Genomic DNA, 72,089 nt, shown 5'->3' on the forward strand with positions numbered 1-72,089 from the left:
TGTCACATTGATGCTTCTTCTTTACTTCCTAAGCTTTCCAAGGTACATAGAGACATATGTATCCACAAGTGTGTGCATGCATGCATATGTGCATCTTTGTGTGTGTGTGCGTGCGTGCGCGCGTGCGCGTGTGTGAGTGCTTCAAGGCCTAGTTTGCTTGTTCGACCCTAAGATTCGATCAATCTTTTCTATCACATGATAAATTCTCATGGTATATGGATCAATTCATTGCTTCATTTTGGTAGATAGGTCCTATTTGGGGGTATAGAGGCATGGTCCGTTTTCCAAGAAAATGCATATACTTATTCTTGTGAATATGAGATTCATCATGCATTTGCCTTTAGAGTTGAATTGCAACATTTGCACTCTTTGCCAAAGCATTCCATGACCTTGCAACAAGTTGGGGACACATCCAATTAATCGACTACTTATTCAAAGTGGTTGAAATGTAGATTCCAGACTCTTTAAGATGAGTGATATGCAAAATATAAATTGTTGGCTAACTTGGATGCTTTGCATGATAATAATCTCGTCATTTTTTTGCTTGACTTCGCCAAAAAGTACACATGAGAATATTAAGTCCTTATTGGATTCGCCTATCTTTATGGTCACTAAGCCTCAATCTATCATTCAATTGTATTTGAACTACTATAAATCTTTGTTGGGTCCACAAGAAAGTCTTAATAATGTAGTTCATGTTGCCTTTGTGTTTGAACTACTATAAATATTTGTTGAGTCCACAAGAAAGCCTTTGTAATGTAGTTTATGTTGCCTGTTAGTATATCTTAGATATGGTGCATTTGAATCTTGAGTGTGTGAATTTTATGGAAGTAGATATTAATAATGCTAAGGTCAAGGTCAATGAAGTATTGTCCCATTTTCCATGCAGGAAAAGCCTTGATTGGGATGGCTTGCCTGATGAACTATTTTTAGCTTATGCTGATCAACTTAAGGAACCATTGACTCATCTTTGAGAGCATGTTTGGAGATCATGTTGCATGCAATTCTAGTGCTTTGTTTGTTACCAAAGGTTTCTTCTTCCTTTGAACTTTGAAATGGTGGAGGCCCATTTTTGTTATATGATCCTTGTATAGAATCTTTTGTAAGATCATTGTTAACATGCTATAGAGGGGATAGATTATGTTGAAGCCTTAAGCTAGCAAGTTGTTATGATCCATCTTGATATTGAAAAGGCTTTTGATCATGTTAGCTAGTTCTTTCTTCAACCATTAATTTCTCTTTGATTTTTAAGCTCAAGGAGGGCTTGTTTGAAGAAAGAGTGATTTGCATACTTTGGGTTGGCAAGGAGGGCTTGTTTCTCAAGAAGAGATAATTAGACACTTGGATTATCCCATCATGGTGGATGTGGATCCTTGTGCATTGCTTCATTGGATACCTTCACATATTCATGATAAGTTTATGTATCGAAAATCCTACAATTAGCCTCTATATGTGTGATTAAAAGTTAAATGATCATGGTAAGTATGATCTCTTATTTCTTGCCTTTGCTTCCTTGGCCACACAAATCATTGTTAGAATTGGTACAACCCAACCACTTTATGCTATGGAAGAAGTTGGGCAATGGTCTAGGTAAGCGAGGGTGTCTTAACAACATTTTACTATGCCAAAATGTTTGGATGATGTTGCCTTGTTGGATGTCAAGATTTGTATGATAGCTTTGTAATTGGCTCTCTTGCAATCCCTTTTATGTATATTATGTCATCCTTGGATAGACATTGCTAGGTATTTTATTAAGGAGATTGGCATCTCTCATAGCCACACTACTATACATGCCTCATGTTGGAATGTTTTGAATTCAACATAGCCTCTCAAAACTCCACAATCTTTTCTTATTTTCCACTTTATTATCTCATGGTAAGAAATTCTCCACTTCACTGTTTGGCACCCCCTGATTCTAGTAAGGAAGCTAATTCCTTGCAAGCCAAGGTTTTGGCCACAATTGAGTTGCTTGATTGACTTGAGAAGCACATGGTAAGAGATAAGTCAAATTCCATGGCAAGATTAAGTTTAAAGATTGTGTAGGATACTATCATTCCATGTCATACTTCGGTTTTCTCTTTCAATTGCATTTGTCAATACTTCAAAGTGTCTCGAGCTTACAATCTGATTTGGTCAAATTCAAAGGACCTACTTAAGCAACTTTCCCCTTTGCTTGCTTTTTAATCTTCATCCTCGTGATTGGATTGGGTTTTTGTAAAGCCAAAGGATTTTCTAAAATGATTGGCTAATATAATTTACCATAAAATAGTTGAGGATAAGAGATGGGTTATTGGAAAAGCAAAGTTTGGTCTATTTATGGCGATAGAGCTAAGTGGCATGATTGGCTACTTCGACTATCAACTATGAAAATTTAAGCTTCCTTATTAGGGAAAAGTGTTCATATGGAAGCTTCTTATGTGTCTTCCCACAAGTATGTGTTTGTGGTCGTAAGATCTCCCACTATAGATGTGTCTTGTACATCATGTGATGAAACCCTTCCTCACCCTTTTATATCTTGCCCAAGAACAAGCGAGATTTGGGATATCATTCTCCTATATAGAACCTCTATCACTTGTTAGCACAGCAAATGATTACCCATTCTTGGATTTTTGGCAAGTTGACATCCACAACCACATCATCTGTCTTTCATTTTATACAATGGATTGGTCTTTCGCACACCTATGGTGCTCATAATGCTCCTATTTTTTACTCAACCTCGGGTATCCATGGTCATGTAGGTTGTGTGCACTAAATTGTCGTTATGGTAGATTACTTCCATGGTTTTGGCTAGTCTAATACTTAGAGAGGTGGTTGCTCCATGTCTAGATATTATTCCCACCACCCCTATTGTGCCCACTTTGTGAGCCTCTTCTTGTTCTTGTCACTTTTCCTTTGTCGCTTCTTGGCTTCATCCATATTTGTTACTTGTTTCTAATTTTGCTTGGCTAGCTTGAAGGCCCATTGTAAATATCGTCTCATTAATTCAAATATCTTCACACACGCACACACACGTGCGAGAGAGAGAGAGAGAGAGAGAGAGAGAGAGAGAGAGATTTACGGAAAAAAAAAGAGAGACACAAACAGACAGACAGACAAAGAAAGAGGACCTTTTGTGGATATTTGACACCCTTATTTTCTATTATCTCCACTTAATTTATAAATGGTACATTATATAGTTCTACACAAGGTACTGGCTAGACCTTAGGCCGTGACGTTAGGCCATTGGCCTTTACCCCAACATTATGTCATCCCATGTTGTCTTGAATTATAACAATTTAAAGAAACTAGATGATATTTGTTGTTGCTCCATATCATAGCATACTCCTAAGTGTAAGATAGAAGTACAAGTAGATTTAAACCCAATCAACGTAAGTGTTGCCAAGGTTTCAAGAAAGGAATGCTTCATATGAGATTCATACACCAAAACCTATTTTATAAAACTTTAGAAATGACAAGAAGTAAGTTTCATGCGAAAACTTTACTACATGCAATGTTAGTATTACATTAGCTCGAAACATGCTAATCAAGGGAGTCCAAACTTGAACTTACAAATAAAATTCATGTGACCCAAAGTGAACTTGAATTAAGAGACATTCAACTCTAACCTCGATTCTAGAAGACGAATATTAAGGAGTAACTTGTAAAGTTTGTCAATCATAAGAGTAATATTCAAGTATACAAGTCATAGACCATCCACTTGAGTGTAGTAATAGGGGTGGTTTATGAACGTGACGCTAAGTGTATTAAGAGGCGCACACTAAAGAGTTCAAGTAGTCACATAGGTGATTACGCTATACAACTTACACCCAATGCAAGCTCCGTCCTATAGATGGCGAATTGTAGACCCTTCTTGCCAACATCCATTCAACATTTAAATGATATGTAATCACTGACAAATCCATAATATGAGTCGTCTGGACTCTGCAACAGCCTAAAACAAGCAGCAATTCCAAGGCAAGGGTGCAAGCCGTGGCCTCTCAAGATCTTTGACAGCAAAAGAAATTAGTAGTCTACTGTCTTGGACATCCAAGCTTGACAGTTGTTCTTATCGAAATTCAAAGGCGGTGTGTTATTAGACATTGTCTACATGCACAGACTCTGATTCTGCAATCCGACGCAGAAAATGACCACATGCTCTGTTACACTCCAAAATGAATAAAAATCTTGCAGAATGATCCTTCTACAACCACAAACATGCATCCAATCCTTCAAGTCTATGCACAGCAAGCACAATATCAGGAAATGGCCCAAATGGCCAAAATTGTGGATATTTGAGATCTTCCCGTCCAAACATTGTACAGCCTACAAAAGCTTCAGTATTTTGACCGACAAATGAAATAATCTCCATTTGATATCTCACACACACCGCATATCCACCCACATTCTTGGGTTCAATTACTGCTTTTTATTCCCATCACTGGATCACCACGTTCATAGGACATGTGCTCACCCTACCAATTGAGCCACACTGGTTTACATTGGGATAAAGTTTCCACTGTATCCATCTCAGGGCTCGGCAGTTCTTTCTTAGGTTCTTTTAGTTTGGATACAGAGAACATAGAAGTTAGGTGATGAATCAACATAGATAAGTTGTAGACAGAGGCATAACAAGTCGGAAGTATTGGACATGTGGATCTGTTGTCGAGAATTAGTCGAAACGGAACTAGTTTGAATCTATAGCTTCTAGTGCTTCGGATAAAGATATTTGGCCCAAAATACAAGTTTTAGAGAACGTTATATCCAATGCCCAAGTATTGCAGGGCTTAAAGATACACGAATTGAGCTACAAGACTTGGCCCATACAGAAGATTGAAATCACCAAAAATGTTACTGGTGTTAGATTTCGAAGAGTGACCATTGAAATTACCTTCAGAGAATTGCGAAGACTTGCTAAAAATAGTCTGCCTTGATCAGATATAGTAGAACCATTAGAACACTCCCTCTAGCTCCCCAGCTTGTAGCATAACTTTACCAGTGCTTTCTTCCAAATCCTATGCACAGGAGAAGCTGAAACCAAGAGAAAAGGAACACTTACTATACAAAACACGATTGACATCCTTTCCCCTCGTGAATTTTGCATAAAAGTTTACTCACCAGAGTATTGGCTCCTTTCTGCATATAAAGGGTGGCACATGCGTGCATGCCCATCTTCATACACGAGGAAATATTTCAGGTCAGCATACTCAAGTAAAACTTCATGTTGCTGTAGTCATCCAACAAAGGATTGAAGCCATCTTTTGTCCTGGTCCTCGAAACTTCAGCATGCTGGACCATGAACTGAGCAGAAGACATCTGAAAAAGGAAAAGGAAACTCTTCAAACCTTCAAAAACCTGTTTGGTCCAAAACATTCCCACCTCAGGGGAAGAGAATTTGCAGGAAAATATCTGAAAGTCCTTTTAAACACACACACACACTCTCCCTCTCCAAAACAACCCCGCCTTGGGATCAAGCTTACTATAGAGGATTTGCGTGGTCCTTTGCAAACTGGTCCAGAGGTAAACGTATGATGACAATACTGATCCAGGTCTCTTAACAGCCGAAAATCTGTTGGGAAAAATATGTCTGCATCTCCCTGGGGTTTTAACATGACAGCCGACAGAATCGTCTTTGTAAATCCAAACCTTAACTTCAGAAGTTTTTAAAGCCAGATTAGGTGGCAAAACAATCACCTGTACATCAAGATACGTTGAGAGATCCCTGGTGACACCATCTTTCTGCGACAGGCAAACCAGGTTTGATCTTCAACCACAAGAAACGTGCCAAACAAGAGCGAAGCCAATAGAAAAACATACAGAACGTGCATGCCTTTCTAGCCACCAAGGGAGCGCCATCCCCTTCAACCTTCACATCTGGAAGTATGCTGAAGTCACTGGCAATCAGAGCCATGTTGGGTCGTACCGCATACAATGCCTCCAAGAGTTTCTGCCATTTTATGACAGGCAATGTAAAAAGACAAAAGCAAAGAAGCAGAAGATTTTTAAATGGATTCTCTTGAGAAGCATGGGTCTTTGCGATATTTGGCACTTACCAAGCTGCCCGTAGGAATCCAAGTCTTCTGTGAGCTGAAGAAAAGCCTAGAAAATAAGTGTTTAAAGACCCTGGTCCACGGCAAAGCAACCTTGGACTTCTTCTCCATGATATCGATGCAACGTTGTATCAGAGGATCTTGCAACGGCTGGTAAGTTTCAGCATAAGTTACACAGCTGGACCTACTTGCCAAACAAGATGGACATTCATTAATGTAAGAACAAAGTGAGAAGATGCTGAGGAATGAAGTGCAGAAGAAACAAACTCTGCCCTTTATTGTATGTACCAATTGTTGAGAAGAGTCAGAAAAGGGTAAGAAAAGAGAGAAGGATTCTAAGGAAATTTTTTAAGGCAGTGGAAGAGACTATGACATGCCCTAGAGTACCTAGTGTTCTAAAAACCCAAAGAAACTTTCCATTTTTTTGTTGATCTAAACAGTCCTTGGGGTTCAAGAGGAAGGACAACCTTTTTTCTTCTTTTATGCGAGTCTCGAGCCAAGGACTACTGAAGGTTTCCTTATAAATAAGGTCATGCGGTTGGTTATCTAGCACCTGTAGACACAAGCACATCAACCTCTTTTACTTATCTAGTACCTGTAGACAAGAGCACATCAACCTCTTTTACTTTTAAAAGTAAGCATGTAAAAAGGATCTTTTAGATTGTTTATATGGATGTACAATTTTGGCTTTAACTATTCACACAAAAGTCGAAACTTGAAAGGGCAAGTTGAACCTTTGACACCATGTGTTTGGGGAGATCTGATTCACTATTGATATAATCTGTTTTATCAGAAACAATATCCTCCCGGTTGCATCTGCTCAAGAACTCCCAAATTCTTGCACAAAATGATCAATACATTTGCCTTTTATCTTCTCAGATTATCTGGTGGATTCTGGCACATTTGTGATTGTGAAACTTTTAGAACGTTCTTCTTGTGAGTAGAATGCGATAGATGAAAACAAGCCATATCTTGCTCATCCAAAAGCTTTACCACACACACCAAGTATGGCTCACTCTATTGGCTTGATGTCAAGAAGCCCCATTCCTGCTCCTAAACCTGGTGGCTTGCTGGCCCAAAGAGGAAGAAATCCGAAGATTATGAGATGACTATCTTTAGGAGGTTTTAACAATCCACATAAAAATACAGACTGCACTCGAGAATTTAATTAATTAATTATAGTAACTGCTTAGGCTGGAAGAAAGTGGCTAATCCCATGCAAACTGTATTTACATCTTGGTACATCAACTTGCACAAGATCATAGAATCGATGCAAATTATATTTATATGCGGTACAATGACTTGCATAGCATAATAAACTGGATAGACCTCACCATGCATAATGCCATATCCATGAAAGCCCGATCTCTTTTGCATTTGGCCACAACATTATGCTTGAGCTGTGTATGAAAACAATCATGCATTTTGCACATGTCATCCAAGAACTGAAGTGAAGGATTTGAGACAGAGCTTCCTCTACACTTCAATGGAGATGCAGTAGGTTGAGAGAGAAGAGAGAAGACACAGCATTTGTGGGTACAATGACTTGTACCTCTTTAGGTTTTTCAAATAGATATATGAAACATAGTACAATACCCATAAAGGGTATGTTCACCCGTGTAGGGTGCAGGCACAATGGCCCTTTATTCCCAACAACCTCCCACCTAAATGCAACATGCCTGAAGGTAGAAGAAAGCATCAGCAAAGTCTAAGTATGTACAAAGCTAAAAACACCTATACCTATCCAACTCCCATCATCTCGCAGCAATGAGCCAACCGCTCTGTTGGAAGACCCTTCGTGAGAAAGTCCACAGGGTTATCATCTGTATGTACCTTGACAAGCTCAATGCTCTTGTTGTTGAGTACATCCCTCATAAAATGATACTTCATTGTATGTGCTTTGTCTTTGCATGAAAGATAGGATTCCGTGCTAGCATGATAGCACTCTAACTATCACAATGGAGGATAGGAACCTCTGTAATGCCAAGCTCTCCCACCAGATGTGAAACCCATAAAGCCTCCTTGCATACCTCAGTGGCAACCACATACTTTGCCTCTGTAGTAGACAATGTGACACGCTTCTACATCCTGGATATCCAAGAGACTAATCCCCTTGTGAAGGTGCTTGAAGTATACTTCCTGCAGTCAGAATGACCAGCGTAGTCTGCATCCATAAATCCAATGACAGATCCTGCAGTCAAAATGACCAACATAGTCTGCATCCATAAAGCCAACGACAGATGCCTTATGCTTTCCAAAGCAGACGCACAAATCCTTTGTGCCCTTAAGATATCTCATGATACCCTTCACTGCTTCCCAATGCTTTTTGCCAGGATGTGCCATGTACCTACTAACCACTCCCACCGCAAATACTATGTCAGAACGTGTAGCAACCATAACATACATCAAGCTACCAACAGCTCAGGCATACAAAATCTTGGTCATTTCAGCCTTTTCATCATCAGATGTAGGGCTGTCCTCTACACTAAGTTTCACATATGGAGGCAATGGTACACCAATCGCTTTCCCTACCTCCATATTGAAACGCTGCAAAATCTTGGAGACATACTCCTATTGTGACAGATAGAGAAGACCCTTCGATCTATCCCTAAGTATATGCATCCCAAGAATATGATTTGCCTCACCGAGATACTTCATGTCAAAACTATTGTATAGGCTTTGTTTCAAGGTGTCCAAAGCATGAACATCCTTGCCTGCAATCAACATGTCATTCACATACAAAACCAAGAGAATAAAGCTGTCATCTACTGCCTTCTAGATGTGTAAGCAATGATCCACTTGACTCCTGTTGTACCCTTGAGACTGCATGAATGTATCAAACTTATGATACCATTCTCGTGGTGCCTATTTAAGTCCATACAAACTCTTGTTGAGTTTACATACTATCTTTTATTTTCCCTTTGTAACAAAACCCTCAAGCTGCTACATATAGATGCCCTGATGCAAATCACCATATAAGAAAGCAATCTTTACATCCATCTATATATGTTCCATATCCTCAAATGCAACCAAACCCAAGATGGTCCGTAAAGTAGTCATTTTGACTACAAGAGAGAAGATTTCATTAAAATCAATCCCATGTTTTTGCTTGTACCCCTTTGCAACAAGCTGTGCTTTGCACTTTGATGAGGAACCAAAAGTGACTTTCATCTGATAAACCAATTTGAATGGAAGTACTTTCTGCCCTTTATGCAAATGCACCGAATCTCAAGTGCCATTATTCTCTAGAGATTCCATCTTTGACAACATACCCTTATGCCATTTCTTATTGTTCTATATGTCCATTACTTCCTCGAAACATGACGCTTCACCACAGTCTATCACCATGACATAATCAGCAGCATACTGAGCACCAGGAACAAACCTATCCAGTTGTCTTGGTATTCGAGTCGACCTATGGACCGAAGGTTCAAGTTTTCCAAGCTATTGGGTGTACAAATCTGCATTTACAACTTGCTGTCCAAAAATTTCAGCATGCTGTCCTGCCAGTTCCGGCTATCCTAATTGCATGTTTTCCTAGTAAGACTGTGGTATATCATGGGCAACTTCTTGCTAATCATTTTCAGTATCAACCCTTCTGACCTCCTCTGTCTTTTCAAGCTGTTTATGCATGCGGTCTTCCCAAAAGATAACATCATTGCTACGTACAACTTTCCTTTTCTCAGGATCCCATAATCTATATCCCATTTCACCCTCGTCACCATATCCTAGGAAAATGCATTTACAAGACTTTGGTTCAAGTTTGCTACATTATTCCTTGTGAATGTCCACAAAGGCCTCGCAGCCAACCACTCTCAAATGAGCATATGAAGGTGGCTTCCCCGACCACACTTCCTGCGGGGCTCTTGCCTCCAAAGACATGTTCGGTAACCGATATACCAAATGTATGGCTATCATAACAGTCTCTGCCCGAAATCCATGAGGTGATGCAACATGAGACACCATAGTATGGACCTTGCCCTAAATGGTCATGTTCATATACTCTACAACACCGTCTTGAAGCGGATTATGAGGGGCACTGGGCTCTCTCTTTATCCCTTACTGTCACAAAAGTCCTGAAAAGCTTCAAACACATTCCCCACTATTTTCAGTACAAAGGCATTTTAATGTCTTACCAGTTATATTTTTAGCAAATGACAAGAATTTCTTGAATTTATCCAAGGCCTTGTCCTTACAACAGATAGGATACGCCCATATTTTGCATGTAGCATCATCAACAAGAGTGATAAAGTACTTCTTTTTCCCTAGAGACAACTTTGGCATTTGACACATCTGAATGTACCAACTCTAAGGGAGAAGACTTCAATAAAGAGACTTCTTATGTAATGCTTGAGCATGTTTACCATAGACACAATGATCACAATGGTCAAAATCAACATACCTCAAACACAACAAATAACCCAAATGAGAAAACACTTTCATTCCAATTTGACTCATGTGTCCCAACCGGCCATGCCACAAAGAAACACTTGGTTGCTCGGTCATGGCGACTATATGGTCACACCCACTAGACACATACAATAGATACAGAGTATCACTCTTAGAGCCTCTAGCAATGATTCTAGATCCCTTACGTATCTTCCATTTGCCATCCCCAAAAGTAGTGTGATAGCCTTCGTCATCTAGCTACCCTGTGCTTAATCAAACTCTTCGAGAGCTGGGATACAAGCCTCACATGATGCAAGGTGAATATTGAACAGTGCTGAAATTCCAGCTGCATATACTGCCAATCCCTGCAATATCACATGCATAGTTGTCCCCCAAGTGGACAATACCATGTCTGCCACCACTATAGTCATAGAACCACTCATGGTGTGGTATTACGTGGAATGAAGCACTTGAATTAAGAATGCAAGTGTGCAATCTACAATCAAATATAGTGCACTAAAAGAAAAAGTAAAGAGGACATCACTACCACTATCACTCTAATGACTGACTACATTGGCTTGCTCTATCTTGACATTGCTCTTCTTTGAAAATTGGCTATCCTTTTTCTCATCCTTGCTATCATCAGTCTTTTTACCCTTGCCCTTCTCTTTCTTTCACTTATAGCAATCACACTTAAAGTGTCCTTTCTTGCCACAATGATAGCACTCAACATCTTTCCCACGAGACTTGTTGCATCCTTTATTTTCAAATTTTCCCTTCTGCTAGGATTTGCCTCTAGTATGCAATGCACTGGAAGACTTGATGGCAGCATTATTTTGTCTATTTAACTCTTCCATAAGCAAAGAGATCTCCACATCAGAGAACATCAGCATGGCATTGGAGTTACTCATGGCTGTCCTGAATGTATCCCAGTTTTCAAGCAAAGTGCATACCAAGAAAGTGGCTTTGAACTCATCATCAAGGTTAAACTTCAAAGCAACCAGCTAGCTGAAAATTGAGTTAAACTCATTGAGATGTACAGGCATGGCTATACCTTCCTTCATGCAAAGGTCCATCAATTTCTTCAATCAATAAACCTTGCTAGCACACAACTCCTCAAGTCTAGTCTACATAGCATATGCAGAATCCAACTTCTGAGCACACAACTCCTCAAGTCTAGTCTACATAGCATATGCAGAATCCAACTTCTCTATATTGAACAACAAAGAGTCTAAAACTGAAAGCTCTATTGTAGAGCATGCAAGCTCATCTAGATCTTCCCAATTCTCTTTCTCTGTGTCTACTAGTCGTACTCCCTTTGTCTTAATGCGCTTCACCTGTTTCTTACGCACCAAGACATTGTACCATTGCTTTTGCCATGTGGCAAAGTTATGTACACCCTCAAGCTTCTAGATGTGCAAAAGGTTGCTTCCATCACTGCTGCCAGCATTGCAGCCCAAAGATGACTCAAATGTCACCAAATACAAGCCCAATCTATCACGCAAATGACCAAGATGAAAGACAAATACCAACCAACAATATTTCTAAAATCTTCAGCTTAGTACCACCTATTGATCATATCCAAGCATAGCCAAGCATATGGGCTCAAAAACATACATCAGTACATTACCAAATAGCATTTGATAGCATTATGGATAACCTGTCTGCATCTAAGACCTGTCCATAGTACACAGCATGAGAATCTTTGCAAAAACTGATATATTTCAGCCTAAAACTGAGGCACAAAGCATGTGCAATCACTGTCTAAGCATATGCCAATGATTCAATACCAAATCAATACCCGAAGACATCAATAGGAACTCCCAAATATTGTACCTACAACCTGCAATTTTACTACAGCCAATGACAATGTTGGCAAGCCCAAATCCAGCTCAACATATCCCCATAACCATATCGGAGTGCATAGCATCAATGGCATACATCAATACATCATGTAGAGCACCCAAATCATAGCCATAAGCAATAGACATAAGGATAATGCCTATAAAGTACATTCAGCCTTGTGTATTCCAACAGCTATATCACTATCAAAACTGAGTAAATGAAGCCTCAAAACATGTCCAAAGACATCTCAAAGCAATGACATAGGATCCCTGAATATTATAGCATCAAAACATAACCATTCGGGCACCAAAAGGAGCATGCCACTGATCATGAGGCATCAAAGACAAGAGCTGCCCTGTTATTTCAGACTGCATACTGTGTGATTCACAGTCAAAGGACTAAATATAATCAGCTCCAATCCAATGTCAAGCTAAAGGGCCAATGCCAATGTCAATGGGTGTGACCATGCATGTATCCAAGCTGTAGATGAGCTACCAATGAGAACCAATGAGTGAGAATCAACTATGTGGGCTGAAGACAGGGTGCTGCAGATCAACATGATTTGAGCCTAACAGGCTGTTGGCTTAGGCAGCAACTAATGACATCAAGAAGCCTCTGGTAAGGCTCAACCAAGGCTCTAGAAGCCTTAAACCAAGTTTCAATGCAAGCTGCGGTGAGTAGGCCAATGGAGTTTGCTTTCTACGAGCTGTCAATCACTGACCCTGAAACTGAGGTGAATGCCCTCTGAAATGAGCTTATCGCAGGCTCAATAATGCCCTGAGCAAGCTCCAAGAAGCCTCAATGAGTGCTCAAGCAATTGATGACCAATACAAACCTCAAATGGTGTGGATATGGCTGCCAAGAATGAAAACCTTGCAAGTATTGAACTGTCTACTGAAGTAATGCCGGGGAGCTCCTCCAAATGTCCAACTCTCATACCAGTTTGAAGTGAAGGATTCGAGACGGAGCTTCCTCCATGCTTCAATGGAGATGCAGTAGGTTGAGAGAGAAGAGAGCAGACACAGCATGTGTGGGTACAATGACTTGTACCTCTTTAGGTTTTTCAGATAGATATATGAAACATAGTATAATATCCGTAAAGGGTATGTTCAGCCGTGTAAGGTGGAGGCATGGTGGCCCTTTATTCCCAACAAGAACTGCACCTAATACTCATGAACAGCAATTGCAAAGTTGACATGCATGACTGCCGCTTGATCTCACTGGCTATGCATGTGCTGCATTCCTGAATAACATGGCTAGGCTCCCTAAAATAACCACATTTATCTTTCTTTTGAAAGTGATCAACATTTCAGCTCTAAGGATCAGAAATTTGAGCTTTGCCCTTAGGCTTACCAGTAAATAAAGATCTTGGCCTGGAAGCAAAGGCTTTCTCACCTAAAGCTCATACAAGCATGGTTAATGTATGTCTACTCCTCATAGAGCAACACAAACAACAACTCATCAAAATAGAAAAGTTGGCACCATGTTTTGCAAATGGCAAGTGCAAAGGTCCAAAATGAGTCAACAAAGCACACTAGACACAAGTGTTGCATAAAGAATACTCACATTAATATATGTAAGATATTCCCTCCAATCTTTGACACGAAAGATGTGTCCATTCCGTGGCTGATCCACATATCTATGCCCACAGTGGATATCATCCAACTTGTCATCAGATGCAAAGCATGCCAAACAAATCAAGGTGGAAAAAATGTAATAGCTGCTAAATGCGGCATCGAATCAACCAACTAACTGCATGAATGTGAAGAGGACTTTGAAGAACCCAAGGGTCAGATCTGCAGAAAATTGAGGGCAATGCCCCAGAAAACTGGTTTACAGGCAGTTAGGCAAAGCCCAAATTAATGGGCAGCACCAATTTCAATCCAGCAAAAAACGCAGGCACAAAACCCTCGCCAAAGGCTATACTTGACACAATTCTGATATTAAAATCATGTTCTCAAAGGAAACAACAATACAATTACTCATGTTAAGAAATGTAACATTGGGAAGTATGAGCCGTTGTTGGTACCTTAAAGGATTACAGAGTCTGAAACATAAGTATTTTCAGATCTCAATATATTGACATTATCACCTTTCAACAAAACTTTTGTTCACCCGTCTGCATCACATAAATCTACTGTTATGCCTCCAGAAAAACAACCTGAAGTCCCAATGATGTCTTTTGGAATCAATACGGGTGATTTAAATGAAACATATTCATTCATGGAATCAGATGAGGCTAAAGTGAGAAACATGACAAATCACATGACTAGGCATGACCTTCAGGGGGCTGCAGACAGCATAACCTACATGTAGGTAGAAGTGAACTGTGCATACAATGCCTTCATGACTTGTCTCATTGCTCGAACTGCTGCTTGCGTCTCAAGATGTCTTCGTGAGGTTGCAAGGCTACTCAAACCAAGCATGACATGTTAATTTAATTCTACTGATGTTCTCTCTCTCCCTTTTGCTTCTTCCTATAGCTCTTCTCAAAATAGAACTTCTGGAAATTGCAGAGATGGAGCAAAAAGAGAATTGCTAAAGAGAGCTTGAGAAGTGCAAAGAAATTAAACCATGAGACACCCAGGCAAGATCTCCTGCTCTAATTCCGATTTCCACTCAGGACACAATTGAAAAGCACATGCGCACACACTTTCATAGAGAGAGTGTGTATGAGGTGTTTACCAGTGAAGTCCTCTGCCAGGTGGTGAAGCTCCATTGTCGGTCCAAGAAAAAAGAGGGTCAATGAGTACTGTGGAAAGGCATAGCTACAAAGAAATCCCATTGCAGTGAAGCCACTGTATCAAGGGAGCATGTAGATAACCCCCGTCCCCAAAGACTACTGTGGAGTTACCCCACAACTCCCAAGCAGTTTCTGGTGTTCAAAGCCCAACCATCAGGTTGCCCTATCTCATAAGAATAGGCTCAACTATTTGCATGGTGCCAATGGGGAGGGCTGGAGTGAAGCTAGTCAAGAACCTGTCCACATGAGGGGCAATGGCCCCACCACCTGTCCAAAGGAAACTTATTTGGAGTATTCTGATCTTTGTGCGAATTGTAGCTGCTCAATATAGAGGTTAACTGAAGGCCACAGTTTTGGAGTACTACTCCAATGCTCATACAGATTGGAGCTGTTCATTTGAGAGACTGATACACAAGATAGAAGGTTGGGGGCCAACAGTAGGCTAATCCAATGCTGGACTGATGGTTTCCATTGCATGAATGAGAAGCCTGTTCACAATCTACGTTTCAAAGACAGAAGGCTGTTGCAAACACAGGGAGCAACACAAAAAAACGGCCACAGAGGGAGGGCAAACATTGCGCTAAACATGGTCAGATGGAGAGGAAACACATAGATGGAACAAAATTCCTTTTCAGAACAGGAACAAGGGCACTATATATTTGGGAGCACCATGTCACTGTGACATATTGACAAACTTTGCAGCATAAGATTAGACGATGGCCCAAACATAACAACATTTAAATGTATCATTGCACAACATGCTCATATGACTAAGAAGTGATTTAAGTTTAGGATTTTACTGATATACACCCTAAGAGATCTTCATCACACTCGCATGTTTGTCGAAGGGGAATGGGAACAGTGATGCTTGTAGAACATGTTCCCAAGTTCCTTAAGCCATGGAATGGAATCCCACGTCACTATGATGTGAAGGGAGAAGACATGAGATGGACAACACAGCAGCAAGGAGTGAGATGCAAGCTGGCAACAGTTGAGACATGGGTGATGGCAGTGATGTGAGCAAAGCAGCAGCAAGAACTGCATGGACATGGAACAGGCAGAGGCAGCAGCTAGCAGAGGGGATGCCACATGCAAGGAAGAGGCGTTGGTGAACAGCAAGCAGCCATGAGGAGGGGGAGGGTTGGCAATGCACAGGCAGCAAATTGGGGGGAGCAGTTCAATCCAAACTACTTCGTCGCAAGGTAACAGAACTAACATTGCATGATTGGTTTTACATTTGAGGGTAGTTGGTCAGTGAAACGGGAATAATGTTCTAGCTATCGAGACAATACCAGTTATTAAAGCACCTGCTGGGTGAACATTAGTTTGTTAAGAGACTGCATTAAATAAAAGCTCACTCCAGTGAATTAACTTACCTCAAGCATGATAACAAAACATGGACACTTGTCGACTTTTCCTGCAACCACCAAACTGAATGCATCATTTCTCACAACATTAGGAAAATATTGCAATAAATTACTTTTTGAGACTGGGAAAAACCAAGTCACACTCTTACCACAAATTTCAATTCACCTTTATGTTTCACCTTAGAACTACTGGGCCCCCTAACACTTTGGCCAAAAGATATCATAATCTGACACATGAGGCTGAATTCTTACAGAAAAGCCAATGGTGGTATAATAGAGCCAATCCCTTGCTAAAAAGGACAGCCTCCTCACCATTAATCTCATAGCAAGCAAATCATTCAAATGGGTATGCTCCTGTATCACCACCTTCCTCTAGCATGCCAAACATATCCTATCCTCTCATGCTTCTCGAAGTTTGGGCTAATGGCAATCAGAGCTTCTAAAGCCATCCAAAATCTCATCAGTGGACATGTTCATGGTTGTGGAGAGGTTGATCAAAAGATGAACAAGGAGTTCTGCACACACTTCCCAAGAGTGAAGGGTTGATTGGGAAGGTAAAGAAGGGAAAAAGTCACTCTCCTTACACACATGGTTTTAGGGAATAGTTTATGGACTAACATGATTGTGCTAGTGAAGGGACTGAAACCATGTACAGTTCTGTGTAGAGGTGAATACATGTTGAGAAAATCATTGATTGTTGGGATTTTTCCGTACACCCAATTATGCAATTACAGTGATATTGCATCCACCATAATCAAGAGAAGAACAGCACCTTAACCAAGAGCTGGAGGCTGAATGGATAGAATACATAAAGGGCTTCATAGATGGAGTACAAGGCATTTTGATGGTCAACCACATCACTTAGGAAGAGGTAATTACAATCTTTCCCTTAGTGCAATTCAGCTCCCAACTTGATAATTCCTATTGCATGAACATCATGGTCCATAAGTTCAAAGCGAAGGCTTCAATTACTTTTTTGGGACACCAAAGATGCATTGCAAGGTCTGAGAGGTACTCAAATATGTGGGCATTGTTCCATAGAAAGAAGAGCAACAACCTGTCCACTACACAATTTGAGAGGCTTGTTTCTGTCCTTGCAACTTGAAATTAATGGAGCAAAAGGAAACTTAATAGAGTTGGGGCAAGTGCAAATCAATAAGGCTGACATCACAAATAGCAAATATCTCTTCAAGGATCATAGGAGAGCAGAGACACATTTGTGAATCTACTTCTTGCTGTTTATTTGTTTATCCATACTAGAAATACCATGGATTAGTTATAACCACCATTTTGGTCTCAGCTTATAGGTCACTTTAGCCTTGCATTGGGTGAGAGTGCAACTACAGATGAATGAATAAAAGTACAACCTTGAGGTACAATAGTATCAAACCCTAAGGAGTTTTCACACGGGAAAAAAGCCCTTCTTCAGCAAGAGGTAAAAAGCGCCCATGTGCATGGGTAGCATTCACACCATAATGACTCTGGAACATGATAAGTGTAACAAACCCTCTTATAGTAAATGATGTGAACACATACTGACTATGACCGATCAATCCTCCAAAATGGTAGTAAGCCTAGCACCTTGCCGATGGCATCAAACTTTTCTCTCAAAAGATCCTTTGTAATTACATTTGCCAAATTGTCTCGTGTAAGGATATATACCAACTCGATCTCTCCTACATGGAGCCTTTCTCTAGCGTATGATAATTTTTCTCAATGTACTTAGTGTGAGCATGAAACACAAGGTTCCTCGCAACTACCATAGCACTCTGACTATGTGTGTAGATAGGAGTGGGTGACTATTATCCCCCACTGAGATCAGCCAAAAGGCCTAAGCCGTATGTATTCTAATGTATTTGTAGATGTTGACCGCTACAAGAGTAATCAAATGAGCATGTATCATCTCATACCATGCCTGAGGTGCCTACTTCAAGCCATACATTGCCTTATGCAAATGCCATATCTTGCCCTCTACAAGAGTAATGAAATGAGCATGTATTGTCTCATACCATGCCTGAGGTGCCTACTTCAAGCCATGCAATGCCTTATGCAAATGCCATACCTTGCTCTTTGATCCTTTTTGAACAAAACCTAGAGGTTGTATGGCAACTACTCTTCATGTAGATCACCACTCAAAAAGGCAATTGAAACAAGACTTCCTCCTCGGATAGGGTGATAAATAACCTAATTAAGCACTAATTACAGCAAGCATAAAATTCACTTAAACTAAAAATGCACACTTTACCACTTTAATCTTGGACATTAAACATCTTGTTGGCCCCAAAACTAGCACCCCTTGCCGTATTTCTTTATCTTATATTACAAATGGAAGGAGTACAACTAAGATTCCCTGGCCTCCTCCACTAATCCAATTGCGTGTTGCTGTCAAAACTGACCAGCAAGCCTCCAAACCAATTTGCCCCTTGGTTTGCGTGGGGATTGGCCTTCCCTCTACTCCTTGAAAAACAAATTCACCCCCAAATCTGATATTGGCTAGCTAGCCTCTTGAATCTTTTTGAAATTCCTCAATTTTAGCTGCTGAAATTCAAGTCTTAGGCTCTCAATTCTAAGCATGCATTCTGAGATGGCTGTCAAACCCTAATGTCTACTGTAAATTAGGATTTACAGCAGAGATTAACTGATATCTCTTCCTTTGATAGCTCAAACTCTTGAAAAATGTTGAGATAACCTAAGAGATGGCTAGGGGACGAGAGGAAATGCTGAAGAGAGAGAAATTTCAGAGTTTCATCATGAGAAACATTGAAAAGCTACTACTGGCCTGCTCAAATAGCCATGAAAGTTGTCACCTATAGCTTAGGACCACCAAAGAGACTGCTGCCCCCTCCTATATGCTCTCATCTGCACCAAAGGGACCTTGGGCTAATGCCACCTGCTCCTGGAGGGCTCCAAACTATTGCCACATGCTGTAGAACTGATCCCTAGTGGCTACAAATCACATCAACAGCCTCTTCTTGCACTCTATTAATCTCCTTCTCTCTCATAATGGTGGAAATAGACTTCCACTAGCCCCTAAAAACAGTATTTTCCACTTGCATGGGCAAGTTTGCCAAGTGGCAACCTTCTAATCTCATTTTTCAGCATTATCTAGCTTATTAAATTAATTTTTTGAATATTAATTTTAAGATTTAATTTAATAATTATTCTAGTGCTCAAAAAATTAATTCCACCAACCAATAATTAAATTAGCTAGATCAATTTGTCTTCCAAGTATCCCTGAGGAGTTATTGATCTATAGACTAGCATTAATTAATTAATTAATGCCTAGTCTCTAATGTCACTACTAACATTAGTGGCCAGTAAATTAGTCTAGGTCCAAATCTGACATTGGGTATTACCTAGTACCTGTCATGCATAACTTATTACAACTTTCACCTTTAGTACCAACTAATATCTCGAGGTCTTGGATCCCACACTATGAAATAATTAACTTGCACCTCACATGTGCAAGTCACATTAGCACATTTGATTAACTTTTAATCAAATGCTAAGCAAAGCAATAAAATTTCACATCCTTGTGACAACAATTTTCAAATTCACTTAATGCGCATGCCAATCAAAATGAGACGCCAAAGCAATATACTATGAATAATAGTCATACGTAAAGTGGAGGCAAATATCTCATCATTGTTAAGTATACCCTTTGGCAACAAGTCTTTCCTTGTAGCAATCAATGCTACCATCAAATCTACACTTGATCTTGTAAACCCACTTTGTGCCTACATTACACTTGCCAAACCTACTTGTAACAATTTAACAACCTATATCACATTTCTCCAAATTTGACTCTTAGCCAACAGTCCCAACATTAAACAATTATTATTCTCCAATCTTAATTTGCATTAATTCCACAAAACATAGCAAAGGGCGATTCAATGGATACCTACATTACACATGTAAACGATCTAAGGAACCAACTTCCAAACATCAATGAGATTAGTTTTTATGCTTTTCTTATTTCTACTGTCTTGGTACCTAGGTCACATTAGAGTTTTGCCACTACACTCCACTTGCTTGCAAAAGGAAACGCCGTTGCATACACATTTGATGAGTTGGTTTCATTGCTATTACAAGAGAAGCAATAATGGGTGAATTGCTCCAATATGAATATGGAAAATCAAGCAACCATCAAATTCCAAGGATAAAGGCAAATCAGCCTCTACTATGGACTCTTCAAGCACCAAAGATGAAGGTACCAAAAAGAAGAGATGCAGTTATTGCACTTGAAAGGGACATGTCATTAAGGGATGTAGATGCTAGTGAAAAGAAGAAGCAATCATGCATGGTTGTTGCTGAAAATTCACAAGTGTAAAGGATGTTGAAGCAAATTTAGCAAGTTTAAACACTGGCTAATCTTATGCTTTTGTTGTGTGTTGTTCCTATGATCCTACTCCAATGCACATGGTTTATCAATGGCTTAAAACAGCCATACATGGTGTTTTCGTTAGCAATCATGTTTGTCATATCATCTCTAGCCTGTGAGCCTCGACAAGGACTTTTGGAGCTCTAAAAGGTCTATCATGTGTTTTCATGGGGGAGGCTACACATTCTAGAGTGGCTATCTAGGTGCATTTCTTTCGTTTGTCGGGTTCTAGTGTATCTTCCGTGGACAATTTCTACATTTCCCAGGCTGTCCAAACCTGTTGGACATCGTCCTTGCCACTCAGATTTTTTGGTGGCCATCTAGCATTTTTTAAGCCATTTATTGTGCTATGACCAGCATTAAATGCGGTCGGCCAACATTTATGGCATTTCCAAATTTCAATCGGCCAGTTTAGGGGTTTTGTGGCTATCTATAGTCATTCCCCACTTGGCAGTCATTCATACCATTCATCTTCCTTCTTCCCTAGCAAGTGCACACTCTTAACTCCGTGATCTTCCTCCATCTCCGACGCTGCCATCATCATCAACCTGATCTAGTGCCCTCCCTGACACTATGGGCTGCATGCAAGGACTGATCAGTCCATCATTGTATCAACATTCTTCTTCGGTCAATGCAGTATTCTTCCCTCATCTTCTGATTCCTCTCTCTCTCTCTCTTTCTGCTTCTCTCTGTGTTCGTGTTTCTCTTCCGTTGAGCACTCTCACATGGTATCATCACCTAAGTGAGGACACAGTCTGGAGATTTCTTTGGGAAATGCAGAAATTGTCCATGGAAGCACACTAGACCCCAACAAACAAAAGAAATGCACCTAGATAGCACTCTAGAATGAGTAGCCTCCCCCATCAAAACACATGACAGACCTGTCGGACATTGTCCTTGCCACTTGGATTTTTTTGTGGCCATCTGGCATTTTTTAAGCCATTTATTGTGCCATGACCAATATTAAATGTGGTCGGCCAACATTTATGGCATTTCCAAATTTCAATCGGCCAGTTTAGGGGTTTTGTGGCTATTTATAGCCATTCCCCACTTCGCAGTCATTCATATCATTCAACTTCCTTCTTCCCTAGCAGGTGCACACTCTAACTCCGTCATCTTCCTCTGGGTCCAATGCTGCCATCATCATCAGCCTGGTCTAGTGTCCTCCCTCACACTGTGGGCTGCATGCAGGGACTGATCAGTCCATCATCATTGTATCAACATTCTTCTTCAGTCAATGTATTATTCTTCCCTCATCTTCTGCTTCCTCTCTCTCTCTCTCTCTCTCTCTCTCTCTCTCTCTCTCTCTCTCTTTGCTTCTCTCTGTGTTCGTGTTTCTCTTCCGTTGAGCACTCTCACATGGTATCATCACCTAGGTGAGGACATAGTCTGGAGATATCTTTGGGAAATGTAGAAATTGTCCATGGAAGACACACTAGAACCCGACAAACAAAAGAAATGCACCTAGATAGCTACTCTAGAATGAGTAGCCTCCCCCATCAAAACACATGACAGACCTGTCAAACATTGTCCTTGCCACTCGAATTTTTTGGTGGCCATCTGGCATTTTTTAATGCCATTTATTATGCCATGACCAGCACTAAATGCAGTCGACCAACATTTATGGCATTTCCAAATTTCAATCGGCCAATTTAGGGGTTTCATGGCTATTTATAGCCATTCCCCACTTGGCAGTCATTCATATCATCCATCTTCCTTTTTCCCTAGCAAGTGTGCACACTCTAACTCTGTCATCTTCCTTTGTCTCCGATGCCGCCATCAACATCATCAGCTTGATCTGGTGCCCTCCCTAACACTCTAGGCTGCATGCAGGGACTAATCAATCCATCATCATTGTATCAATATTCTTCTTCAGTCAATGCAGTATTCTTCCCTCATCTTCTGCTTCCTCTCTCTCTCTCTTTCTGCTTCTCTCTATGTTCCTATTTCTCTTCTGTTGAGCAATCTCACATGGTATCATCACCTAAGTGAGGACACAGTCTGGAGATTTCTTGCAAAAGAGTAGATTTTCATCGCAGAGGAGCAACCCAAATTTCCAAAACTCAGATTTTCAGCCTGCATTTACCGCATTTAAAGCTTGAATAGGTGGTCCACTACCCATTTTTCACCCCAAGCAGTCATGCAACAATCTCCAAGGACCAAGCAACAACTATTTTGCATTAGGTGGCATCAACTTTTGTGTTTTGCCAAAAACGCAAATTTATATTTTTTGCAGTTGTCCATCTCCTGGTGCCGACATCAACATATTTCTGCAAGCAACAACTTCCTCGGCCTTAGCAACTGCTTTCTGCTATGGGTGACAGTTTTTGGTGCAGGTGACAACCTTGCGGTGGCGAGCGACAATTGTTTCTCTATCCAACAAAGCTTTCTCGAAGATTGCAGGTTCGAAGATGTCTTATCATCAGTTCTTTGCTGACTCAGAGGATGAAGTCTCTATTTCTTCCTTTGAGAGATGGAGAGATTTTCGTGCTAGTTCACACAACGAACGGAGGTCTCCTAGCCCATTTGTACAAGGTCCCTCTCCTCCCTGTTCTCTACATGTTTCACAAAAGGCTCATTCTACTAGCCTTCATATGCCTTCCATGGTACCCTCTATCCAAGTGCCCGTATTCCCTTCTTTACCCAAAGAGGACCGGCTTGATGGTTCAACCTACTCAATTTGGTCATGTAAGGTGAAGTGTATCCGTGATACCTTTGATCTTTGAGAGTTTGTTACCCACCCTATTTCCCGTCCGGAGGAGGATCCCACAATTGGATCATCGATGGATTGTACAACCTTATGGCATCACCTCAACTCTAGAGACCAATCCTTCCTCTTTATGAGCTTACAGGTTTCTGTTCTAGTGCATGTACGCAAGTTGCAAAAAGCAACGGATATGCCATTAGAAGGCATTTACCCACCAGATTACTCTCGAGAAGAAATAACGGATGCTTGCATTGATGATTCTCCTTCCATGAAGGATCATATCAACAAATTGGAGAACTTGAAGGATGAGCTTGCATTCCTTGGCAAGATGATCTCTTCAGAGGATATGGCTATGATTCTTCTAATTTAGCTTCCATCTCCCCGATTTGATGCTTTCTACACCAGCCTTCTTACATCGAGGACCAATTAAAAGCTTCTATTGGAGGAGCTTGCCCCGCTTGTTTTGGAGCATGACGAGCATACCACAGAGGTTGCCAGTGGATCCATCTCCACTAAAGCTTTTGTTGCAGATTCGAAAGGGCAAAAGAAGAAGAAAGGAAAGTCAAAGACTAAACAACATGAGAGTTCTTTAAGCTCTACTCAAAGAAGCCTAAATGCCCATATTGTGGAAAGGGGACACATCCAAAGAAGCAATGTTGGAAGAAGTATCCTCACCTTCGTCTGGGAGCGAATGATGAAGCTAAAACATTCGAGCCTTCTACCTCTACTCTAGCAATTACCCATGAGTCAATGTTCGAGCCTTCTACCTCTACTCTAGCAATTACCCATGAGTCAGTGTTCCTTCATATTGTTGACTTGGAGGAGCCTTCTTCAATGGTTGCCTCATCCTCTAAGAGGCCTTGGCTGGTTGATAGTGGAGTTTCTAGTCATATGACTGCATGAGATGATTTGTTGTAAGATCTGTGCCCTTCTTAGGGTTTTGTCACTGTTGGTGACATTGTTTTGGTGCCTATTAGTAGTGTTGACACTTTGCCTTTATTTCCCAACTATGCGTCGAGCTCCCTTTCACAAGCCCTTTATGTTCCAAACTTAGGCTTTCCATTCCTCTCCGTGTATGGCCTTACTAGGCTTGGTACCTGAGTTGTCTTCACCGAGTAAGCCGTTTATATTGAGGGTACTTCTACAGGGGCTGTTATCGTAACAAGTTGACAAGAGAGTGGGTTTACAAGCTTCATTTCCCTTCTCTTATACAAGGTTCTTTGAGGTAGTTGTCTATTGCTACACCCATTCCCACTTATGCACCATCTTTCCACATGTTCCTTCCCATCCCCCACCCTCTCCTCCGGTGATTCCCTTGTACCTCCCATCCCGTTTAGAGAAGGACGATCATGATGTGTGGTTGTGGATTTTCTAGCCCCTAGTATTTCAAAGGGGGTTTCCCAAGATCAAGAGGAGCTTCTTCATCTAGTAGTCTTCATCAACAGACTTCATTGATATTAGAATTTCTCTTGCCACCCTAGGATTTGTTTCTTCCTTGGCCTTTTGCCACATCTAGGATCTATGAGAGGGGGTGTTAGCAATCATGTTTGTCATTCCTTGTCATCTCTTGCCTATGAGCCTCAGTCTGAGATAGACGAGGACTTTTGGAGCTCTAACAGGTCTATCTTGTGTTTTGATAGCAAAGGCTACTCATTCTAGTGCAAGTGCGGGAAAGAACGTAAGAATAACAATTCTTACGTTCTAATGCAAGTGCGGGAAAGAACATAAGAATGACAATTCTTGAGTTTTTCAAACAATGTGTGTATATATATATATATATATATATATATAGAGAGAGAGAGAGAGAGAGAGAGAAAAGCATCTCAAAATTTCACATCCCTGTGTAACAAACCTCCCCTTTGAAATCCCTACGATCATCCTCAATTACATTGCATTGTGTCAAAGTAAAAGCATACACTGGAATTTCCATAAGGCATCACAATCACAACATTGTGCACTATTGTCCAACCGTGCTACATAACTAGCCTATGCTCACGGAGTTCACTTAACACAATATCCAAGTGTCTTCTATGCTCTACCTCATTCTTTGAATAGACAATCATGTCATCATAGAAAGTGTCCACAAATCCTCTATGTGGGCTAAAGATGCGATCCATCATCCGATCAAAAGTGGGAGGAGTATTCACAAGTCCAAAAGGCATAACAAGAAATTCATACAGCCCAAAAGATGCATTGAAAGCTATCTTAGGCACATCTTCCGGTCTAATGCATATTTGATTATATCCACTTTTCAAATCTATACCGTTGAATATGGTTGTCCCCTACAATCTATCCATAACGTCATCGATCTGAGGAATCAAAAAGTAATTCTTTATCATGATCTTATTTAGAGCACGATAATTGATGCACATATACCATGAACCATCCTTTTTCTGCACCAAAAGCATTGGAGGACAAAAAGAAGAGTTGGGCTAAATCAGTTCTTTTTCTAACAGCTCATTCACCTGACTCATAATCTCCTGTTGTTGGGCTACACGGACTCTGTAGGAGGCTTATTAGGTGGGCTACTTCTAGGGATAAGATCTATGCCATGATCTTCACGTATTTCAAGCGGTAGCTGCCCCAGAAGTGACTAAGAGAAGTAAACAGCATACATTTTCAGACATGACATGCGATCCTTCTCTAACTTAGACATGTTTCCAACATGCTCACTATCATCTTTATCCTTAGTAAAAACCAAGTATACTAAAAGATAATTTTTCACTACTTCAAAAATAGCAACTATACATACAACAGGAACAGATTCACCTTTCAACTTTACATCAAGTGTAAGTGCATTTCCCTTATGCTAAATAGTGATCTTTTTTGCACGAGAATCAATCACTACATGCATACAATACACCATAGCATACTAAGTAATACATCACAACCCTCAAGTGGAGCAATGAAGAACTCTTTGTTGTCCACATATCCCTGTATATACAACCGAAGCTTTCAAATCTATGGTGTGATGAGCTATGCATGGCCTTTACATGCCATTCCAACTTCTCCCATGGGTCGCATCTCATCCTCTTTGATGCCTAGACGAGGTACCATATCTACAGCGATGAAGTTGGCTCGTGTACCATTACTGAAGAAAACCAATGCATGTTGATCCCTAATTTTTCCTCATGCTCTACACAACTCAATAGTATCATCATTGGGCTGATCATTAACATTGGGTACCAATACCACTGATGTTTTGGGCTTCTTTCTTTTAGAATCTCCCTGATTTTCTAATTTTCCAACTTGCTGCCTATTGGGACAGTCTGTTGCAATGTGACCCTTCTATTCCCTATGTTGTGCCAATATTTTCGAGTCCTTTCTTTGTTGTTTTAGCGTCTTTTCAAGCTGATTTTCAGATCTGCCCCTTTTCTCAGCCTTAAACAACTTTTTATTCGGCTTCTCTCCACTCTCTAGGAAGCTTGAATCCTTCCCACGTAGTAAAGCATCGGCTATAGCAGCAGTCTCTATGAGCTGAGACATGCTAGACACTGGATTTAATGCAAATCCCTAATTCCTTTGGGCAACCCACAAACATATTTTTCCACTTGCTCATGAAGGGGTACCGAGAGATAAGAAGTAATAGGCAACAATGCATCCTAAAACTTCTTATTATATTGCTCCAAATTTTTGCATTCCTGAGCATCCAACTTTTTCCAAGCTATTTGCTTGAATTGTGTCCACATTGACAGTGCTCTACTTTGCGTCAAAAGAGTGCACGACCACTACAATGCATTCCCTTTCAAGAAAGTGGCTGTCTTTCAAATCTTCAAGGACTCCGTGAAGTTCCCCCCCTGAATAGGCTGTATCAAACTACTGAATGAAAGTCAAAGCTTTTAACCTATCTTATGCACCGCTGAAGAACTCAAATTTCAATGCTTTTCCACTCTCATCATAGTCTTTTGCTGCCCCTTTGGGTGTCAAGTTGTCATACATTGGCTGCTGCAAAAAGAGTGCATTTACTAAATTTACATCAAAACCAATGCCAAACGGAGCATTTGTCAACATTCATTCCTTAAGCCCCATAAGCATTCAAGGGTGTAGATGCATTACCAAACATGCTACTTTGTGCCCCAAGCATCAAACCAATGCTGCCATACATACAGTTTTGCATATTTCCAACCATACCCGAATACATTGGGCCTTGCATACCATGCACTGGTTGCTGCATACCATAGCATGAAAAATCATGCTTCCACCAAACTATCCTAGGTGCCCTATCATAGCACGCATATTTGGCTGTCCAAAATCCATTGAATTGGCGCTTCCATGATAGCCTTACATTTGCATTCCTTGCCCCTTAGGTACTAATTGTTTTGCTTCATTAGCATCTTTGGGAGCTTCAAATGAAGGTTTTGGCATTTTCTTTGATGCACCTTGCTGTCTTGAAGGTGTAGAAAATGACTTATTCTTCTTGCCCTTGTCGTCCTTCTTTGAAACATTCAAAAATCTGGTAAATTGAGGATCCTTTGCCAATTCAGTAAAAAGCTTTGTTGCTGTCCTCATCTGATTCTTGAACCAATCATCAAATTCCTATTCACTTTGCTGGTCATTAGTCTCATCATGCCTTAAAGGCCCTACATCTTGCCCAGCAGCAGCATTTTCAGCTTGTTATCCATGGTTTGAGCCTTCTCCAAGGTCGGGCATTGCATTTCCTTCATTCCCTTGTGAATGTTCATACTAAGAAGCATCATTACAACTTGATTGCATCTCACCGTATGAAGATATATTGCTGTAATTTTGTCGACTGAGAGGAAAAATCAGCACTAGCACAAAGCTTTGGCTTGCAATCAGGTGTCTCCGGCCCACCAAATCAAGGGATTGAGTGATTTCCTAACAATCGAACCATGAAACTAGCATTCCTTCTTGGAAAGGGTGGTAACTCCCTGATTAAGCACTTAATTACAGCATTCAGCAAATGAACATAACTTAAAATGCACAAATCACCTTAATAATCTTAGACATTGGACATCTTGTTGGCCCCAAAATTGGCGCCCCTTTCGGTATTTCTTTAACTTGATTGCTAATGGAATGAGTACAAGCTGAGATATACAATCTCCTTTGCTATTCCACTAAGCCTCTTTGCTGTAGCAACAATCAGCAATCAATCCGGACCAATTGCTCCTTGATTTTTCACCCAGGACTTGCACGAATGGAACCTCCAACTAGCCAAATGCTGCCCCAAATTACAGTAAATGGGCTGGCATCTGAATTCCCTGACAATTACACAAATTTCAGGTGTTGAATTGAGTATACAATGCCTTTACCAATTGGCATGGGTCCCAAGGTGGCTATCAAACCCGAATTTCTACAAAAAAATTAGGGTTTACAACAAAGATCTCTCTTGTTCACCAAATTTTGCTGAGATCTACTCAAAATGGCTAAGAAATGTTAAGATCTCTTGAGAATGGGTTAGAGAAGGTGAGAGAAAGACAAGATGAGAGAGAGACCTGAATTTCTTTGCGAGAAAACTCTAAATTCTGCTTGCTGCCTGCTCCAGCTTGCAATTAATGCAATCACCTCCTACCAAACACCTCCAAAATAATGTCACCTCATCAGCAATGCTGTTGCCATCCCTTGGGAGGTGACTCCTTGCTGTCCCTTACATGCTGAGGCCCCCAAATGGTTGCCTTCTATAGCAAGTTGTTGTTCTCTAATCAAAAAATGGAGTAGCAGCTCTCTCACTCCCTCTTCCCCAAGCTGTAAACTAATTAAATGGCTAAGACCCAACCCCCAAAAACGTTTTCCCAATTTGCATGGGTATTTTTCTCAAGTGATTGCCTTGTAAACCCATTTTTTAGCATTATCCAGTCATTTAATTCATTTTCAGAATTAAATAATCTTGAAATTTAATTTCAACCCTTCCGACCCTACCCAAAATTTAATGTGCATGTCCATAATTAAATTGGCTAGGCTATTTGCAACCTAGAGTGGTCTCCAATTTTTGTTGATTCTTAGACTAGCATAATTAATTAATTAATGCTAGTCCCTAGTGTTATCACCAACACTTATTGGCCAAATAATTGTCCTAGGGTCAAAACTAACACCAACTAGCCCCCAAAGCCCAGCTAGCATAACTTATCACAACTTTTGCCTTTGACACCCACTACATCCTCGAGATCCTTGGCCTGTTAACATGAAGTAACACCTTTTGGTTGATCTTAATGTGGAACAACAATCACCCACTCCTAACTATACTAACAATCAAAGTGTCATGGCAGTTGCGAGGAATCTAATTTTTCATACTCGCATTAAGCACATTGAGATGCATCATCATTATGTTAGAGAGAGGCTCTATGCAAGGGACATTGACTTGGTTTATGTCTCTACACAGGACAACTTGGCTGATGTGTTTACAAAAGCTCTCTATATATAGAAGTTTAAGGCCTTTCGCAAGGCTTTAGACTTACTACCATTGCCAATTGATCTGCCAATTCTATGTATATTCATATCATTCGCTCGGGGGGTCTGTTACACACATGTTCCTTCATAGCTCCGATGTGAACGCTCCTTTATCCACACACACTTTTTACCTTCTAGTTTGAGAAGGGTTTTTCCCCCATCTGAACACCCATCAATAGGTGTAGTACTTTAGTACCTTAGGGATTGTACTTTCATTATAATTCTCAAATTAGTGGATATGATGTTCCAACAACTCTCTTCTCTCTTATGGTTCACTTGTTCATTGTGAGTGTATACCAATGTGCATGCAATTGAATCCTAACCTAACAAGAAACAGGTTCTTCATTACAAATAGTAGCAAGACATGCCTATGCAACAAAGTGACGTGTGTGACAAGTGTTTGCTTTAGTTCTACCATGAAGTGGAATGGGTTGGTTGAATAGACTCGTCCCTTCGAGACACGTTGGGGTATTGGAGATCTATCTCCAATCCAAATTTGTATGTCCGCACGTCAATTGAAGGGCACACACTGTTTGTGCTATAAATGGAGAAATGGTTGCACAAGATGAAGAATAGAAGCAAGATGAGTAGTAGCTCACATTTTGTACACACATGAATAGCTTGTTTTGTTCACTTTCAAGCCTTATGTACAAGAAAGTTAGGGTTAGGGTTTGGGCCCCCTATGATCTAGGGTTATGGTTAGGTCCCTATGTTTTAGGGTTTTCACTACTTTTTGGGTGCTCTACACACTTTCTTGGCTCATGACAGTTCCTTCTCTTGATGCACGCTTCGTACAAAGTGCAACTGCCTGCTGTCCAAGAATCTGTGTCAATAAAATACACAAGACACAAAAATGCAAAACTCAAAAACTTACAAGACAGAGCTGCCATCAAAGGCAATGGAGCTGAAAGTCACCGGATATCGAGAGAATCACTGCCAATGTCAAAGAAATAACCAAATCCAAGGCCAGATGCAGCAAATTTCTCCAGATCCGTTGAAAGCCCCAATTTTGGATGTGAAATTGGGGGCAAATAGTGAAAAGCACCAATACCAAATTCTTTGCTGATGTGAGCTGAATGTCTACAATCCACCAAGGCACCTGCCTGGGCAGCTGCTGGTGGTGCAGGAGTTGCAGGACAGGTGGCTATGCTGGATAGGCTGTCGGAGCTCTTACTTTATGTACAAAACATGTAGACAAGAAAAACAAACAAAAGCATAAAAACAGGCCAAGATCATGATATATTTTATGCTAATGAGCATCGCACTCTTCTATACCTCCAAGAAGGTACTGATGGACTCCAATACATAAGCACCTGCAAATGCTGTAAACTATCTTCAAGGTACTATGTACCTTTTAAGAATCATTAAGAAGATCAGGCCTGTCCTACCAGTTGGATTCATCTCAAAATATTGCAGTTCACCCTCTGTTTCATAAAGGCCATTTGAAAATCCACTTGGAAGAAGATGAACCAATTGTCTCGATTGAGGATATCTTGCACTTGAAAGAAACAGCCCATGATTACAGGTTAGTCTTCAGAGGCTAAGTATAGAGCCTGCTACAAGAATACCCCTCAGCACTCTAATCCAAGTGGTTGCTTGAAGAGCTTGGTTAACTTTGAGCAGAAAATATGTCGCACATAGCCAAATAGTATATTTAGCTGAAATATCCAGTTTTACTCAAGTTCAAGCACATTGGACAACTGTATTTGTCAGAGTTGGAATTGGAGGAGTAGCAGGTCAGCTTATTCAAGCATTTGAAATAATTTAAACCTCTTTTGTCTCTTTGGAGTTTGCCAAACTATTTCTATGTTGCATTTAAGTTAGAACTTAGACAGGAGACATAGGAAACACAACCCAAAAAAAAAAAAACAATCAGCTTTAGAATCTAATATGTAGCCTGCATTACCCCATCCAGATCTACTGCATGCATCTCGACACTCCACAAAATAATGGTACTCGTGGCTCTTCACATCATGGACGGATTCCAATTGCATTTTGGCTAGAGCATTACTGATCTCAACCGAGCTGTGCACAGGAAGCAAGGCTTGTCAAAAACATTAATGACAGATAGTACTTGCTGTAAATAAAAGAGAACTTCAGTTTTACTAGTGCTGGTAAGTCTTGTTGTGGATTATGGGGATACAGCCCATGCAGAATCTTAAATTGTCCCACTACTCTTTCGAATTTGATACTAGTTCTTCATATAGTACAGCAAATTGCATGTGCAAATCTTGACCTAGGTCTCAGTCTGATGCAGTATAATGCAGACATCTAGAAGCAGAACACTACAGAAGGTGAAACAAATGCACATCATGCCAACACAACAAAGACTTAAACAAGCTGAAAAGTAATCAAAGTATGTTAAGACCATAAGGTATTAAATATAAGCCAATCAGCATATATCCTCAAGGATTCAAACATTATATCAAGAAAAGCATTGTTCAGACATACACATAGCTCATGTTCTTGTAAATATGAGGTGCCTTAAGTTTGATGTAATCCAAAATGTTTTTCGCACATGTACCCGTGCCACCTCCTATTTCATAGATCTGAAATCACCAAAAAGGAAAAATGTTGGGGCTTTCTTGCATATGAATCTCTATAACCAGATGTACACATGGAGTTGTCACTTTGTTTTTCCTAGTTCATCCTCAAGTTATTCATGATTACTGCATGTCTTTTAGCATGTTCTTTCATCTCAGTATTAACTCCTGTAAACAGTACATGATAGGTGATTATATGCATAAAAATGTCCTTTCCTTGGAGCATTAACTAGTTCCTTTGGAGACAACAGTAATACACACCATCGATTCCCATGTTTAAGTCCCTCAGTAAAGCTTTGTATAATACATCCATATTTGGATTTTCAAGCACTATGCTTTCATCACGTGCACTACTGCAAAGCAAAAACACCATGACAAGATCTCAAATGCTCCACTTGGTTTACAACCAGAACATGAAGAGAGATTTGTGCATCACAGCTAAGCACATCATCAGAAGCATTGAGTTTCTCTTTTTTTGGTTTCCTGTCATAGCCCAAAGGAGTGTGTAGCTGTAACGGAAGTGTTTAACTAACAGGATGACCCTTTTTTCTCCTAAAAAGGTAAAGGCAGAAAAAGGTTACAAGAGAATTTATACTAGTTCAAAATAGAACAAGTGCTAAACCATAAACCTGTACTGCCTCCTGCATACTGGACTCACACACTAAAGCATTGAACAATTTTAAAAATGTTACGATCACAAAAGAAACATTTACCTGAAGTGGAAAGTCTACATTGTGATTTTTCACTATGAAGCGAGCAAGTGCAAAACCATACCATGGCTGAGTGAGAAAGAGAACCATATGTCAGTCTTCAAGGCATACACCACCTACTTGCTCTTTCTCAAAATAGAAGTGGTAAAAAACTAAAAGCCAAATTGCAAGTAAGCATAAGATATATACTGTCTTGAAAGGTGAAATCACAACCCGTGTTTACTAGCATATGCAATTTAAAAATGCAACCCATTTTTCCTATTATTTGCAATAAAATTTTCAGATCGGTTATGTGATATGTGCTGCCTCTGGCCCTCCTGCTGCTTTCTGTACCTGCCAGTTCTGCCCTTCCTGATCCTGCATGACCTGCAGGCTGCAGCACTCTCCTGCCTTCCTTATCCCATGCCAGCCTGCCATCTTTGCCACTATCCCAGCCTGCTGTCACTGCCCCAACCAATCTGGCTCTCATCCCTCTACCAGCCTGGAATTCACCTGCCTTTCGATAATTCAGAACTTCCACAACTCATCATTTCCAGCCTCCAGCCCTGCCCCACCCACTTCCTGTTACCTAACCTCCTGGCCTCTTGAGATAATTTTCTCTGTTTCCCCTCCATTTCACAGCAGCATTTAAACACCAACAGCCTGCATTCCACATATCATGAGAATATGTGAACTAGGAGAAAAAAGCTTCTTTGGAAAGGCTCAGTCAAGACTAAGCTGGATCCAAGTTGTTTGAAAAAAGCATACAGTTAAAAGGGGTCTTCATCTGGTACGAAGATCACTCATCAATGGATCTGGAAATCCTATAGAGAGCAAGTATTCTGAGTAAGAAGTTCTACAGAACCACTTCACCCTTTGGTGTAAGGCCGCTCAGGTTCAAGTGGAGCATAATGGATGTAATTCTCCAAGTTGAGGATCTCCTCAATCAAGAACGCTTACTCATCCTGTCCCAACCACTCTTTAAGATGGCTAACATGGAGCAGAAAATGAATACTAACATCTAAGGGCAAATCTAAAAGGACGCTACTTATCTCCTTGATAATCTGAATAACTCAAAAGATAATTTTGACCACTTGCTGGTTAGCATCATCTCAAAGTCCTCAGGTACCTTGAAGTACACCCACATCCCTTCTTGGAGCTCACAAAATTGCACCATGTTAATTAGCATAAAAGGTGGCGTGATTTGTAGAGAATTCACTACATATTGCATTTTAATGTCCTGGAGTCCAATCGCAATCCGTGGCTTTGGATAAACATGAGGGCTATAACCAGTAGCCACATGCTTACTGTTACAAGAAAACTCAATCAATCTGAGACAAGAAAACTCAATCAATCTGAGATACTGCTGACAAAGAGAGACATGCTCGAAGCATATCCTCGTAGTCTGATTTAAGCATTTTGTTCATCCTCTAAAAAGACAACATGCACAGCTTGTCTCCCACTTTTAGAGGACCATTTGCAATAAATTACCATTGAGCTTTGGGTCACAATCACTGCCAATCTCCTCACGCAAACTGCACAACTTGAACAAATGTTGTGCAAAAGGCTGACCCAACTCATAGCTTTTACTATGGTCTTGGCAGGTATGAATCAGACCAATTTTGTCAAGCAGTCTATAGCAAACAATATGGTATCATGACCCCTATTGGTACATGGTAATCCTATTACAAAATCCATCATAATGCTACTCCATTTACAACTTGTAATCTATAGTGGATGCAAAAGTCCTTCTCATTTCTATTGTCCAGATTTATTAAGCTCACACGAGACACACCCGTGCACATAGCTTTCCATGAAGATATAGAACCATGACTGAATAAGTAGATCATCACTCAAGCAACAAAGAATAGAAACATCAATAGAAAATATGTCAATGATGCTCCAACATCCGCATACAGGCTAGGCAAAGTATTAGGGCCTCTTCGACAGTACCACAAAGGGTATCTACCTAGGACTTGCTAGCAATGCTTCACTTCACATATGCTTCATCGATTGTCCTCTACTGCATCAACTAGAGAGCTACATCATAAGCCTATCATTAGTTCACAAATGCACCATGTTGGTGTACACTACCACTTCACCAAAGAGTAGGTTAAGCTAGGCACTATTCACTTAGAGTTTGTGTCTTCATTGGAAAATTTTGCAAATATTTTGACCAAGCCAATCAACTATTTGATTTTTCAATATCTTCTACCTAGGATCGGCATGGGTGCACCCTCCTCTACTACTTCAGATTGACAAGGAGAGGTATTAGAATTTGTCAATTCTATGGGTAGTGCCCAATATTTTAGTCTGTTGGTTTAGTGTCAACAAAACTACATTAATAAGTTGTGTCACCACTTCTAGAGTTAGTTCTAGAGTTAGCTAACTTCAATTGAGTTAGGGATGTACTTTCATTCTATCATTCTAGCACTTGCATTTTCTGAGTGTGGAACTGCAGCCCACTCTTGACTATCTTGTGTTCACTCTCTCTTCCTCCATTTCCAACAATTGGTATCAAAGCTAGACACGTGGATTCTATCTCTCAATCGCTCAACCAGTACCACCCACGCAAAGTCCCCCTCATCTAACGAAGGAAAAGAAGCTGTTGTTTTGGAGGGAGGATCTGTCGTTTTGAAAGAGAAGTTGTTTTGGAGGAGTTCCTACTACTATTTTCAGTCTGCATGCAATCTTGCACACACAACCTCTCTTAGCCTTGCTCATGATATTCTCAATTCTGCCTGCTATTTTATCAATCCTACTCACCATTTTCTTAGCTTTGCATGCCATTTTTTGCAGATCTAGAGATAAAAAAACCCCTAATTTTTTGAATTTGGGGATTTTCAAAACTTTTTGTGATTTCTCATTCATCTTGCTCGTCTCATCCCCAATATCAAAAAAAAATTCAATTTCTCATATTTCATGCCAAGAAATTTGGGGGATTTCGACCAACTTTTCCAATTTCTAACTTTTCTTGAAATTTATTTAAGAAAACCTAGGACTTTTCCGTGGTTCAAGCTCCCTTGTGTAAATCTCCACCAGAATTGCCAATACTTTGCAATTTCTTCAACATTGTTGCACAAATTTGGGCCTTTTGTGATTTTTGCATCCGACACACATCCGAAGGTACCATGCAATTGTTGGTTGTTGTCGATGTGCATCCTGAGGCAACACTCCATCAAATTTTTAGCTTGTAAGTATAAATCTTTGAAATTTCTCAAAATTTCTTCACCGAGATTTGGGGCTTTTGCATAGCACGCATATCAAAGCACTAGACAAGTGTTGGAATAGTATTATTGTGGTGTTTATGTGACATAAGACAAAGAAATTGCAGTGAAAATTTGGGGATTTTCAACATTAAGTTGTGCATTTAATGTTGGGCACACATACCAAGACATGTGCAATTGTACAGTACTAAATTGCTGTAAATTGCAGTTTGGGTACTATTTATGCAATTTGGGCACCTTTTTTCAAGAAGAGAGACAATTTTGACAGTTTTTCACTTGCTTTAGCATCCCATGTTGGGATTTCAATAATCATTCCAATACATTCAAACTTCAACTTTGGAAGTGTTTGGCTACGCAATTTGAGCAAAAATTGCAGCAATGTCAAATCATGAAACCCGAGATCATAACAACATTTTGGGAGTCCTTACTTGAGAGGACAAGCTAGATAGCACCATGGAGTTTTATGGTGTGCAATCTTCTTGCAAAGGATCTCAAGGATTATGTTACAAGTGACTTACCGAGACCAAGTGAGCTTGCTCCTTAGACACCTCAACGTGGTGCTACAGGACAGCTAGTTGTTCCTGCTATTGCTCCAACTGTTGCCCCTACTTCTCCTACAACAAATCAAAGGAGATGGGACTCCAAAGATGCACAGGCTCTGTCATCAATTGCCTTGTAGTAAAGAGAGCTGTCATAGATAATCATACCTCATATACACTCATGCAAGACCTCCAAAGCAGCTTGGATATTTTTTACAGCATGTTTGCAGCTAGTAATGAAGCCAAAATCTCCTACTTATTGAGAAGATAACTGGCCAATGCACATATAGATGAGGGTGACAACATGACCAATCACCTCACACACTTGCAAGATACCCGTGAGCAGCTGTTGAATATTGATGAGTTTATTTTAGATACATAAATGGTCAATGTCACTCTGAGCTTACTCCCTCAGTCTTATGTTGGTTTCCACACCTCGTTGAATTTATCTTTGGGTGTGGCAAGGCCGCCTCTTATTACAAGAGGAATAGACTCAAAGAAATGTTGCTATGAGGTCACGGGATGTTACAATGGTCTCCAAATATAAGGGCAATGGCAAAGTTAAGTAGTTTGTGAAAAATCAACAAAAGGTTAATTCAAGATAGCAATCAAACAAGGCCACCCAAGAGACGGAGAAGACAAAGAAAAAGGGGAAATGCCACTACTACAAGAAACCAAAACATTACATCGATGAATGCAAGAATAGGTTAGCCAAGGAGAAGAAAAAGGACTTCGATTTGGCTGTCCAGGACACATTTGCCACTAAGTCTTCAAATGGGGATGCTATAGCTAACTTTGTGGAGGAAGACTATGCATTCTTGACATGCAATTATGACACATCCATGGCTAACAGTGCATTTAATCCTGTTGAAACGCAGCATACTTGGTATTTTGATAGTGGGACATCTAGACACATTCATAGAAGTGTTTGTTCACATCCTTGCATTCAGCCCCTGCAAGGAAGCATATTCCGTGAGCTAATAACAACACTTATGATGTATGTGGCATTGGTTCAGTGCTAATCACTGATACAGATAGTTAAGGTTTCATGCTTCTTGATGTTTTCTTTGTGCTTGGTATCACAAAGAATTTATTGTGCATTTCAACTTTTAATAAGCATGGATTTCAAGTCATCTTTGAGAATGACAAGTGTATTGTCAAAGATAGAGAGATGGCCTATGCTCTTCAATTGTCAAGTACCTTGAATAAGGCCTATTTTTGTTGGACACATATGAGAAGAGTTGTCATGATGCTCTGGCAATTAGCACTCTTACATCCACTAGGCAAAATCCAAAGCTTTGGCATGCCCGCTATGGTCACATGAGCTTTGACAATATCATGACTCTTCAGAGATGTCAAATGGTAGATGATTTGTCTACTTTGAATACCCAACCTCCCCATGCTTCTGAGGGTTGCATTCTTGGGAAAATATTCAAATTCACTTTTAAGAAGAATGGTCCCGTGTGTATTGTCCGAAAATTGCAACCGATACACTTTGATGTGTGTGGTCCTATGAGGGCTAGAGCACTTGGTGGTCATTTGTATTTTGTTACATTTATCGATGACTACTCTAGGTACACTTGAGTGTATGGTTTGAAGGCAAAATCAAATATATTTATGCACTTCAAACACTTGGTGGCAAAATTGGAAGCAAAAACATATCTAAAGGTGCAGACTCTACGCACAAATAAAGGGGGGGAGTATATGTCTCATGCATTTGAGACATTTTGATTAAGCATGGCATTACATATTAAGCCATTGTGAGGAGAACCCCTCAACAAAATGGAGTGGCTGAAAGAAAGAATCACACACTCATGGAGATGACCAGATGCATGCTTAAGAGCGAAGGGTTACTACACAAATTTTTGTTAAAGAGTCCTCACTGCACAAATCATATCTTAGATTGTGCACCTATAAAGGCACTAAAGACTATCGCACCTTTTAAGGCTTGGCATGACAAGAAACCAAAGGTTAATCTCTTTCAAGTGTTTGGATGCATAGCTCATGCACATGTACAAAGGAGCTTTGTAGAAAGCTTGATAACAAGGCCATAAAATGCATTTTTATTGGTTATAGTTCAGAAAGCAAAGGTTATCGCTTGTATGATCCAACACAAAGAAAGTGTTTGTTAGTAGGGATGTGATCTTTGCTAAAAATGCAACCTTTTCGCATGACCAATTTGAAATGCCAGCTACCTACGACTTGGGTGATGTATTTGAAGGCCTTCTACCACTTTCTTTGGAATCCGAGTGTTAGAATTTAGCAATTCTATAGGCAGTGCCCAATGTTTTAGTCAGTTGGTTTGTAATGTGAACAATTCCCTTGCAAGGACACTATCCAAGTAATTCCATTGCATAGCTTTTTGCATGGCATGAGCATGATGATTTGCATTGTCTATTTGCATTATCCCATGCATTGACATTATCTATGCGTATTTACCCCTTTCCGGTCAAAGAGTAGTTGACTCTAGATCCACCATATTCGTGGTAGCTCACATAGGAATCTCGTAGGGTAGTCTCCCTTTGCTTCCATCTATCATTTTTGCTTCACCACATATCCCCCATAGATTTCTCCGTCACCAAGACCCAGTGGTGATCGAGATAGCTTGCCCTTCTGTGATATATTAGGTTTGACCATCCCTTTTATTCTGCCCTAGGGGCACAAATTACTCAACAGAACGAACACTAATTGAAAACCTACACTTCATGCTAAATCAAAGCAAAGGTAAAAGCCCCCCTTTTTTTTTAAGTTAAACCATTGTGGGGTTCCATGCGCCTTTGTAAGTCCTAGTAGACCACTTGGCAACCAACGAGCATCCTTTGTTCAATGCCTTATCCTCTTTGGGATGTGATCACTTGGGCTCCCTTGGTAAGATATCCATCATCTTTGTAGTCTTGGTAGACCACTAGGCAATCGACGTGCACCCTTTGTCTAATGTGCTAGCTACTTTGAAATGGGGTGTTACGAGGATGTGAAAATTTGAAGCTTTGCTTATGTTTAGTTGATATTTGATTAAAGAATTAATCAAATGTGCAATTAAAAGATGCACATGTGAGGTGCAAGCTACTTTTTCACAGTTGACGACCGAAGGACCCTGTGAAAAAGATGGGTGTCAAAGGAAAAAGTTGTAACAAGTTATCCTTGTTAGATTCTAGGTGAATTTTGGTGTTAGTTTGCCCTTAGGACCATTAATTGCCCATTAAGTGTCAGTGGTGACACTAGGGACTAGGCATTAATTAATGGATTAATGCTTGTCCAAGGATCAATTGATGCATGGGACCACTTTGGGTTGCAAATGGCCTAGCCAATTAATTTTTGGATGGGCAAGGTCAATTTTCTGGGCATGGATTAAGGGCTGAATTAATTTTCAGAATTAATTAATTCTGAAAATTAATTAAATGGCAGAAAATAGCTAAAAATGAATTAAGAAAGCTACCACTTAGCAAAACTTTCCCATGCAAGTGGGGAAAAGGTTAAATGGGGCTGAAGGGAGAGGGAAATCTCGTTTCTTCATTTTGGAGCTATTGGGAAGAGGTGTTGGACTGTTGCTACCAGCTTTTGGGGCCATTTCCCAGCCATTGGAGACCATTTTGGTAATGGAGATTGCATATTCTTGACCTTGGGAAGCTGGCAATTGCTGCTGATGTACTTTCTCCTGAAGATCACAGTCTCTGATGCTCCTATTGTTGTTGGTGCATCCGTTTGGGGCTGATACAGCAAGGCAGCTGCTGATTTTGATCAGTTCTTCGCGACAAATCTCACAATTTTCTCTCTCTACAGCATTCTCTCATCTCCTTCAGTCTATGCTCAGCCATTCTGAAAATACCTTATCTGCATATTGGCCATATTAACAACCCAAAAACAAGCTTAATTAATTAAATTATCAAGCTTTCATTAAAAATAAATGCTTTCCTAAATAGTGTCTATCTCCCATAAGCCAAACCCTAAATTGGGAGGACCCATCCATCTATAAATAGACACGTTGTCCACCACTCTATCTCAATCTCATTTTTGCAGCTTGCAGGTGTTTGATCTCTACTATCCACAACCCATTCACAGAGGATATCTCACTTTGAGCTACTGCTTACCGTTTCCCATCCTCAAGGTGCCTAATGTCTACTGTATGCTACTCATTCTCAACCTATTCGCACTACTTTCCAGCTAGCGAGTGTTACCTACACCTGCCAAGACCTCTTGCCTACTAGCCACACCCCATTTACATCAATTTGAGCTACTACCTACCGTTTCCCATCCTCAAGGTCCCTAATGTCTGCCGTATGCGACTCGTTCTCAACCTGTTCGCACTGCTTTCCAACTAGTGAGTGTTGCCTATACCTTTTAAGTCATGTGGCAGCAGGTTGCCTACTGCCACATATCGCAATATGCTGCATTTATGTTGTACAACAAGCTGAAAGGCTATGTCTTGCTGTCTACAACATCACCTATGCTGCAATATCATTCTAAAGGTTGTGTTTTGTTGTTCAACTCCTTGGAGTGCCTGCCTTATCATCCATCAGCAAACTGTTGCATTTTGTTGTTCCCTACACTTCCTACCGTGTGTCACTAATCTGGCCATCATAGAGTTGTGTTTGTTCCTGCTAGACACTCTCGAAGGCTGCCTGCTACGTTGTGCGATCCATCAAAGTACAATACACTCTTTAGCTCATACTCAATGCCCCAATCCTTGAGACACAAGAGTTCGAGGTTCAATATTCACCTTGCATAGTGTGTTTGTTGCATTCAGCATTGTATTTATTCATTATTTAAATTTCTTTCATCTCTTGTACTCATTATCTCTGTGTTACCCTAATCCTAACTATGTTTCTTTATCAATCTATGTGTTTGTCATACAATTGTCTTTGTATTTTGTAGTCGAGCATTTCTTTACATCCTCCAATATGGATCCCTGTGAAAGCTCTTTATTACCAGTACATTACAAAAACGGTGCTAAAATCTTCATACACGTTATCTAAGCAAAGATATGTGCATTTTAAGCTTTTAGTATACACATGCATACTATGCAAACATTTCATGATCATGCCATCTTACTAATTGTAATTGTTTGTCTTAGCAGGGATCTAGCCAATACTTCGAGACATTAACTATTTCTGTGTACAAGCCGAACCCTGATATACTTTAGTTCTTGTAGCAAGCACCCAATCAGGTCACATAGGTGGAAGTGTTTATTATCTTTTTTTTAATCCACTGCATGGGTTCACCATAACCTATGACCACTCATCAATGGCAAACTCTAATGCACTCTTCTTTATATTTAGTAAGTGCAAAGAAAACAAGTTTGATAAACAATTAAATATGCAAAATAATAGAAAGGATACCAATTATTTATCTATTGTGTTATGATAGCCCTCCAACTTTTATTCAACTGTGCTCAACTGAAAAGCTTCTTTATATAATCAATGTCTAGGCAATCCTTCACATATTTTTCATCTACCAACTACGCATTGTTACATGTAAAGTTTTGAATTTTAGCAAAAAATTTCACATCACAAGGCTATCCTTGTGAAACAAAATCTATTCAAGATCCAAGGATTGCTTTGTTTCTTCAACTTTTAGGGGATCTTCAATAATGAGTTGCTTTAGTTCAAGTCCTGTACAAGACTTGAGCAAACTTACATGAAAAGCATTGGGTATTTTCCAATGAGCAAGAAGCTCAAGTCAATAGGAAACTTTATTTATTTTGTCAATTACTTTGAAGGGTCCAAAATATCTACCGACGAGCTTTGGAAAATATAAATTTTAGCCAAAACCTTGTTTTAACCTACTTTTATCAAGCTTCAACAAGACATGTTAGCCAACTTTAAAAATCAAATGTCTTCTTCATTTATTTGCTTGCTTCTTTTGTCACTCTTGGGCAACTTTGATAGTGACTCGAACTTTATCCATTATTGTTTTTGAATATAAAGCAAACTCATTAGCAAAAAAAAAATTATCTTCAGTTTTAATAATTAGAAAAAGAATCACTTTACCATGTATTATTCTATTTGGAGCTTTCCCTATGCATGAGTGCACTATACTATTATAAGCAAACTCTAGCAATGGAAGATACTTCTCCCATTCAGACTTACATTCACTAACATAAACTTTCAACATATCCAAAGAAGTGAGATTCATCACTTCTATTTGGCCGTGGTTTTCAAGTTTGCAAATAAAGCACGCCAAAAGTTACTTATGAATTTAGAATCTCTATCTTAGATGATTTTAGAAGGCATAGCATATAATCTAAAGATATGTTGAATGAAAAGACTTCAAGCTTGTGAGGATTTTAATATTATATCATATGAAATAAAATGTAATTTCTTCTTGATTCTCTCAATTATGACCCAAATTATATCATGACCTTGAGGTGTTCTTAGAATATCTAAGATTAAAACCATTGTGATAGATTTCCATGGAGCATCATGGCATTAGAAGAGATTGCAATAATCTTGGATTCTTCTTTCTATTATACTTGGATTTTTGACACACTAAACAAGCCTCAACAAAGTAATATATATTTATTCGTAATGTTAGCTGATAAAAGAAACGTGTCATTGCATTAAAAGCGGTTGCCCTTTCTCTATGTCCTACATAAAGAGATTCATAATTGTCCTTTAGCACTTTCTATCCAACAATGATATAAAGGCACTTATTTATAAGAAAATAACTATCTTTGATAGAATAACCTAGGGAGAACCTCCTTGCTGTAAATTTACCCAAACTGCTACAAAATCAACATCTTGGTCATAAGTATTCTTCATCACTTGGAATCTTCATAATGAGCCATAGTTACAATGCAAGGCACTCTAGAAAGTGCATCAACAATTACATTATGTTTTCCAAGAGTGTACATAATTGGAAAATGAAACATAGATAAGAAATTTTCCTATCGTGCATCTTTCTCTTGCAAATGCTTTTGAGTCTTGAAATACTTCAAGCTTTGACTGTCAGTTTTTACAAGGAAATTAGTACCTACAAGATACATGAAGCACAACTAAGAGCTCCTTTTCATAAATATTATATCTTTTATCCACATTATTGTCTTCTCTTTCTTCCTCCATTGGAAGGAGCTCTTTTACTTTGTAAGGTCATGACGAGGAAAAGCCATATATACAAAATGCTTTATGAAGCGATTGTAATAGGAGCATAAGTCGAGAAAAGATCAGGATCTCAAGTACATCATGAACAATATGCCATTCTTGAATTATCTTGATCTTTTCAAGATTCATCTAAATCCCTTCACAAGAGATGACATGTCCAAGATAATTTATTTTATGAATGAAATTTTTACTCTTTTTATCACTTAATTATGAATGAAAAATTCACTTTTTTTTCCATTTATCAAGACTTCATTTTGTCAAAGTAGTTGTAGAACAATCTCCATGCGTTGACAATGCTTCTCTTCATTCTTGCTAAAAACAAAAATATCATTAAGGAAAGTACTACCATATTGTCGATGATCTCTAAAAATACACTTCGTCATTCGACTAAAGGTAAAAGTTACATTAGTTAATCTAAAAGGAACCACTAAGAATTCATAAAGACCAAATGAAGTGCAAAAAGTAGTTTTGTGTACATCTTGTGGTATTATCTTGATCTAGTGATAGCTACTCTTCATGTCAACGTGGCTCAAAATCTTTTGAGTCTCCTAGATAATCCAAAATATCATCAATTATAGAAATCCAAAATCAATTCTTCATAGTGATTTTGTAGAGAGCTTGGTAATTAATGCACATTCTGAATGTGTTATCCTTCTTTTGAACAAGAAGAACTAGTGAACAAAATGATGAGCTACTTGTCTTGATTAGCCTACGATTGAGTAGATCTTTAACTTGCTTTCTAATTTTTTCTTGCCGAGGCCGGCACACAAGGTATAGTACTATATAAGGAGAAGAATTCAATATGATAGTCTTTTAGTCTTTTTAGGAAAAGTTGATATAAAATATCTTCCAAGAAACGATCTTTATACTTTCCAAGAGTTAAAATTCATCTTGGTTTTCAACATTTATGTTATCTTTCATATCATCGACATAAAGTAAATAACATTGAATACACTTTTCATTGCTCTACACACTTACACATGGCTTACCATAGATATGGTGTCTCCAAATACTACAACATGGATCCCGTACTTCTTGACTTTGTTAGTAAGTTCTACCTTCTCCTTTTGAGAGAATATAGTTGGGTCTACTGCATGATTCCAAGATATACAAAGAATCACATCACAACCGTCAAGATCTGCTATACGAAATGTATATTTGTCATTGTACCCTTGAATTTAAAATTTGAGCTTGTCAATATAGGGTATTATGATCTGCAATGTGTCACCTTAATCAGCATTTAAAGCCTAGCAAACATCAACCAAAGACTCTAAAACCAACCTTTGGAAAGCCCAAAGGACAGTAAATCATATTTTAACAAACACTTAATTTATCTTAATAGTAAATTCAACAAGAAAACTCCACAAACAACTGAAGCTAGAGTGCTCCTACACCACACATTGACACTTATTGGCCCCAAAGCTTGGTATTCCTTTCGGTATTTCTTTAGATTATTGAAATATGCTTGAAATTGGTTACAAATGGCTACATTTCAGCGATTTCTTATGACATAACCGATCCACGAGTGCATAATGGCCTTGATACCTTCACTGCTAGCCTCCAACCAACTGTATAGTGCTTAAAACTATGAATAAACTCTTCAACCTGTCAAGCATTTAAACCCACTTTTGCAAAGCATTTGCTAAGATAATTCTCATGCATAGTCCCCATGCAGTCCCATGTTGTTCCTCTCACAAGTAGGGGGGTTTCTCGCAATGAAATTATGAGAATGTTGTTTTCTTTGCAACAAAATTGCCTAGAAGGTATAGTAGGTTTAAGATCTCGAAGAAGAAAAAGGGATCTCAATCCATAATACTGTCGTAACCTATTTTTATTATATTCAGCTCAGAAATAGCAACATACTGACATACCTTGTTGTATATGGGGTTATGAGGTTACCCAATGGAATTCACATACCAAGTCCATACTCCATCTATGTTGCAAACTCATTTCATAGCTAAAATCTATAATTTTCTATAAAAATAAAAAAAAGAGTGGTTGTCTCTAAACTTGGGTTCTTTCAAATGAGAGAGAAGAAGTCCCAAATAGCCGATACAAACTTTCCAAATGAGTAACCAACTATTTCTTAATTATATCACATTTTTTATTAAGGGCTAATCAATGACTTAGTCATTAATCATAAATGAGCTGCTCATTGGGCGAAACTTTAGCTCAAGGCTTATTTAATAACTTAAATACCCTAAGTGAGCTACTTACTAGGCAAACCTTTCAATGTAACTCGATTCTAAGGTGTAAACTTTCAATTTAATGAAAGTTTCACTTTACGCATTGTTCCTTTAGCCTTAGCCATGTGCCACATGGCCCACACACTTGTCCACCGCATGTCCCAGTATCAAATCCTTCACTGCTGATGCAATGATCACCGTGCCAAGAGCTAGGGATACTAAAATTAAAGTCCATTTTAATTCAAAATCTTCGTGAAGTTTAATTAAATCATTAAGTTAATAAGTCCAATTCTCATTCTAATGACAATCTCCATCTCTTCAATCTTTAAACTAAGCTCTTTAGCCAACTCCGAGGAAATGATGTTTTCATTCACTCCAAGGTCTATCAAGAATAGTGCTTGCTTGCCTTGGCACTATCCCGAAGCTTTAAATAGTTTGCACATCTCTAGAGTATGATTTGTATTGGTAACTATATCACTAATAGTATTACTTGTCATTGGCAGCTTGGACTTGTTATCAAAAACTTTGCATTGTCCTTTATTTAGACATTGCTTTGCTATGTGATCTATTTGTCCACATTTAAGACACTTCCATTCCTTCTTGAAGCGTTGCTTTTCTTCTCCAAAAAGTTACTTGGCTTGTGGGTATAGATTGGAGCGGAATTGAGCAAAATTCAGAGATGCATAGGGCTTCATTTTCTTTTGATTTAATGGTTGCTTCTGCTAATGCTTTAATCCTTCTTTTGGGACTGAATACTCCTTGTGATTAGCCACTCTCATCTTATCATTCTTTTGAAATGATTTATTATCATTATGCTTTATTTCCCATGTCTTAGCATGATCAATGAGTTCCCTAAGACTAAAACAATTATAATGATTAAGAGCAATACCAAGTTTAAAATACAAACCTCCTTGCAACTTACTAAGCTTTTCCCTCAAACTAAAACGATGATAATAATTAAGACAATATGAAGTTTAAAATGCAAACCTCCTTGCAACTTACTAACCTTTTCAAAGCTACTAATTTCCTAAAATGTTGGACCTTCATCAATGGCTCCCAAAACCTCTTTGTGTAGTAGTCAAGTGACTCATTTTTTCTTTGCCAAAGTCAATCCAATTCCATTTTTACATCTCTTTTGAAATGAATAGAAAGAAATTTACTTTATATCATGAGAACAAAGAACCACCAAGATTTTGGGGCAACATAATCATATTTCAAAACTATCCACCGAGTATGGGCTAGATCGTGGTTAAATATAGAGTTGTAAACTTAATCTTTTCTTTTTCTTTACACTTGTCACAATCATATAAGATTTGAAATTGACAAATAAACTTTAAAAAAGAACTAGGATTTTGGGAACCATCATACATATTTAATTTCATATTCTTTTCAAGTTGAGATAATGACTTTGTATTCTTCTTCATATGCCTTTGTCTATGATCGGATCTTGAGATTGAAGATGATGAAGTGGTTGATGGGAATGAAGATGAAGACGAAGATGAGGGTAAAGAATATCAACGCCTCTATTGATAACAAGATCTTCCATAATAAGGGTGTGACTCTTCATCGCTTGATGAGGGTCCATCAAAAAAGGCACCAAATGACTTTAGAAAAGAGAATGGACTTCAACGGGATCTCTCTCTTTATCTTAAAGTGAAAGAAAACCTTTCTCTTGTTCTACTATGCCTCCTGGAAGTCGTTGGGCTTCTCCATCAACTCCTTATATCGGTATGGCTTTGTCTCCTTAAAGCAAATGGCATTTTTTTCTTGAATTCTTTGGCCTTCTCAACTCTTTTTATTTTGAAAAGTTGCTCACGAATATGTTCATTATCATCTTAAAGACTTTGAATAGCTTGAAGAATAGCACTCAGCTCTTCCGTTGGGATTCTAGGAAAAACATGCTCAAACACTCGATGCAAGGACAAAAAAGTGAACTTATAATTGTAAGCACTCCCATTGTTAAGATGAGAATCAAGCCAAAGCTCTGATACCACTCTAAACGCCCAGGATAACATAGTATGCTCAACAATTATAATATTCATTTGTTTTTAAGACTTAATATTTCAAGAAATGAAAAGAACAAATACTTGAGATTGAATATAATAAGTATTCAAAATATTATAGACATGGAAATGCAAAACTAGTGGAGACAAGATTAAGGATTAAAGATGGGCAATCCTCCCGGAACGAATATATTTTTGCTTAACCCAAGTCCTTTAGAGAAGAGCTCAATTACAATCAACCAAAGAGTAAGTAGAAGTAGTTCTCACTCTCACAAGATCATGCAAAGATGTACATGCACACATGCATACCTTGCTATCCAATATAAATAATTAAGTTTTTTACAAGATGAAAATAAAAAGAGAAAAAATCAGCCTTTCTCCATCGGTAAATGGCAATACACCAATATGGCTTGCTTCTTGTTCTTGAAATGAAGGAACAACTCGAGAAGGAGGGTTTGTAATGAATTTGCAGGTTTATTGTAATGTTAAACAACAACGAAAGAAAAGGAAAAATGGAGATATTCAATAATGAAGGAGTGAAGGATAATGATATAGATGGACGGTGACTAATTTTTCATGTCTTCTTGCTTTTCTTCAATCACTATGGTTATCGTTTTTCTTCTAAGGTTGGTAATTAATATTATTTTCTTTAGCCTTGAAGAAAGGATTTGCATATCGGTTGTTGTGCTTTGCCTACGAACTCCGGACTCATACAAGTTGAATTTTTTTTAAGCTTAAATTGTTGAGCCTTTGCCTTTTGGGAAAATTGACCATCAATACCCCAAGTAGTCTCTCATATACTTTTCTCTGCTTCTATCTTTATTTCATCATTCAATGGCTCCTCTGTATTTTTCTATTGACAATAAGATAATAAGCTCAAAGGCCTCAACTATTTAACTTGGAGTGCGATAATGAAAGCTTGGTTTATGCAAAAGCGACTATGGTTCCCTATTTTGGATCAACTTCTCGTCCTCAATGACTATCTCCTCTTCCTTCAAGTCTACTAGCCTCAAACCATCCGATTCAAGTCACCATTCAATCATTCTTTCTTCAAGAGAACCAAATTTAGGACCAACTTTGCAACATGTAATCTGGCCTCCCCAAAGCTCATTTAGAGGGAACAATCCTCTATAAGTTGCCTTTGGAGTATTACTGTGTGGCAAATGCCTTACAACCAAATGCCATAGACTCCAATCAATTTCCAATATATGACCTTTATGTTTTTTGAGCATGAGTTTGCACTCAAGTTACAAGGGAGGTTGCCATCTCCGTCTAGTAGCATTACTAATCAACCATTCATTGCTTCAAGGAGGGATTGACACAAAGAAAAAGAAGCGGCTATGCTACTCCTGTAATAGCAGGGATATTTATGAAACATAATAACCAAAAAAATAGTTTCACCCAAACGAAACATGAAAAACAAAACACACAAAACGTTTCATTTTGTTGCGTGAAACGGGTTCATGAAACAAACTTTTGTTCAGTGAAACAAAAGTTTCTTTTAGGGCTTGGTAAAAAAAGCACATACAAGCTACGTTTCTTTTTTAGCTCTCGTTTTTTTCACCCCCTCCTTAGGTGGACCATCACTTTGTCATCCTTTTACATCTTCCCTTCCTCCTCCATCTCTTCCTACTCCACCTCTTTCTCCATCTCCACCTCATCTCTTCCTCTTCCTTCTCCCCTTCCACACGCTCTCCTCCTCCACTTCCACCTCTTTCACACACTCCACCACCACCACCACCACAACCTCCTCCTCCTCCTCCTCCTCCTCAAGTAGCAAATGCCTCTCTACAAGGATTCCACTCGTGAACATCAATTTTCACTTTTACTTTGCATTAGTATTATCCACATGTCATAGCATACATTGTGATTCGTAAATTATGAATGCTAATTTATAGATGAGTAGACAGCATGCATGTATTTGTTTTAGGCTTGAGATTTTTGACTCTAGGATCTAGATGGAATGCTGATTTTTTTATATTTTGAAACCTCAAGCTAGTAAATAAAATGAAACCTCGAAACACGAAAACAAGACGAAACATTTTTTGTGACTATGCTTTGGAAGGAGTGCACAAAGCTAGAGATAGTGCGGAAACATAAGACAAAGGCAAGGTTTCCATTGACTCTCCATCATCCTCATGTTCTAATTTAGATTCTACTCGCCCAACCAATTCCGCTGTGACCATGGAATCGATCTTCTAGCCCTATTATGTCATTGTGCCTCATGAATCTCCAATGCCAACAAGGGAGTGTGAGCAGGTGGTGGAGGTGAAGCATTGTGGCCTCATCCACGTGTTGGTGCAATGGACCTTGAGCATGGATTTCTAAGCATAGATTTCTACGTGCATCGAGACAATCTAGCAACACAAATCCTAGAGCCGGTTTGCCTTTCAAGTTCGTAATGAGAGGCTAGACAAAGAAGAGTATTTGCTCCTAGTTTGTTCTTGCAGAAGGGGTCCCTTTGGTAATGTGGCCAAAGGTGGGGAATCCATGGTCATGATTTTCCACATAGCTAGTTCATGATGAGCATTGAGATTCGGTTACTTATACTCTTTGTTTTCAAGGCCTAGTACGATCAACATCAATGTCAATGTCTTTCCAAGGCACCTTGGTGGTTGCTTGATCACCCACTACTTGGGTATCCATGGTCCTCTTACTTGTCATTATCATTATCATATATACTATAGTAGTATAGATTTCTGGTAGATCATTGTTGTGGTACAAGACATGGTGATGGTTCCTAGGGGCTTCTTGTTTTCCCATCATTGTATATTTAGTTACACTTGTCACCCCATTTCATGAATTCTGTCAGTCGTATTTGGGTATTTGGTTGGGCACCCGCGGGGGCATTTGGGCAGCCATTTATGTGCAGCTTAGTTGTCTCATAATCTCATACTCTAGCATATGGTTTCTATGGCTCAATTCATCGTTCACTAAGTTCTTGTGTTCTTGCTTTCTTATTCATCTCTTTTAGTGTTTAGTAGTTGTTTCTTTGCTTCTACATTACATCTTTCTCACAGTGTAAACAGGTTGTAGCCAACTGGCAAAAGCTGGTGGACTGGCTGGAATGTATATAGCAGCCAAAACGCACATGTTAGTGGTGGATGATCAAACACCCGTAGGCAGTAAACACAGCTGCCAAGTGCGGCAACAACTAAACAATCCTCCAGGAAAGTTGGGCAGCCACAGAAGACTGAAAACACAGGTCTAGAGCGAGCTTTGGCTTGGCAGTGGCAGCTGATGTGGGCAGACCAGAAGCTGATGAGGCAGTAGCTCTAGGCAGCTCCGTGTGTGGCCAGCACACCAACTCCAATAGGCAGCTTCCACCAAGCATAGGAGGAAGTGGAGGAACAGCACATGGGCGAGAGGGAGATTGACTAAACATAGTGAATGCATTGGAGTGAAGATAAGAATGCCCACACATGCCCTATGCATAGGGGATTTTGGAGCATTTGTCTTGCCATGTGCAATAAGTCAATAAATACAAAAATGGCCATTTTAGGGGTCCTAATGAAGCCTAACATCAGGAATTAATGCACTACAATTAAATGTTACTGCATCTGATGACTTTGGTGGCTCAACATCTTTGCCCTGACATCCCAAGTTAGTCAAATCTCTTCCATGCAACTAATAAGTACTGATCAAACAAAGCCCAAGCAGCCATAGCTCTCACCACATTATGTTTCTCAACCCTGACAAACATGAAAGCATCATCAGTCAATGATTGACCAACAAACTCCGTACCACTAGGAAGGATGAGACCCACAACATCTCCTTTTGAGGCAAGTTTATTTGGTAAACTCAACATGACATGAGTGACTAAGGCAAACCATAAAGGGCTGAGAGGGCATCATTGCTTCAAAACAAAGCAATCTCTCCAGATACCCCTACATTAAGCACAATTCATGCAGTCCCACCTTAAGTGATAGTATTTATGACATTAGCATCCGAGGGCCAAAACCCATTGCCAAGATCAGTTCTTGTAAAAAAGACAAACTAACATGATCATAAGCTTTTCCTATCCCAAGTTGAACCATTCCCAATGCTGTGAAAGCCTTAACATTAAGTTCTGTGACCTTGTCTAGTGCAAGCTGTCATCCAATCTTTTGCAGTATGTAAATGTGGTGAGACTGAGACTAGTCCCATTTGACTAAATGTTGTCACTGCAATCTATGCAGCTATCTTTAATTTGTACTCCTCAGTCTACTCAACTAATGCAAAAGAAAGAGAAGAATAAACCCCTCTATGTCTAAGTGAGAAGCTCGGTAATTCGAGGATTTTGATGGATAATACTAACCTTGAATAGCTCAACCGGGGTGAACCAGGACACATCGTTCTGTTTATACAGGCCATGCAGATATTGCATGTAATCTCGCCTGCCTGAGAACAAACTCGATCTGAGCACAACATTTACTTTACTTGCCAAATGTGAGGAATACAGAACTGCATTGTTTTTTCACCTTTGAAGCGACTAAAGGTCAGTGGTTCTGGCAGAACTCCTACCACTTGCGGTCTAGTCGAGAAGTAGCCATGCTCTGCGTGATAGAGCGCGTTGTGGATGAAGTCTCGGACCTGCCCGGAGTTTTGGCTAGTCCAATTCATCGGCTCTCCATTGGCAAACGAAAGAACACTGCAAAGCTGCAAAGGAGCGGAACTTACAAGTATCGGCGGATGCGCAGCTTCTGAAGAACTTTCCAGTGTGCAACGCCCTGCTGTTGAACGTGCGATCGAGAAATTCCTAGCTGCTGAGCAACAGCATACGCGTAATCAGAAACAATCTCGCAATCGGGGAGCGAAGACGAGAGAAGCCAAACTGCATTTACATGAAGAGATGAAGGGCCGCATTTTCCATAACAGGATTCACAGTCAGTGTCTCTGACGCCGACGACGATCTAGCCGCCGTAATCGACTGCGTACGCCTGAGGCGATGGAAACGGAGGAAAAGGATTGTTAGCGTCGCCGTCGCCCATTAAGCGCGGCCTAAGGCACGTGCAATTACAAAATCACAAATAGAGTCAGGTGACTTGAAGCCATGACTATCGTTCTTTCACACATATCCGGACACTAGGTTTCTTTTTTAAAATGCTTTTTAAATTTTTTAACAAATGGGTGGCTTGTTGCAATGCTACATACCCCGTACTCAGCAAGTCATTGGTTCAATTTTTGTCGACCTCACATTCCATAGGTTGGGCGACACGGGTTAATGTGTATCAATTACTTTGCGCTCGCACCTCCCACTTTTTTCCTACCCCCATGAGTGTGTAATTGCCCTTATTCACAACGGTGAAGAAGTAGTTGACATGTGCGGTTAGGTTTAGATTTCGGGATTTTGTTTATTAGACAATTTGAGATGGTAATTTTGCATGCTTTTTTCGAGGGATCCTTGCCAAAGGGCTCGAGGAATTAGATAGGGAGACAAGGGGTTCCGAAACAACAACATTACCCTTGTATTTAGTAATTTTTTTATGGATATATAAGTCACTATCTTGTTCTTCTTTAAATCCTCCTTACACTCATTCTGATGACTTGTGGTCTCCTCGTGTTCAAAGGAGAGGGGTGAGGGGGCCCTACCTAAGAACTGACCTTGATTTGTTTTCTACATAATCTTGGTGAATTGAATTTGTTTGTCTCCTCGTGTTCAAAGGAGAGGGGTGAGGGGGCCCTACCTAAGAACTGACCTTGATTTGTTTTCTACATAATCTTGGTGAATTGAATTTGTTTTTAATCTTATTTAAGCAAAATAGAGGTATCAAGACTGCAGTTGCCTATGCTAAAGTGAACCATGCGATGATGAGACAAAACCAAATGAGCAAAGTACATTTAATCCTAATTACAAATGTAACACTGAATTACTAATACACTAAGTATACAATAACAAAATTAGATGGGAAGCTATGAGTTGTGCAATGTCGTAGTGAACGAAAAGGGGGTTATGTGAGTAGCTCATTGAAGCAAAAGCCATTGCAATGATTGGTTCAAACACGTTCTATTTGACCATAGAAGCTAGTATAAACATGTGTTAAAATGAATACTAAATCATTATGATTCAATATCAATCTTCTTGTGATTCTACCTTAAGAGGGAGCATAACTACAAAGAGAAAGATGAGGAGGAGAGTATCCTATATATATCATTATAAACTAGTTTTTAAAGATTATAAACAACTAATCATAAAATTTGTGTTAAGATATTATATAAACTATGTAATAGACAAATGATCACCTATATGTACAAGGAACTCATCTTTGTATGAGTATATATGGAAGGAGTTCATATTCAAATGATTAATTGTAGAATTAATCCATATTCACATGCAACAGCAATTCAAAGCACAAGGAGCACAAATGGTTGTATATTAGGATGGATGAAAACAATCACATAAACTACATCATGGATTGAAAGTTGATGAGGATGAGTGATTGTATCATGGACTAAAAAATCGATGGGGATGAACAATCGTATTAAAATAAGTAAATAGAATACTTACGAAGAAAGTCAAAACACAAGCTAATGTAAAGAAACACCAATGTCTTCCTCATAAGCTCTAACAAAAGCTAGGTAAGATCCTACTTGCAAAATAGAATATGTATTGAAGCTGTACCACTTGTTGCCGCCCATGCGCCATTATCCCCCCCCCCCCCCCCCCTTTAGCATCCTTGCAGCCACACTACTTGCAATGCCTTGTATTGACATTGAATATGCCATGCAAAACATACTTGCACTTCTTGTCATTTTTGTTTTAATGCAAAGCTTCTCATGCAACCGCTATGCCTAATGGTAGCTAGCCCCCGTACCCCAAATTAAAAGCATTGATGAGGTATGTCAAAGCATTCACATGTCCACCCACATGCCCTTGGTGGGGTTCCCATTGCCAGCCTCCCCACCAACCCCTTCTTGATGAGAACACTAAAGTATGGTTTATACTTGCTCAAAACTCATCTCAACTATTATTATAGAAATCATCTCTCATTCTTATGTAAAAAGAGAAACATGTAAATGTGCTAATCACCGTATATCTTGCGCTGAAGTTAGCTTAAATGCAAGGCAATGCTCCCACGCTAGTCGGTGCCATGTGGAATGGCAAGCAACCATTATAATAGAGAGAATAATATAACTAGACTACTTTTTGTGGATTAGCCAGTGAGCATGGCTAAGCTTCCTGTGGAAAATGCTCATGAGTTACAACAAACCTATGAATATGTGGCAACATGAGGGGACTACCAAACAACCCTCATAGTAGTACTCATGGTAGGCACTTTGAGCTCACAGCAGTAGATAGCGAGTCTGTTGCTAGATTGGCCTTTTACTTCCAAGTTCTCGCAATCTAAATTGAGCCTCATGATCCATGTCCCAACCTATCTGGGTGTGCATGGCCATAGTCAGTTTTCGTCGGCTTGAGATGCACTATCCACACAATTCTATGAACCATCAAATCATCAAATGTCAAAATCTAAGTACAATATCACAAAAGAGAACCCATAATAGACATGTGCTCCAAAAAAAAGCATGAATTTCAACCAAAAAAAAAAAGAAAAAAGAAAAGGACAAGGTAAATTTTTTTAAAGGAAAAAGATAAATAAAAACTCCCCTCTAACTAAAACTTAAAAAAGTAAGACTCAAAAAAGTTTTAAACTAATCGGATTTCACTATAAACTTCTCGTGTAGCTTGAGATGTTATGTCGATGGAGAATGCCACCTCTCAAAACATTAAAAAAAACCAAAAAGTTTCTTAGTCAAAGTTTGAGATGTGGTGGCTTTTACATTTGATGTTTTTAGTTTGTTAAGATTTAATTTAAAACTTTGTAAAAACATAGCAATAATAGGAGACAACATTTTAACATACTATACAAGTTGCATGCCAAAGAGGTATCACGAGTCTCTTCGTTGTTTTATAATTATGGGGAAAGTTGCCATTCGCTATCTCTTAAGAAGATATGCATATTTCTTTGCTATTAATATGATAAAAATGAGAAAAGGTAAATTCAAACCTCGTGAAAGATTGTACATAGGGGGGTTATAGTTCCCTTTGCTAATTGAAGCTTGCAATGATCAAATAGAATCAATTGAGCAACAATTAGACAAAACCAAAATAACAAACTATATCAATTGTAAGTATAAGCGCTTTTGCAAGGAACTTCATATAATGATAACTTATATAACTAATTATTTATTTTAATTCTAATCAATTCTTAATTTATTATTTACGGTTCTATTGCTAACTAAGTTAAGATCCCAATGCTTCTATGATGAGCTACTTTTTGAGTGATTGTTGGCACACATGCACATGCCACTCATGACTTTTTATTGAGAACAATCCCTAGAGTAATTCTAGATGTATGTCTTTGCAAGGGGTGCACTTTTTGTAATACATACAACTTCTATAGTAAGATCTTAATGCCATTCATCTCAATGTGTACTATGCTCTTAATCTCTTTGATTTAAAATGTTAAGACGTAACAAACATACAACATGTAAGTCTTGCATTAATATCTCACATTGTTATATTTATTTATTGGAAAGCTTGAGGAACCAAGCACATGGAGTATTTTGAAACAACCCTATTTTAATCCAGTTGGAAAGCCTTTTCAACGAGTTTAATCTTGGAAATGGATAGAGCTTCTAAATTAGAGCCTTAATGTCAAGGATTAAGACCTTAACATTATGGATTTCTTAGGTTAATATTATCAACCTATACTAAATACTTAACATCTATTGCTTCGAAGGTCAAGATATATACACAAACTTAATAAATGTACAATATGAAAATAATAAAATTAAATGTTCTTTTCCTAGATAGATGAATGGCTGGATAATTCCTTATTTTTGTGCAATACACTAACAATGTGCACACTAATAAGTACTATCTAATATTAATGCATACTACAAACAAACAATGCTAACAACAACACCTAACACACAACACATGACTAACTACTACAAATAACTACCCAACTATTACTATAAATAATTATTAATGCCTAAAAATAATGCCTAATAAGTGCCATACCATCTATTATTAATTAGTGTTAGTATGTGCTAGTATTAATGCCTAACAATAATGCCTACTAAGTGCCATACTAACACTAATGCCTACTAACTACCAATTATTAATTGCTAGTTATTATTAATTAACTAACCATGCTAACTATTATTTAATGCCTGCTAACTAACACTAACTAAAATTAATGCCTACTAACTATTGACTATTAACTAATACTAAGGTAGGATGATGACTCTATAGTAGCACATGGGATGCAATGGACAACACACAATGATGAAGCATCGGACGCAACGAACAATGCAAGACGACAATGCTACAACAATGCACATACACAACAAACAACTGATAATAGTTGACAAATCGTAGAATATGCCCTTCTCAAGTCATGCCACTTCTCCCTAGAGTCAAGCAATGAGGAGAAGGTAGACTCCCCCATTAGTGGAGACATTGGAGCGTTTTTAGGAGAAGAGAAATACCCTCAAAATCACACTCCTACAAGCCAAAATTGAAGCATCGAAGCTTAAGTATTTCTCCTTAAAGAGCCACATTGAAGCTTGTCCACTTCTCCTTAAAGACCTGCATTGTTATGTTGGAGGCCTCAATTAATGAATGCGTCTATATATGACTTAAGCTTATGGAACAAGGGATTTCAAGGTGCATTTAGGACAACGGATAGCATAATGCTGAATGGATAGCAAAACACAACAAACAACAAAAATGAAAACGAACAAGAATGGACTCACCTCAAACAACCCAATGGTACAAGACGGCGCAAAGATGAGCTAATGAGCAATCGAAGATGAGTAGGCTTCGAGCCTTAGCACGAATGACACAAATGAACGAAGCATGAATAAAACAACCGAAGACAACAAACCTTAGCCTTAGCCTTTGGCTTAAACGATAGCCCCCCAATGCCTAAACCAATAGCCCTTAATGTGTAAACCAAGCATGTGACACATCAACCATCCCTAGCCCATTTTGCATTTAAGTTAAGGTCTAAGTTTTTAATCTATTTAGTAATTAATCAATGAATTGATTGTCATAATTTAATTAACAACAACATGTCAATAAATTAAGTAGATGCTAATTAATTAGTTTAATTAGTATTTTACCAATAAAATAACAAACTAACTCAATGCTAATTAACTAGTAGTAATTATTGAATTAAACAGTACATAATTAAGTTTCAAGTAAGAATAAATTTTTAAACCAACTAATTAATTTTTTTAAATAGTAACTAACTAGTTTTAATTAATCAAATGTAACAGTTAGTAATTAATAAACTAATTAATCTATTAGAGTAATTAATGATACAATGGACTAACTAATCTATTGGAGTAATTAATAATAATGTGCACTAACTAATCACAATGCAAACTAAATACTCTATTAGAGTACTTAACTATTAGTACAAACATTTAATGGTAGTGTGGTTCTATTAGTACGAATGTTTTGTAGCAATCTGATTACCTAATCTATTAGAGTAATTAACTATCAACTAACTATAATAACGCAACATAACCACCTCAGCTAATGCCATAACGTAACCATGTCGATGGCCAACACAATGTAACCACCCCAGCCGCCAATGCAACACCATGTCACACTACCAATGCAAGGTAACCACGCCACCATCTCCATTATGTAACCTTGTACGTAACGAATGCCATCACACAATGCAACATACAAGGCAATCATGCAATCCCTCTCCAACAACAACACAACCACAAACCACAACAAATTATGCAACATCACAAACAAACAACAAGAAGCTACAACATGGATGGGCAATGAGAAGACTCACCTAGACGGACTCTCCTCCTTTGACTCATCTTTAAGCCCCTCGAACTCCTCCTCCTCATCTTGGCTCAAACTCTCCTTGTCTTGACTCCCATTTTTTAGCATCTCTCGTTTCTCATTTGCTTTTAGCATCTTCACATGATTCTTTTTTTTTTCAAATCTTGGACTTCTCAAATTTGAAATGACAAGGTGCAACACAAAAAAATAATAATAATAATTAGTTGCACATGTAATGAAAGTCTTTCAATCACTATAGGCCTCTTCCCACAATGAACATGGTTTATAAAGTCTAAAGCATTGGCAAAGAGGATTAAATATATCTTACCAATAACACTTCATATTACTTAACACAACTTCACACATTATTAACAAATCCATAATGCCATTCTTAATGTGCTCTTTGGGATTGATCATGCAATGGAGCTAAAGGATCAATTTTGGCTCATTAAAATGGATCTCAACAAGGCATATGACATAGTATGTTGGTCATTAGACTTATGGAATTGAGTGTACATTCTATACGATAATAAGTGCCATATTCAACCAAGCATCTAACATCGTCAATATTAATGGATATTAGACTCAGCCATGCCCCCTCAAGAGGTCTATTCACCAAGGTTATCCATTGGCTCCACTACTATTTTCTCTTTTGACTCAACCATAGTAAGATCACATCTATTCTAAAACAAATTATGTGCCTCTCACCAATCCTCCATGGCACATGTAGAGTGGTTCCAAAAACTTTTCATTGAAAACTTCACTCCATTATCTCTCTCCTCTGTAACAATTGGCCCCTTTCTTTCTAATGTATCTCTCTTTTTTGTGCTCTCTCTCTCTCTCTCTCTCTCTCTCTGGCATGATGTTGCTATATATATATATACTCTCTCTCTCTCTCTCTCTCTCTCTCTCTCTCTCTCTCTCTCTCTCTCTCTCTCTCTCTCGGGATGATGTTGCTATATATATGTCGAGAGAGAGAGAGAGTATATATATATATAGCAACATCATGCCGAGAGAGAGAGAGAGAGAGAGAGAGAGAGAGAGAGAGAGAGGGTGTTTAGTAATAAGACTCTTTCTCTCTTTGTTTGGTAATACGAGACATGTCAGAGAGAGAGAGAATTATGGAGCACATGGGTAGCTGACTGTCTCAACATGGCAACCTTGCTCTAACACTCTACCACATTTAACATGCTAGCTTGCAAGGCTATTCTTCTTTCCTTATTCTTATTCATCTCTTTCATCCATCTCTAAGACCTTTTCACTACTACCTCCAGGTCCTCCAAGCTACCATCTACAAGCTTTTGCACTTGCAATTTATAAGAAGGTGTGCTTGAAAATTGCAAGAAACCATCTGCAACATGGATACACATAACATTTTTCTCAACCACCTACGACCTACGATCTAAGGATACTATTGGTTGATGGCCTCGAAGGGTAAAAGCATATGAGGTAAAGGAGAGACAATATGAGAGACCCATTCAAGAACCATTGCACTTCTCTCACCTAGTTCAAGCAATAGTATCATTATTAATCTTCCTTCATTGTAGCTCCTTCTCTTTCTCTTCAATGTCTACCAAGTTTGTGGCATCTATTTCTTTTGATGGGGGGGGGGGGGGCTCCCATAGTGAGGGACCTTCGTAGAGATACGTATCAAGATGCTCAAGGTGGCTTTTCGTACTCTTAGTGCATTGAAACTGAAGTTGTGTGTGTGTGTGTGTGTGTGTGTGTGTGTGTGTGTGTGTGTGTGTGTGTGTGTGTGTGTGTGTGTGTGTGTGTGTGTGTGTGTGTGTGTGTGTGTGTGTGCGTGCGTGCGATGAGTATTCTTGCTTGTCATTATCTTTCTTGTGGGAAGCTAGGCCACATTATGTTTGAATGCCCTAAAAAGCTAGAAGTGCAAGCTATAACTAAAACAATGACTATGTCATGACATGATTGATGGTTATGGCATCGAAGAGTGCCCTATCAAGTAGGATTTGGACAAAGGCAAGCAACCTATATGACCATGATTTGCTTGTTGAGCCTAGTTGGATCAATCTTTATATAACAAATGCAAAAAAGCATGATGCTGAGCAATGTGCTAGTGCATCAACTAGGCCTTTGGATTCTTTCTAAGCTTTCTCCTAATATAATAGTTGCCTTGGAGATTGGTATATTGCGAGGATGAGATATGGATATTTTATTACATTTGCCAAGGATAAAAGTCCTAGATGGGATGGTCTCGCGAATGATATCTTAGATACTTATGCTAAGCGTCTGATGCCACATTTGATATGTATTGGGAGGTTTGGGCATTTCGAATTATGCCAACTTCATGGAAGGCATTATTAAGCTAATCCCAAAGGTTTTCTCGCACTCAAAGCTCAAACATTTGGAGACCAATCTAGCTAATAAGTAGCATGTCTTAAATCTTCTCCAATGTGCCGACTAATCATCTCCATGAGCATCTTCCTAGCATTTTACATTTAGGTTAATATGGGTTCATCAAAGGGAGAGTCATTTTGCACAACATTTTGAATGTCCAAATGAATGTTGATTATATGAAACATACAAATTAGGAGATGGTTTGCATACAATTACATTTGGAGAAAGTCTGATTATTGCAATGTTATTTTCTTATTGAGCTTATGGGTTTTAGGTTGCACATGTACCATTTGATATATACTATTAGCAATTGTGCATCCTCCAAAGTCATACAAAATGATGGTGCTATTGAACCATTCTCTCGCCCAATTAGTTAAATAAGGTTTTGAGCCCCCTATTTTTTTCTCTTGCTACCTATCCTATTCTCACAATGCTATTGCATTTGGCTTCTACTAGGGAGGTGCTTGGCTTCTTCTTTCTTTCTTCAAATCAATAGTTTATTGGCCAAGCATTGGCTAACATTACTTTCATGATTTTGAAAGTTAATCAAGATAACCTACATAAAGCATTGGACTTTTGGGACTTGTTTGGTTAGGCTTTAAAATTGCACATTTGCACTTCTAAATCATCTTGCATCAGCTATACTAAAGATGATTTGCAAGCCTTAAGGTGGCAAGGTGAGGTGGTTCCCAAGGGGAATATTGCAAGGCATTTGGGTTAGCCTTTAGGGGTGAATAATTTGCTGAAGCAATTGTTGAAATGGATTTCTGCCAGGGTAGAAGCAAAATTACTCACTTGAATTTGCAAGCATGGCCTTTCCATGTGCACCTTCTTAAAATGGAACATACAATTATACTACATGTGATTACCTACCACTTATCCCTACTGTCTTGGTCCAAGACTAGCTCGAGGGACATTACTTGGGCCATTTGCTTTATGATTTGGAAAAATGACTCTCTGCATGATACTAGCTTTTCCTAACAAACATGAAAATCTACATGTAAATATCGCAAGATGTGATTTTATACAAAGGATTATAAGTATATCTAAGGAATACTACATGGAAGAGGCCTACACAATCAGAGGACCAAAAAAGAAGAGGATGTGCACTCCATGAATCCAAGTGTGCACTACAAATCCTCGCCATCTAAAAGCTCGTGTCCAAACGGTCTGCAAAATAAACAACCAAACATTAGTCCACCATATATAATGCATTTTTTAAAAAACTAGCGACTACAAACAAGAAAGATGATTGACTTACTAGGCCACTACACACGTATAATCTATCAATAAGTGCAATGAGACTGTGTCTCTTTGCATATCGAGTCCCAAACATGTGGGATCGTGGTTTGTGATGGAGTGCTACAAAGAAAAGATAATACAATTGTTAGAAACATGATTGTTAGTACAAGTGATATTCCAAATAAGAAAGCGAGAATAACTAAAAGAAAACTTACAAAGTCCTCCAGATAAGTCATGTGACCGCTGCCACTCCCCAGATGATGCACGATCCCTGCCTCTAATCGAGCCCTCGTTGCCTCTCGTTGCTGCTGCCATCGTCCTAGAGAATCTGTGGCCCCTCCATAATTAGTTTATCACCCATACTATTGGTACCATGAAGAACCAATCAATGGATGTGGTTTTAGACAAAATTTCACAATTCAAAAGATTGCACTAACTTCTTTGGAGCAAGAAAATAAAATTCGTAATCGCCTTTCAATGTACATGGGTAATGTTCATAGCCTCAAATGCATGATAAAAACCAAGCTTTGGTACACTTTTGACATTGTTGACTATGAGAGGGCCAAGAGAATCAATGGGGGTTCAAGAAAAAAGTGTAGGGTATTCATTACCTAATCAGCCTTCAAGGGTTGGAGCACATTTCAGCCAGCAAAGAGATGTTTATAGACAAAAAGATAAGGGAACTAGTACCTACAATAGTAATTACAGCAAGTTGCCTACATATCCAACGGTCTATGGATCAAAACCAAGTGGAGGAAATGGTTATAGACCAATGGCTAAAGCAAGACAAAGCTTTGCAAGGGCTGAAAATGCACAAAAGGGATCTCAAAACAATACTTACAACAAAGTCCTTTCAAATGATCAAATAAGAGACATGAGGGCCAAAGGGTTATGTTTCAAGTGTGGAGAAAAGTGGACACAAGACCATAGGCTGAAATGCAAATCTAAAAATAGCAATCTTAACTTTCTCATCATCGATGAGCCGGATGAGGATGAAAGTGAAGAGGGGAATGTATTTCATGTGGAAGGAAACCCTATGGTTGAAGAAATGCATGACAAGGATGAAGAAAATAATGATGAATTCTATGATATTGTGGACAATTTTCCTTTTGATCCGAGTGGTTCTTTATGTGCAATCTCTCATGATGCATGGACTGATTGTAAAGGAGAAAACATCCTTAGACTTAAGGGGTTGATCAATGGAAGAATGGTTTATCTTTTGATTAATATAGGCAATACCCATAGCTTCATTAATACCAAATCTTTGCATGGGTTGAGATTGCTTCCTCAACAAATGCAAGTGCCGTTGAAGATTCAAGTGGCTAATGGAGCTTATGAATCAAGTAATGAAGTATGCCTACACACTCCTATTACTCTATCTCCTTCATGTATTATGGAAGTGGACTTGATCACTTTGGAAATGGGTCCCATAGATATTGTCATTGGCTGCGATTGGTTGAAAACCATTGAAAATTTTTATTTGGACTTGCAAAACATGTTGATGGAATTCCAATGGAATGGACAACCTATAATATTGAAGGGCATTGGTCAAAAACAAATGGAACTCATGTCTATGAAGAAGATGCATAAAGAAATCAATGCACGGTCATGCATATTCACTCTTTTTCTTGCAAAAGTGGATGAAGAGCAATCACAAATAAGCCCTCATCTTCTTCAAAGTAAAAGGATCCAAGAATGGAAGAGCTATTGGAGGAATACAAAGATTTATTTCAGCAACCATAATCTTTGCCTCCAAAGAGAGAGGTAGACCACCCTTTTGACTTGTTGGCCAACACAAAACCCATCAACAAACCTCCCTATCGCTTGTCAAAGTTTGAAAGGGAAGAGGTGGAAAGACAAGTTAAAGAGTTGATGCAAATGGGTTTAATTCAGTCAACTCAATCTCCATTTGCCTCTCCTGTGCTCTTGGTTAGGAAGAAAGATGGATCTTTTCGCATGTGCATTGATTATAGGGAGCTTAATAAGTCCACAGTGAAGAATAGATACCCGATTCCTCGCATTGATGTCCTCTCGGATGAGCTCAAAGAGGCAAAGGTCTTCACTAAGATTGATCTTCATTCGGGCTATCATCAAATTCGAATTAAGGAAGGGAATGAGTATAAATCAACCTTTAGGATTGAAAGAGGGTTATGCCACTTCTTGGTCATGCCATTTGGGCTTTCAAATGTGCCCGCTACTTTTTAAGCACTCATGATTATGATATTGCAGCCTTTCTTGTTCAAAATAATCCTTGTATTCTTTGATGATATCCTCATTTATAGCAAATCTAAGGATGAGCATTTAATGCATGTGTAAGAGGTCTTTGACACATTACAAAGACAAAAATGTCAAAGTGTTCTTTCATGGAAGATGAACTAGAATACTTGGGTCACATTGTGGGAGAGCAAGGCATTCATGTGGATCCTAACAAGGTGAAATGTGTCAAAGAGTGGCCTACTCCTATGAATTTTACTTCCTTGAGAGGTTTCCTTGGATTAGCTTCATTCTATTGGAGGTTTATAAAAAATTATGCTCATGTGTCGGCTCCGTTGACCAATAGGTTGAAGAAATAAGCTTTCTTTTGGGACTCCATAGCCGACAAAAGCTTCAATGAGCTAAAATCTTTATTAGTTTCGGCACCTATTCTTGTATGCCTGGATTTCTCTAAGGAATTCATTATATGTGTGGATGCTAGTGAAAGAGGAGTTGGTGTTATTTTGTATCAAGACCATGGAGTTATAGCCTATGAAAGTCGTAAGCTTGATGACAAGGAGCTTCAACTACATGTTTATGAACAAGAGATGTTGGCAATTTTGCATACTATTAAAAAGTGACATCACTATATATATGGTAGCCATTTCAAGGTGAAGAGCGATCATCATGTGCTAAAATACTTCCTTTCCCAACCAAATTTGTCCCCTAAACAAAGGAGGCAACTAGCTACTCTTCAAAGCTATGATTTTAAAATATCCTACATGGCTAGAAAAGATAATGTTGTGGCGGATGCTTTATCACGTATGTGGGCATGTTCTTTATCTTCAATTTTAATTGTACATAGGGATTGGATTCATGACATCCAAGAATAATCTTTTCTTGATGAGAAAGCATCAAAGATGATGAAGGAATTTCAACAAGGAAAAGGAGAAGAGTATCCCAATTTCAATTGGCACAACGGTCTTTTATGGTATCATGGTAGAGTCTACTTGACACCACCATCCTCTTTCAAAGACCGTATTTTGCATGAGATGCATTCTTCACCTTTAGTGGGTCATCATGGGCTGTTCAAAACATTTGACAACATCCATAAGAGCTTCTATTGGAAGGGCATTTGGTGGGATGTCAAGGATTATGTGATACAATGTCTTCTGTGTCAACAAAATAAAGACTCATCTCTTCTACCCGGCGGCTTACTTCAGTCACTCCCTATTCCCCAAGGCAAGTGGACTGATATCTCTATGGATTTTATTGTGAGATTTCCTACAACTAAGCATGGGTGGAATAGCATTTATGTGGTAGTTTATCAGTTGACTAAATCAGCCCATTTCATCCCTACTAAGGCCTAATTTATAGCAAAGTAAGTGGCTCAACAATTCGTGGAATGTACTTTCAAGCTTCATGCTTTGCTAATGAAGATTGTGTTTGATCACAACACTAAGTTTATGGGCAGCTTTTGGAGAATTTTGTTCTCTTCAATGGGGACTCTTTTGACTCCTAGTACCGCATATCACCCACAAACGGATGGGCAAACCGAAAGAGTTAACAAATGGCTAGAAGTTTATTTAAGGCACTTTTGCCATGAGATGCAAAATGCATGGGACCAATGGCTCCATCTTACGAAGTTTTGTTACAACAATACTTACCATAAGAGCATTGGAATGTCTCCTTTTGAAGCTTTATATGGCTACAAAGTACAAGTATCCTCCGCATTGTTTCATGAAGATGTAAATCCAAAGGCCCGTGAGGAGTTGGAAAAGATGGAGGCCCTTATGAAGTAATGCAAGGACAACATTGATCATATATAAGCCTGAGAAGATTATTGGCAAGCGGAAGAAGGTTCTAAGGAACCGTATTCTTGTGGAATACCTAGTCAAATGGAAGGGTTTTCCTATTGAAGAGTCTTCATGGCAACAAGCATCATATTTGGAACAATTTCCATGGCTTAAGCAAGAGGATAGTTCATAAACAGGGCAGCAAACAGCTTGCTGTATTAAATTTTTGTGTGAAATTAAATTATTTCATTAGCATCAAAATTTGATTTTGAAGGCATGGCTGGATACTACATGTTGTCCTCTATATTTCTATATCTCACATGTGAAAATCAGCCACTTCTAGCTCAAGATATGGCCAATTTTGTACTACAGCCTGTTTTGGACAGTATACAACAGTCTGTTCCATTTATGTGATCCTTCTTCATCAACTTCTTTGATCTTCATCAACATGGAGCTTCATTACAGCATGATTCCAAATGATTCAAGCCATCTTTGTAATCATCTTTATAATTTGTTCCCAATCCAACTTTGAGGACAAAGCTCTTTTAGGCCGGGATGGCTTGTAATAAAGCATAAGTCACCTTAGTCTAGACTAGGCTAGGGCATTAAGTATAAAAGTGGGAGATGTAACTTGTGAGGGATCTTTTTGCCATTTTTAAGCAATTCATGCTTTGAGGTTCCTTCCTCCCACCATCTAAGAGGGTGCATGCTCTTAGCCACCAAGATATGGGGTGCATACCATGTCCCACCTTGACATGAGGTGAGTATTCATGTTGCAGCTTACATCTATGATTCTCAGCCTTCCATGGCAATACTATTTCATGCTTAGCTACCTTGGCTATAGCTTCCTTGCAAACATGGTGTATTTCTTGTATTTCTTTGCAAGTATGGTGTATTTCATAAATTTCCAGTTATATGTCTTGCTGTGAGAACTAGTATATTACATAGCCCTACAAAATAACAAATTAATTATCTAAGTTTAATTAATACCTTAACTCCTCCATCCAACTCACGATTGCCTATACACAGCTGCTTATTAGCACCAACATCACCTCCATCTTCCCTCACGATTGCTCCATTTACTTTCCATGTCCAAGCCAACATTGCCATTGGAAAAGCTTGACATCCACCTCCTAATAGCACTCCTAAGCCACACAATTTCCCCTCCGTCAATCGAGCACTTTGGAGTCATGAAGCTTCTCAATGGCAAGCCACAATGGTCGAGGAATACAAAGCTCTTCTTCACAAGCACACATGGACATTGGTCCCTCTTCCTCCTAGGGAATCAGCAATCAACTGACTGGAAGTGGGTGCTTTGTAAAAAGCTCAAACCAAACAGAACCATTGATAAGTACAAAACCCGACTGGTAGCTTGTGGTTTCGAAGAATTTGAAGGCCTCCACAACGGAAGTACATTCTCTCCTATATTGTCCATGACTTCCTTATGGGTATTAGTTTCCATGGCTGCTCATTTCAAATTAATTCTACATCATGTTGATGTCAAAACTTCCTTCTTGCATGGTCACTTAGATGAGCAAATCTATAAGACACAACCTCCCATTTTTGTTGATTTCAAATTTCTTGCCCATGTTAGTCTTCTACATAAAACTCTCTATGGCTTGAAACAAGCACCAAGGCAATGGTACACTTACATTCATAATCACTTAGTACACCATGGCATTAGAAGGCTAGATAGAGATCATAATATCTATATTCTCATTCAAGGCAACACAATCATTATCCTAGGTCTCTATGTTGATGACATCCCTATCTAAACTCACTCTCATTATGTAACGTCCAAGGCCAAATCCATTATATTCTCCCAATTTGCTAGAATAGATTATGGTCCTATGCATTCCTGTATTGGCATTGAAATCAAACAAACACCCACATCCACAAAAATGCATCAACACACCTCCATCATGTCTATTCTCTCTCGCTATTCCATGCAAAATTGTAATCCCATGGTCACTCCTCTTGCTTAGAATCTCCAACTCAATCCATCTTCATCTCATTCTCTTTCCAATGAGCAAGCCCATGAAATGGAAATTACTCCCTATATGAAAGCATTTGGATATCTCAAGTATTTAATTACGTGTACCCATCTAGACTTGTCTTATGCAAGACATATTCTTCCTAAGGCTGTGCATCAACCCACGTACGAACATTGGAAGCACCTAAAATGTGTCTTGAGATATCTTAAGGCCACGTCTCATGTGGAGCTATATTTTTCTTCTAAAGACAACAATGGCTTTCTTTTAAAGGCATATTCGGATGCAGATTGGGGTGGCGGCTTTGCTACCTGAAGATCTCTCATAGGTTTTATTATTACTCTAGCAAATGGTCCTATCTCATGGAACACTAAACAACAACACTTAGTGGAACTTTCTACTATGAAAGCTGAATAGCTCACCTACCTCATTTAATGTACCATGTATATATACAGCTTCGAACAATGAAATCAACAACTATGATTCACTCTACTTTCCACATTGTCTCTATCTCTTTCTCTCATTGTGCATAATGCCTTCTCATCTCCTAATCCTCTAATCCCTACTTTTCACTACACCCATTCCATGAACAAGTTTTAACAAACCAAATATGATGAAATCGTGCGCCTTTACCATTTGTAATTTGTCTTAAGAATTGTTTAGGCATTCACATCACATTATGAAGTTTAAGGATGCATAATAAATGCAACTCATGAGTCATGATGTTGTTGCAATGTAGATCTGACAAGTCAAGATAGTCTTATTCATCAAATACAAATGCATACAACCATTGATGTACACACATTAAACCAATAGCTTGTTGATAATTTTCTAGGATTGTCAATACTATGTGTTGAAGCAATCATTGACTTCGATAATCAAATTTTACCACCAAGCAAACAAGCCAACTTGTAATATCAATCTCCCCGCACATTAAATCAATCACATGTCATAATAGATATATAATAAGAGAGTGAGTAATACAAATGTTTCGTTTGAACCTCAAAATGTTATTAGATTGTAAAGCATTGGTGTTTCTCAAGGGAAAGCTAGTGATTGAGTGATGACTAGCAGCCATAAAATATATGTGAGACAACAGGGCCATAACGCCCTTGAGTCTTTATCTGATAAAGTACACATTTTGTATTTTCAATTAAATGTAAATCATGACGTGATATTTTTGCCATTGATTTTGAAGCATGTGTGTGTGTGTGCATGTGCACATGCGCACAAACCCAATGCTTTCTACCGAAAACATATTTGAATTTGTTACTAACTAGGTCTACATTACAAATTGAGCAATCTTGTATTCTAATTATAGAGTCTATACCATGTGAAACCATGAATGTTGATTGACATCCATTTATGATCACTCATAGAAACTAATTTCTCTTAGGTCTAGAAAATGTTATATCATTTATATGTAAGGTTTTTGTATCAATATTAGATGGTAATTTTGAAGTTACGATGACATCTCAAGTAGTATTGATACCTCTCTCTCTCTCTCTCTCTCTATATATATATATATATATATATATATATATATATATATATATATATATATATATATATATATATATATATATATATATGTGGAGCATAGGAGGCACATTATTTGTCCTTTTTCGTAAGAAAGGGAAGCATCATCATGAGAACATGACTCCTTCCCTTGGCTCACAATAATGTGAAGCAAGCTAGGCATAGGCTCATGAGCTCTGCAATGATGCCAACCACACAAAGCACACTTAGCAAGCCTAATGTACCATTATTTGGCTCCAATTGGCCCCTTTACCCTATCATTGTTAAACTCATCTAGAAACAAGGGTCTATTAGGATTTTTGCAGCAATATCCAATCGTGTTATCCCCTTTCCTTTTCATCAAAGCAAGCATGTTGCGCATGTGGAACAACATGCATATGTCTCAATTTAGTTACTTCCACTTCAAAATTGTCCACTTGGACTCTTATATCATCTCAAACTTGTGTTATCCATCATAATGGCCTATTATATTCAATTCTTACTTTTGCTTGTTATGTTGAGAAAACTTGACATTCATAAATTCCTGTATATGCCTATGGAGATTATTTGAAAAGCCATGGTTGACAAGAATGGATGTAGGCTGATGGTTCTTGCCAAAGCATGTCCCTTAAAGGTGCATGTTGGTTTGAATATTCTCAATATCCATTGTCATACAATAACTAGAAAGGCTACATTGTCAATATAGTGTATGCAACAAAAGCAACATTTTTCTATTATTCTTGTAGCTTTCAATGTCAATGCTGGCCTTCAACAATTGGACAACTTGTCACTTGAAGTCAATATTGAGCCACTTTTAAGGACCGAGTACTAGATTGTCCATTCTAGACTAGCCTCACTACAATATAGAGAGAGATCATTGTGTATCTCCATCATACTCCTCACCCAACATGAACCAACTCTTTGCACCCAAAAAGCATCAATTGGAGTAGGGCTACAAAAAAGAAAACTTTAGTTACATTGATGATGTGGTTGATGACTAGGGTCATGTGTTGCAACTCCTTTATCAGTACTACCAAATATGCTCTAGGAATGAATGCACTATCAACCACTTTGATACAAAATTCAAGACTTTCCATCTCCATTAGAGCCAATTCCACCACTAGAATAGCATTTCAACTATCAAATAAAGTTTACTGTGGTGCACCACTATTGAAAGACCTCTGTCTACCTGCATTGTTTGTTTCACTTTTGGCATGTAGACAGAACATTCAAATGGTGGCATAAGCATCTATGGTAGATCTAAAAAGCAAGCTTCCTCTCAAATTCTATAGAAACAAATACAATATCTACTCAAACTAAAAATATTCAATAAGATAATATTAATTGAATATATCCTTATTCAAAGCCAAGGTCATATATGCACTTCACATACAATGATTAAATAATATTTTTGGGGGGTTGTCATATGATTAAAGACTATTTTTGGAGGGTTGTTTGGTTAGTGTCTTTCCAATGAGCGACTTATTTGCAAAGCACAACCTTGCAGTATGGACTTTTGTATGTTGCCAAGCACCATTGGAGATGGCACATCATGTTCTCTAGCCTTCCCCAGTCTCTTTGCTCTATGATCAATTGTATCTCTAACATCTTTTAAGACCTTGCCTCCCCATTGAAGTTGTCGAGAGTACTTCTAGCTCTTCTGACTTCTTCTTACTACCTTAAAATCTTTACTTATACTTCCCCTTTGAATCTATCAAGAAGTACTTCCATAGTCTTTGTTTGATCATCTCTTCATCATGAGCTTGACCACCAAATATATTCACGCTTTTTCCTTGGCACCTTTGATGCATGTTACATCCTCATTGATTATAACCGCTATTGTACGTTAATGTGATTCAAGCACCTCATTCATCAAAATTAATGTATGCATGCACATATGCATGTATTGGACAACAATTTCCCCAACCAAAGAGGCATCAATCCTATAACCGCTTCATACAATTCTAACAATCTTCCGACTTGTACATAGCAAATAATTGTGCCAATGAAGCATTGATTTAAGAAATATAGTTATTTGACTCA

At 38.8% G+C, this 72,089-nt stretch overlaps 1 protein-coding gene across 3 annotated transcripts; it reads right to left on the reverse strand.

Annotated features, from left to right (window-relative positions):
• Positions 1-3,655: 3,655 nt before the first annotated feature.
• On the reverse strand, positions 3,656-53,143 carry LOC148031775 (NADH dehydrogenase ubiquinone complex I, assembly factor-like protein (DUF185)). Of its 3 annotated transcripts, none has more exons than XM_087685436.1 (15): positions 52,971-53,143; positions 52,807-52,889; positions 52,608-52,719; positions 52,445-52,527; positions 33,120-33,185; positions 32,315-32,412; positions 31,770-31,888; positions 16,380-16,420; positions 6,494-6,579; positions 6,030-6,210; positions 5,807-5,923; positions 5,671-5,715; positions 5,457-5,573; positions 5,095-5,292; positions 3,656-5,007 (listed from the first exon to the last, which is right to left on the reverse strand). In XM_087685436.1, exons 1-14 carry the CDS (start codon positions 52,990-52,992, stop codon positions 5,170-5,172), a joined length of 1,293 nt encoding a protein of 430 aa, XP_087541562.1. In that variant the 5' UTR covers positions 52,993-53,143; the 3' UTR covers positions 3,656-5,007; positions 5,095-5,169. The 3 variants fall into 3 exon arrangements, with proteins under 3 accessions (XP_087541562.1, XP_087541561.1, XP_087541563.1); XM_087685435.1 differs by having other exon boundaries at positions 52,807-52,892; XM_087685437.1 differs by lacking the exon at positions 33,120-33,185 and having other exon boundaries at positions 52,807-52,892.
• Positions 53,144-72,089: the final 18,946 nt, after the last annotated feature.

The sequence above is a fragment of the Lygodium microphyllum genome, chromosome 9 (assembly GCF_053477565.2).
Source record: "Lygodium microphyllum isolate KBCC chromosome 9, Lygodium_microphyllum_v1.1.10, whole genome shotgun sequence".
In the NCBI taxonomy this organism is placed as follows: Eukaryota; Viridiplantae; Streptophyta; class Polypodiopsida; order Schizaeales; family Lygodiaceae; genus Lygodium; species Lygodium microphyllum.

Coding starts and splice junctions, on each gene's coding strand:
- LOC148031775 (XM_087685435.1), bottom strand. CDS start 52,992: ATGCGGCCCTTCATCTCTTCAT. Junction 52,893..52,970: donor GCGGCCCTTCATCTCTTCAT/GTAAATGCAGTT, acceptor GCTGTTGCTCAG/CAGCTAGGAATTTCTCGATC. Junction 6,211..6,493: donor CGCATAAAAGAAGAAAAAAG/GTTGTCCTTCCT, acceptor TTTGGCAAGTAG/GTCCAGCTGTGTAACTTATG.